Source organism: Gastrolobium bilobum, unplaced genomic scaffold, assembly GCF_033153095.1.
Source record: "Gastrolobium bilobum isolate Gb01-03AN ecotype WA unplaced genomic scaffold, APGP_CSIRO_Gbil_v1 utg4519, whole genome shotgun sequence".
NCBI classification, from domain to species: domain Eukaryota; kingdom Viridiplantae; phylum Streptophyta; class Magnoliopsida; order Fabales; family Fabaceae; genus Gastrolobium; species Gastrolobium bilobum.
Genome location: NW_026898712.1, coordinates 5,317 through 77,405, shown reverse-complemented (window position 1 = coordinate 77,405; position 72,089 = coordinate 5,317). Strand labels below are relative to the sequence as shown.

General features: G+C 32.2%; 4 protein-coding genes across 8 annotated transcripts; 3 read left to right on the top strand and 1 right to left on the bottom strand.

The window, feature by feature from the left end:
• The first annotated feature begins 18,959 nt into the window (after nucleotides 1-18,959).
• LOC133318616 (nematode resistance protein-like HSPRO2) lies at nucleotides 18,960-20,610 on the top strand. The gene has a single exon (XM_061520639.1). The coding sequence runs from the start codon at nucleotides 19,119-19,121 to the stop codon at nucleotides 20,496-20,498; it is 1,380 nt and encodes a 459-aa protein (XP_061376623.1). The 5' UTR covers nucleotides 18,960-19,118; the 3' UTR covers nucleotides 20,499-20,610.
• A 16,356-nt stretch (nucleotides 20,611-36,966) lies between these two features.
• On the bottom strand, nucleotides 36,967-40,888 carry LOC133318632 (glycosylinositol phosphorylceramide mannosyl transferase 1-like). 3 transcript variants are annotated; one of them, XM_061520655.1, is made up of 6 exons: nucleotides 40,347-40,888; nucleotides 38,936-39,038; nucleotides 38,642-38,848; nucleotides 38,349-38,512; nucleotides 38,159-38,229; nucleotides 36,967-37,398 (listed from the first exon to the last, which is right to left on the bottom strand). In XM_061520655.1, exons 1-6 carry the CDS (start codon nucleotides 40,547-40,549, stop codon nucleotides 37,238-37,240), a joined length of 909 nt encoding a protein of 302 aa, XP_061376639.1. In that variant the 5' UTR covers nucleotides 40,550-40,888; the 3' UTR covers nucleotides 36,967-37,237. The 3 variants fall into 3 exon arrangements, with proteins under 3 accessions (XP_061376639.1, XP_061376638.1, XP_061376640.1); XM_061520654.1 differs by having other exon boundaries at nucleotides 38,642-39,038; XM_061520656.1 differs by lacking the exon at nucleotides 40,347-40,888 and adding an exon at nucleotides 39,889-40,008 and having other exon boundaries at nucleotides 38,642-39,038.
• A 13,442-nt stretch (nucleotides 40,889-54,330) lies between these two features.
• Nucleotides 54,331-59,388, top strand: LOC133318606 (probable aquaporin PIP-type 7a). Of its 3 annotated transcripts, XM_061520622.1 has the most exons (5): nucleotides 54,331-54,346; nucleotides 57,184-57,429; nucleotides 58,321-58,619; nucleotides 58,741-58,881; nucleotides 58,998-59,388. In XM_061520622.1, exons 1-5 carry the CDS (start codon nucleotides 54,340-54,342, stop codon nucleotides 59,088-59,090), a joined length of 786 nt encoding a protein of 261 aa, XP_061376606.1. In that variant the 5' UTR covers nucleotides 54,331-54,339; the 3' UTR covers nucleotides 59,091-59,388. The 3 variants fall into 3 exon arrangements, with proteins under 3 accessions (XP_061376606.1, XP_061376605.1, XP_061376604.1); XM_061520621.1 differs by lacking the exon at nucleotides 54,331-54,346 and having other exon boundaries at nucleotides 57,039-57,429; XM_061520620.1 differs by lacking the exon at nucleotides 54,331-54,346 and having other exon boundaries at nucleotides 57,039-57,429; nucleotides 58,741-58,885.
• A 2,941-nt stretch (nucleotides 59,389-62,329) lies between these two features.
• On the top strand, nucleotides 62,330-66,490 carry LOC133318622 (eukaryotic translation initiation factor 3 subunit F-like). Its single transcript, XM_061520644.1, has 6 exons — nucleotides 62,330-62,597; nucleotides 63,700-63,779; nucleotides 64,028-64,257; nucleotides 65,634-65,755; nucleotides 65,826-65,939; nucleotides 66,134-66,490. The coding sequence occupies exons 1-6, from the start codon at nucleotides 62,370-62,372 to the stop codon at nucleotides 66,221-66,223; spliced, it is 864 nt and encodes a 287-aa protein (XP_061376628.1). The 5' UTR covers nucleotides 62,330-62,369; the 3' UTR covers nucleotides 66,224-66,490.
• Nucleotides 66,491-72,089: the final 5,599 nt, after the last annotated feature.

Below are 72,089 nucleotides of genomic sequence, written 5' to 3'. Positions count from 1 at the left end.
AAATGAATTTTATATGCGAAAAATGTTATCTAAAAAACTTTATGGTACAACTACCCTTTGAAATGCTCCCTCATTGTCATGTGGTGTGACCCACGCAGGCCAAAAATTGGGTAATTTTATTTGACTTGAAAATTGGACCATATGCTATGCCTGAATATAATGAATTTATTTTTAACATTACTTAAATGTTAAAAATTCATGCTACTATTTAAATTTATATTATTTGAAAAAGTAATTATTTGTATAAAAAAGTAATTATTAAAATATGTTAATACAATAATAAATAATAATGTGAAAAATTATATTATTAAAAATGCATTGAATTTAAACTCAAATATAATTACCCAACACCACATGGAGAGGAACATAAGTACAATAATCCTTTAACTTGCACCCGAACTCTGGATTAGTCTTATAGACGGCTCAAAGAGTCGAACCCGTGGAGATACAAAAGAGTTCTGATTCGCCTCGAAGAGATAATTAAGATTAGTTACAAAAAAAAAAAAAAATTGTAATTAATTACACTAACGCAGTTTCGCTGACTATGCAGAGCAGAGACCATAAAATCTATTGTAAGTAACACAGCTTCGCTTTCCTCGCACAGCAAAACCAACTGCACAAGTTACCACCAATTTCATTTACCATAAAATTCTCCAATTTAATGCCATTGTAGTACTAGTTTTTATTCAGCTTTGTCGAATTTGAACTGGAATAGTCACGTGGGTTGCAATGAACAAACTTGCATTACCACTTAAAAGAAAACCTCCAAAACCTGTATACCTTGAACCTATGCAGTTCCTTTTAACATGAAGATTCCTAGTCTAGTCACGTAACAAATTTTTATGGAAAATCCCAACACACAACGAAAAATAGTGTGTGGTCATTTCTTTATTTTACCCCCTCTTTAATTTACACATGCTCTCTATTTATATCAATTTTTTTTTTTAAGTTAACCTAAGCGAGTTGGCTTCCCTCGTATTTTTATAAGTTTCGACTCTATAAGCTGACTATGAGACTAATCAGAATGCGGAACGGATCAGGAATAAAAATATTTAAACCTCTTTAAAAGATGACATGTGAAGATCGAACCGAGATCCTTTCTTTTTTACTTAATCAACTTTCTTGCTAAGCTACTACTATTTGGTCTCGATATCAACCTTTGAATCGAGTGTCTTGTGCGATCATTCCTATCTACAACTAGTACTTGATGGGCTAAAATGCTAAATGGTCCTCCTGCAGCCCAGGAGCATGCACAGTGTGCTTTGCCCAAGCTACAAAGGATGGTCATCTTCCTATCAACTGTCTTTTTCTTATCATAATGAATATGTTCGATCATGATAGATCATAGTTAATATGAGATACGTGAATTAGCAGTATTTATGAAGAACAACGTCAACGATGACAAATCACTGTACATAATAATAGGTATAGAGCCAAATGAGAGAATGTGTGAGATTTAACTCTTTATTTATAAAAAGATTTACATGATCCATTCTCCAATGCTAGTGAGGCAATGGTATGGGTCCGTAATGGATTCATAAGGACATGAACACTTAATAAACCTAATAGAAATATATATTCATTATCTTCCATATGATTAATTTGTGCTTGAGGAAAAAATTTATAGTGCACCTGGATCATTATGGTCCTTCAATTAAAAATTTGACACTTGTTTAAATTTTTTTTTTTTTTTTCTCTCCCCTCTCATCAACTTTTTCTCTCTCTCTCTCATTCCTCCGCCCCAACTGAATGTTATGTGCTTAAGGAGCATTAAATATGCTCTCGTGCTTGAGAGACTAACTAAACTCACAACCTCAACATGGCTTCTCTTTTACCAGCACATTTTTTGTGCTACGTAGTACATTTCCTTTACTAAGAAAGGGGAAAATGGGATATGGGTAAAATAAACTTAAAGATTGAAATAATATAAATAGATTATTATTTTTATCATATTTAATAAATGATATGCCTAATGCTCGATACTTCCCTATCACTCTGTAAATATTATCCACTTTCACATCTTTATAAGCCCATGTCTTTTTTAAGTAGTAATATCTTAGTTAAAGTCAGAGGCGATGATGACAAACAACAGAACTAAAGCAACGTTGAGATAAAAAAGGAGATTCTTAGTATTGGTGTGACTCAGGACCTCAATATGGCTTTTCTTTCACACCCTCATCTTGAATACATTAGTAGCCTGTACTTTGTAAAGATTATATGAATAGCATTTTGGAATATTAACGCAGTACATAAAAAGAATTCCCCTTTAATCCAAATGTATATAAAAAGAGTTATAAAAAAAGAAAGAAAGAATACACCTCCTGAATTTAATATATGCAATGAGGGATGATAATTTTTCATATGACACGAAAACACAATTCAAACATGACATGGAATTCTCGTGTTCATATCAATCCGTATTTGCATCTGTTTAAATTAAATAATTATATAATTACATATTTATTTGCATTTATTCCACTATTATTTAATAATTTGAGATTATTTCATTAATTTTTGTTCAAAAATTTAAAATGACATGCTATTTATGTCGTATTGTAGCAATCCACGTGATAAACAAGTTGTGCTAGTATCAATGACTTTGACATGAATAATTATTTGTGTCATCCCCAACCCGAATTTCTACCTCTATGACAATACAACCACAAAAACTTCAATTATGCTAGTATCCATGAGACATAGCGAAGTTGTTCAATATACCAAAAGAATAAAGGAGGGTATCCTGTTGACCAAAGAAAGTGGTTAATAAAAATAATTATAACATATTTTGGACCCATTTGGATGGGCTTTATAAAAAAAAAAATTTATGTCTTATTTATTTTAGAAATATTTTCTTTACAAAAGTTAAAGTTATTTAAATATTTTAAAAAATATGTGACTTTTATTTTTTTTTAAAGCTAAAAATTTTTGCTTAAAAAAAGTAGAATTTTGCTTCTTCTTTTTTACTTCTTCTTTTTTTTTTAAACAAAAATTCAAATGGACTCTATATTGAGAAGTGTTTTTTTTTTTTAAAAAAAAACAATTTTTGAATTTTTTTTTCCATCTAAACAGATCTAAGCATCAAAGAAATAAAATCAATTTTGATATTAAAATATCCACAACCTTCTTATATTATTGGAAAAAACAAATATCGTGTTGTCGGAACAGAGTACCACTTCTCCACATACACATAAAATGGGTCCCACTTTTTTTATTTTCTCTCACCATTCTTTTTTCTCTCCTCTCCATGTTTATGTGTGTAGGAAAGGGATACTGTTTTCGAACCAGACGAGAAAAACAAAATCCCTGTATTATTACGCACAGAACTAAAAGAACTGTCACCAATACACGACGATATCTTGCACGCAAACACGCAAACACAACACATCTGTCACATAGTTTTTTGACCAGCAACAGCTTCACGTGCAATAGTATTTTGAAATCCCAAGTTTTTAACAAACACCAAAATCTCACCTGATGAATGGGTTGAAATTCTATTTAAAAACGTATTCGCATTAAAGTCTTTAATTAAGGAAATAGAACAACTTCTAAATATTTCAGTAGGCATTTTAAATAGGTCAAAATATATCAAATTTTAATTATATTTAAACATGTTAATTAGTTCCTCAAACCTAAAATATTTTTTCAAATGCATGAAACTTCACTTATTTAGCTAAATAGGTTTTTTTATTAAAATAAAAATAAAAATGAAACCTTTAGCAGAAAAAGGAGATAGGGTTATATGAAAATTGGATCAGGCCCATCAACTTCAAGTGTTACACTACACCCACCAAATCTAGGTTATGCTTAGTAATGTGTTATTAACCTGTAATCTATTGCTATAGACTGGATTAGACTATCCAAGTATAGTTGGGCCCGTCAAGCCCAAATCAAGAAACGTCGCCGTTCCGCATTCCGGCTTGATTGAGCCCTAGCTTCGTCTTGCTCTCGATTTTGCCCCATTTTTCGTTTTCTTTTTCCTTGTATTTTTTATTAGCTTCAAATTAAATATCATGTGTTTTTCTTTAATTCAAATGAGTGAAACTTGAACATCCAGTTATAATCAATGGCAGTGAAGCCCACGAAGGCCAAGAAGAAGGTGGCTTACGACGCCAAGCTGTGCCAGCTTCTTTGTGGTGTCTGAGGACAATGTGGTCAGTGCTTCGAAATTTTTAGAGGGTTTTTGTCTGGTGGTTTTATTTCCGTTCTTGTGTGAGATAAAGCCGCGAACTTTTAACTATTGAAGCAATTGGGTCTTTTCGATACATTTCGAAGATAAACCTTAAATGGCTAGTTGAATTAGTAGAATGAGAACCTTTTTTTTTTTTTTATCTTTAAAAAAAGTAGTTTTTTTACATGTGTGTGCCTAATATACTTGTTAGGATCTTTTAAATTGTTCCATTTCTATGCCATATCAATATTAATATATTATACCCTCACCAAACTACAAGATACCGAAGTTGAGGTGTTGATGAAGTTTTAACCTCAACAGAGCAAGAAAGTAGTTAACAGGGGCAAATTTGTTGGTAAACCAAAAAAATGAGTCCAAAACCGAGGAGATGTTGAAGTACCATTGAGGAAATATGGTGAGATTGCTGGAAAATTGATGGTAAACCGCAAGATTTGTGATGGGCTCACCAGAAGGTCTAGAGAGAGAAAGGGAGAAGTGAGTGTAAGAGAGACTGAGTTGATATCTAGAAAGCTTGGTAGGGATCGGGCATTTTAACCATTTTAATCCAATTTTTCAAAAAACATACCATAATAATGCAAAATTGAAAAAAATTGATTGGTAGTAACCCTAATTGATTGATTGTTACAATATTCTACCCAAAAAAATTCCTATTTGCGGATTTTGTTGAATTTTGGCTGCCTGCTATGCACTCACTTTTCATGTTATTTAAATGTCTATACATTAAAGATTGTCTTTAATCTGGATTGGTGGGAGCTCCTGCTAGTGTTGGTTTGACTTCACGGTTGCATATATTTGATGCTGTTGTTCCTCCAGGCAACAAAACGCTGAATCCTATCAGATTTCTTTCTTCCAGGTTTTTTCAATCTTGTTCTTGGAAGAGCTTGAATATCCTTGTTGATGATAGGGTTTTATGTTTAATCTGCATGTTTTAGCTTCTTAACATCCCTACCAAGATTAACAATGGTACCATGGAAATTATTACCCCGTATCCATTAAGAATGGAGATAAGGTTGGCTCTTATGAAGCTGCATTGCTTGCCAAACATGGGATTAGGCCCTTCTCATAGTGGCCGTACTTTTCTTAGTTAGATGTTATTGGAATAATAATATGTTAGAATCTATTAAGAATAGAAATATTATTTTGGATATTTTGGTATATTGTGATATTCTATAGTTTTCTATTTCCTATTTTGCTCTTCTATATAAGGGCTCTAATTATGTACAAATATATTACCGATCAATGATATCAATTTTTTCTTTTATTTCTCTTTTCCATAACTTTAACATGGTATCAAAGCGATATCATCCTCCACGAGGGATTTTTGTTGCCATCATTTTTTTCTTCTCTCTTTTTCTATTTTTTTTCCTCTGCTCCTTTTCTCTTATGTCTCTCATATCTATCTACCTTCATTTTTTTTTCGGTGCCTCCTTTGTCGTGACTTCGTCTTCGTCCGGGTACCGTCTGGTGTTTGCCCTTTCCTCTATATTGTCCAAGTCGTCGTCTTGTTCGCTTGTGCCATCTTATCCGCCAAAGCTTCTTTCGTCTTAGCTCACGGTTGTATTCTAGCCCCAGATCAAGCTTCTCCATTCAACATTTCTCAGATATTTTTTGTTTTTTTGGCGTCTCTTCCCCTCCGGTCGTTTCCTACTCTTTTTCGGCCGTGTCTTTATCTCAGGCCGCATCTTCTCCGACCATGTCTTATCTTCTTTGGCCGCGTCTTTTTTCCCTCTATTTTTTTTTTCTTCTTTCCATATCTAATTTCGTGTGCGTTTTTGGGTTTCCCATCTATAGGTTTCAGATCTGTGTTGGCTACTGACGACGCCGTCATGGCTTGTCTTCAGTTGCTGCCACCATCGTCCGTTGTGGGGTCTCTGTTTCTGCCCACCACTGAAGCTCATTCAAGCTTTTCTTTGGTTTGCCGTCTGGGACATTTTCAGCACATGTTTTTTGAGTTATTTTTTATATGTATTTGTTGCTGGCTTGTATCTGGCCATTTTCATCTTGTTTCCATTATTTTTCTAGTATGGTTTGATTGATATTTTTTATTGTTTGTCACTTTTTTGGTTCCCTATTCAGGGAGAGCATTGTTTATGTTGCTGATGTTCATTTCAACTCAGTTGTTTTTGCCGATGTCTATCCTGATACCATTTTATTTTATCGATGTCCATCCCTGTGCCATTCTAGCACATCACTATTCAGGAAGAGATTTTTTTTTTGTTGACGTTTCATTTTTTTATTTTGGTGTTATGTTTCTTAGTCTTTATTGTTCAAGATGGGAGTTTACCTTGTTCACTCTCCGTTTCAGGGGGAGTATCAAACATAGAAATATTACTTTAGGATATTTTAGTATATTGTGATATTCTAGAATTTTTCGTATCCTCTTTTACTTTTATGTGCAAGAGCTCCAAGTATGTACTAGTCAATTACCAATCAATGACATCAATATTTTTCTTTATTTCTCTTTTTCATAATTCTAATACGATAGCATATTAGAATTATGGAAAAGGGAAAAAAAAAGTTTGAAGTCATTGATTTGTACATAATTGGAGCTCTTATATAGAAGAGGAAATAGAAAATTATAGAATATCACAATATCCCTAAATAATATTTCTATTCTTAATACTCCCCCTTAAGATGGAGAGTGAACTCCCATCTTGAACAAGAAAGACTAAGAAGCATAACACCAAAATAAAAAAAATTAAAATGTAAAAAAAAAAATCATCCTAAATGAAGAACCAAAATCAATAAGTGTGCTAAAATGGCGTTGGGATGGACATCGATGAAATGAAACTGTGTTGGGATGGATATCAGTAAAATCAATTAAGCTAGAATGAACATAGGCAACATGAACGGTGCCGGGATGGACATCGACAAAAACAAATGAGCTGGAATGAACATCATACATGAACAATGCTCCCCCTGAACGGGAAACCAAAAGAGTGACAAACAATAATAAATATCAACCAAACCATACCAGAAAAAAATGAAAACAAGATGAAAATGGCCAAAATACAAGCCAACAACAAATACATATAAAAATAATTCAAAAAGCGTCAACTGAAAATGTCCCAGACAGCAAATCAAAGGAAAGTTTAAATGAAATGGTGGTCAGAAACAGGGACCCCACAATGGACGGCGGCAGCAAACGAAGACAAGCCATGAAAGCAACGGCAATAGGCAACACAAATCTGAAACCCAAAAACACAGACGAAATTAGATATGAAAAGGAGGAAAAATAGGTACAGTTTTGTTTAAGATAGAGTAAATACATTTTTTGGTCCTCAACAAATTTCACGATACCCGCTTTAGTCCCTAGCAAATAAAAAAGCTATTCGTGGTCCCTAAAAAATTCAAAATGGATCCATTTAGTTGAAATCATGGTCCCTCACAAATTCATAAAAGACCTATATTAGTCCCTCAAAAGGACTAAAATGGGTCCACTTTGAATTTCTTAAGGACTTCGAATAGCTTTTTATTTGTTAGGAACTAATGCGGGCATCGTAAAATTTGCTGAGGACCGAAAAAAGTATTTACTTTTATTGGAATCTTGTAGTTAGGTTTAATATTATTTATAAAAAATGTCACCTTGCCTTTTTTGTGAATAATAATGAGGTTTAATATTTCTAATGTAATTATTTTCTATACACATAAATAAAAGTGTGTGCCAATGTAAAAAGAGAAAAAAAAAATGAATTTCACGTAATTTTAGATACGTAGGAAATAAAATTAAATTCACTCTAATCTCATAATAATGTGTTCCATTGACGAACAATCTGCGCCGGTCTGCGAAAACACAATCAAACAAAGATATGCCATTAGGCAGTATCGCTGACTTGCCATTTGCTAAGGTTTGGCAGGATAACACAAAGTACTTGACTGTATCGATTGGCACAATTTGAGAGTTTAAAATGACCTAAAGTCAAAATTAGATTTGTTTGTAGTTTGTTGCTTTCTACGCACTTCATTCTATTTGTCAATTGTTAACCAACTTTAAATAAACCATATAAATTACCATGGAATAATGTTAAAATAAAAAGTGTCCATTCTAATTACATTCTTAATCGAGAGTTTCTTATATCATGACTATAAAGGGACATACTGGGGTGACAAAGTTCTTTAAAAAATAAAAAAGACAAATTAAAGAGAAAGACTAGCTGTTATTGCTCTAATGTTTTGTTATAGATCTTATTTGTTTCTAAACTTATTTTTTATTTAAAAATATTTGAATAAATTAAAATTATTTTATAAATTATAAATTGTTTTGTACAGAGGTCGCATATTGTGGGAGTGATAAGTACTGTCTTTTTCTAGTGTTGATTGCACTTGTACGCTTAATTTGGCATAATTAGTCAAACTTAACTTTATATGAATATTTTTCTTATGAAAGCAAGTACAAGCTATTAGTAGGGTTGGGCGTGAGTCGGGTCAGGTTTTTGTCCGACTTGACCTAATTTGATTTTTATAGGTCAGGTATTTTGACCCGACCCGCTTTAATTTGATCCAAGTCAGGTCTGACTTGGTTTGATTTTGTTGAACTAGTTCAGAACTGGATCGGATCTGACCTGACCCGTTTTTGACTTGGTTTCCTCACAAAATTTCGTTAAAATTTCTACATTGCAAATGACGAGAATTTCGTCACGAAATTATTTTTTCGTCTAAATATTTTTTGTCGAAAAACAACGAAATTTTTTCTCTAATGAAAATTTTTACAAAAATAAATTTTCTATCGAAATTTAGTTTTCGTCAAAAGTTTTGACGAAAATGATTTCTTCCATCAAATGTTTTAAACGAAAAAAAATTCTATCAAAAATTTTGACGTAATGTTTTTCGTTCAAAATTTCGATGGGAATGTGTTCTGACGAAACTTTCAACGGAAATTGTTTCGAAAAAAATGTTTCATTCGAAACTTTCGACGAAATTTAGATTCTTTAAAGAATTTTGACAGAATATTTTTTCCGTCAAAAGTTTTTATTGAATTTTTTTTTTTTTACAGAAATGTGTTCCGTAGGAATTTTTGATGAAAATATTTTTTATCAAAAAACTTGACGAAAATATTTAGTTGAAAATTTTCGATGGAAATGTGTTTTGCTAAAAATTTCGACGATTTTTTTTTTTTTTATCAAAAAGTTTAACAAAAATTTTTTCGTTGAAAACTTTCGCCGAAATGTGAAATCTGTAAACAATTTTGATGAAATTTTTTTCCGTCAATTTTTTTTTATGGAAATCTGTTTCGTCCAAATTTTCGATGGAAATTTTTTTGAGGGAAATATTTCATTCGAAACTTTCGACGAAATTTAGATTCTCTAAAGAATTTTGACAGAATATTTTTTCCGTCAAAAATTTTATTGAAATATTTTTTGTCAAATTTTTTTACGAAATTATTTTACAGAAATGTGTTCTGTTGAAAATTTTGATGGAAATATTTTTTATCAAAAAACTTGACAAAATATTTAGTCGAAAATTTTCGATAGAAATGTGTTTCGCAAAAAATTTCGTCAAAATTTTTTTTTTTCAAAAAATTTAATGAAAATGTTTCCGTCGAAAACTTTTGCTGAAATTCGAAATCTGTAAAGAATTTTGATGAAATTTTTTTCTGTCAAATTTTTTTGATGGAAATGTGTTTAGTCGAAATTTTTTATGAATATATTTTTTTGTGAAATATTTTGACGAAATTTAGATTCCGTAAAAAAATTTGACAAAAAAAATATTCCGTCAAATTTTTTTACAGTAATATTTTTAGTCACAAATTTTGATGAAAATATTTTTCGTCAAAAAATTTTGTGAAAACTTTTTATGAAAATATTTTTCATAAATAATTTTGATGTAATTGTTTTAGGTTAAAACTTTTCTTTTAATGTAATTGTGATTTTCTTTTTTTTCACATAATGAGTATGGGTCAAGTTTTGGGTCAATATTAAAACAAGTCAGGTCTAAAACTGACCCAAATAAAAGTGGGTCAGTATTTAAACCAGTTCAAAAAATATAGGTATTGATGGGTCAGGTCAAGGGCAGGGCAAGTGAACCAGTTTTTTTGCACATCCCTAGCTTTTAGGGTGTGTTTAGTAGTGGAGTTTTATTTTGTTATCTGAGAAAGTTTACACGGGATTCAAAGAAACTATGTTTGGTAGGGATTTTCAAAAAATTTGCCTGGGATTCTAATTTGCATGAGAATGTGACATTGTGTAAAATTTTATCCAGATTACCATTTGAGAATACCACCCAAAGGATGGTATTTTGATTTAAGTGGGAAACTAAAAATTGGGGAGCTAAAATTTGGACACAAATATCCTTGAAATAACATGCCAAAATTTGATAGGCAAGGGTTACTTTGGTAGTTTCAACCCATTTTTATAGTAATATTTTACCTTTAACCAAACATAGACTCAGGAAACTTAAATCAATTTTTTTGGTAATATTTTGGCCTACCAAACAATTTATTTTTAACTTTATCAGAAAATTTACTTTTCCATAATATTCCCAGTAATTGTGATTCCCTGATAAAAAAAATTTTCTCCTATACTAAACGTCCCCTTAGATTAAAATTATTCATAAAATGTATTAAGAAACTCAGTTTTTGAATAATATTATAACATTTATAATTAAGTGATTAAGTTAGGTGTTTAATCCTTAGCATCTTCATTATTCAAAATAATAGTTAAATTTTAGTATAAGATAAAGTGAACTAGTTTATATCACTCTTATATTTTTGAGGTGGTTATTTGATTTTTTTACCTATATTCTCAGTATAACTATTTTTTTTTTTAAAAAAAAGAAAACTAATATGGCCGCATCACTATTACAATTTCCAAATTAGTCTCCTTATTTTTCTCGCGAAGACTGTTAGAGAGATATAAAATAAATAATTTAGCCTCATCCAACACCTTAAGGTTTTAGGTTGAATTGATTCTTAAACATGGTATCAGAGCTCCAGTGACCATGAGGTCGAGTTCGATCCTCATCGCCTCCACTTTCAGGTGGAATTAAGAAAAATACAAAGCAGACCAATAGAAAGATACAAAATAAATAATTTAGCCTCACCCAATCTTAAAGTTTTGGATTGAAGTGATTCTTAACAAAGACATATACCTAATGATTCCATCTCGAACCACATAGCAAACTTAGTTCATCCTTTTGAATGGACATTTTCCTTATACATTTTAGTTATGAAAGGGAAAATATTTCTAACTTATATGCATATATTGTTGTACTGAATATTATTATATGTTCCACTACAAGATAAAATTTTGTGTCCATTGATTGCCGTGGTGGAGCTATGAAATTCTGCACCTCTGTTACCCAACTAGGTGGAAGAAAAGGATTGAAAACGAAAGACGCAATGCTTTCGCATCCACGGACAACATTTTGGTTCAAATTAAAGTCAGTGCATAAAATTATTGTTATCTCTGGCTGCAGTTGAAAGGCACATAGAATTATAGATGGGCACGTAAGAGGAATGACATAGTCAAGGGACAAGTGACCCAACGTTTTGGAGACCTTACCATTCAACATTAATAAAATCATCCAGAAGACTAAAATACCAAACCTCAAAGTGCAAGTGCACGCCTCCTCTATCTTCTTTTCTTTTCTTCCACGTTCTCTTGTTGCTTTTATTTTCCTTTTGATATTCTTTTAAAACCCAAAATATAGAATGCATCTCCTACCCCATTAAACGAACCTGAGATTCTACCCTATCTATAATAGTATCTCTATCTATCTATCTTTCTTTTTAGTGTGTTTGTTCATGCATGTATTATCTCTATCTCTGACGGGGATAAATATTATCTTATGGGTCATGGGACCAAGTTAGGTATCCCTCATGCCAACACATTATTTTAAAAAATAATAATAAAATAAGAGTAAAAAAAGATAATAATATTATTTACAAATAATTTTTTAAGGTAAAGAATTTCTCCGGTCAATGGAGATAAGTTTTCTCCAGTAAGCCCAAAACGACGTTGTTTTGAGTTTACTGGAGATAACTGTATCTCCAGTGACTGAAAAAATACTTTTCCCGAATTTTTAATATAACTTACATAAGTTTATGGGAAAAATGTTTCTGTAGTTACTGCAGATATCTGCATTTATTCTCAAAACGACGTCGTTTTGATATTGAAATCTTAAAAAATTATAAATATAAAGATTATTATAACCTGAAATAAATTAAAATTATAAAAATACTATGATTTTTGCCCTAAAACGACGTCGTACTGCAGAAAAAGCGAACCCTAAATTTATTCTTACAATTTATCCTTAGGAGGTGTTTGGTTCAAGCTTTTTAAATATTTTCCCATGCATTTGACTTTGGCAAAGTATGTAGTCTATGTTTGGTAGAAAGATTTGAAACATTTCCCCTCTTTGCTATTTGCATAGCCTTTTATAATTGTTTGTTAAAATTGAAACCAAGTCACTATTGAGAAAGACAATTTAGAGGTAGTATTTTGTTTTTGGCTAGGTAAATATTTCAACATATGTGCAAACTTTACACAAATATCCAACTGGCATAGTTACTTTAAAGTAATTTACATTCAAAAAAATTTAAAAAGGGGTATTTTAGTAACTGTAACTCATTTTTTATTAATATTTTAACTCAAACCAAACATAGACTTTATAATATTTATCCAATTTTTTCGGTAAAATTTCTTCCAACCAAATAATTTTTTTTTACATTTTTCTACCAAACTCATTTTCTAACCATTTTCTTAGTAATTACATTTCTCTAGTATTTAAAAAAATTTTCCTCAATCAAACGCCCTGTGGATCAATCCCGTGTATAAATTTTGTAATTACACATTATAGGTGAAGGGAAATAAGGAGAATATTACATCAGACATCACATGACATTAAAAGAGTAATCATTGCAGTGGATAGATTCATTTTCTCATTCCCATGAAGTCCGCCACAAAATGTGCTTGTTTGCCAGCAAATTAGCAAACCTTCAAATGCACTGACTCCTATCAACACCATACACGCTTTGACTGCCTTCCAAGTCAAACCAGCATCCATCATTCATTCCCTTTCGCTTTCTCCTCCTTTCTCCTCGTCTAAAACATTTTAATACGAAAGTTTTATTCTTACTTTTTTATTTTATTTTACATACCATTCTTACACTTAATTTTTTTTTTCTAGGAATTAAACTTATCTCACATATTATACGTATACTTTTAACATTATTTTTCCTTCTAGTAACAAAACAAGAGAAATGAGTATAATTTGGCAATAAGCACTTATCATAAGAAAGTTAGGGAGCAATTATTGAATGATTTTACTATGCCACGTACGGTTGTATTCAACCCCTTCGCTTTCTAACACCTTAGGTCTTAATGATATATAATAAATACAATATTAAGTAACGATGTATAAAAAATTTACATTCACAACGCATTAAAATTAATTTATTTTAAAAAATAATAATTTTATACGTAAACCGTATTGTTATCAACGAAGGAAATGCCAAAATATAAATAAAATATGCATAACTTCATTTTTCAAAACCATCCAATAATTTATTCTTAATTAGATATAATCTTATGTTCTTAAATATTATTTAAATATTTAATGAATTGAATAAAAGATGAAATGAAATAAAATCATTCTATTATTATTTAAATATTTTTACAAAAAAGTAAATAAAACTTCAAGTATAAAAAAAAAACAAAGAAATTAATAAATAGCAAATTAATTTTATCTCGTACCTTTGAATTATGACGTACCGACATATACCGATTTCTGTGTTATTTTTTTATCTTTTTATCTTTTTTTATAAGTGAATAGATCTCACACATAATATCTCTATAATATGAGAGAGCTATCTCTCATTGCATGAGATTAATAAAACAAAGAATAATAACTGTATTTTATTTCCATTCATGAATGCAGAATCCATACGCAATGTAAAGGTTTACTGCAAAGCGCAAATAACAATCACAGTGCCACATGGAAGTATGCTCAGCCGCTTTTGAGGACTGCCAGAGTCACCTGATCTGTCCACCTTTTACCGACAGCGGGAGCACACCAACTGTGGCAATCGGTGTGAGATTATTGTTAATTTATTACTTATTTACATTAATTACGTAATTTTATTTATTTTAATTAAAGTGAATAGATAAGCACAAGTATACTCATTTAAAAATATAATTTAAATAATCATTACTGTTAATAAATAATTAAAAAAAGTTTGCATTTGAGATTTAACATGACACAACAAAATTTCTTACACACACAACATTTTGAGGAGTCCTAACTTTTTGAAGAAAAAAAAAAAACTACGACACGCAAAACAAATCTCTATAACATTATCCAATTATTTTTTTTACAACATTAACTTTTATAAAACCCTAATTAAAAATACAAGAATACCCTCACACGGAATCACAAAACGCAAACTGGGAATGGATCAAACCCATTTATAACAGCAAAAAGCAAAAGGGAAGATCAAATTGGAAAACGTCATTTTCATTACAACAAAAAAACAAAGATAGTCATAAATCAATCCTCAATAGTAACACATTTATGGGCCAAGGGTCGTTAGATATGGATGAACGAAAATGCTTGTTGTTCCGTAAGATCAACCTTCTATGCCACTTTCATTTGCTTTTTTATTTTTATTGAATAATAAACATGTATGATCAATTCGTCCGCAGCTGTTTAATTTATGAAATAGGTTTCGTTAACTTTCATTTACTTTATTTTATTTTATTTTTTCAGAGCTTGGTCACTTGCTCGCAACGGATGTGGATGGAGACAATAGGAGCGGGCTAAAACTTCGAAACGAAGAAATAACATAATTAAAGAAAACTTTACTTTAATTAGCCTCAACAGGGAAATACCGAATGATGCTACGAATTTATGTTAAAAAATTATTGATGTTGATCTGTAAAAATATAGATATAGATGTAGGAATGGAAAAATATGTATTTTGTTTTATGTATGTTTCATGTTAATTGAGCACTAGCCAAATTCAAAAGAATTTATCCTAAAATATATGCAATCCAGCCAATCATATTGTAGGTCTCAATTGCCAATTCAATTTTTATTGTGCTTTATAGAAACTCTTGAACATTTAAAAGAAAAGAAAAATTGATGTGCTTGCTCGAGACGTGAAATGTAATTTAAAAACGTAAGTACGTAGTTTCATATATTTCTAGAGTTGCTCTTCTTTTAAGAGTTCTAAATCAATTTATGCGTGGATTTACTCATTTACATTGTAGATGCTTTCCCAAAAAGGAACTTTTTCACACTTTGCAAAAGCCAAAAGGCCCAAAAATCCTTTTTTTCAAAAAAAAAAAAAAAAACAATGAAATTATTACTATTTTTTCTTTAAAAAAAAAGACAAAAAATGGGTGTTGTGGTTTATTAGTAAAATAAACCTATATATCAAAAAAAATTTCTGAAACAAGTTAGTTACATATCATACTAATAAACCTATATATCAAAAATGTTTTCTGAAACAAGTTAGTTACATATCATTACTTTTTTTTCTAATTTTTAGAAACTGGATTTTTCTAAATTTTTTGTTGCATTACTTTTTTTAAAAAAAAATCTTTAAATTTTCTACAGTGGATAAATTATTTATATTCATTCTCAAAATGACGTCGTTTTGAGTTGAAAGATTAAAAAGTTATAATGAGAATGGCTATTAAAACCTTAAAATAAAATAATTTGATGAAAATACATTAATTTCCGTTACAAACAACATTATTTTGAGCTTAATATAGATAATTTATTAAAAAATAAATAAACCCATAAAAAAATCACATAATAAGTCTGACTCAAGATAAAAATATGTAGTTTCAACTTTGAAAAGAAAAAAAAGATAAAAATATGTAACATATCACTTAATATTATTTTTTTAAAATTTCTATAAATTATCGATAGGAGTTTGAATTTCGGCAAAGCATGCAAAAGAATTGTTCAATTAATGCTGAGTGAATAAGTATTTTCATACTAATGTATTCAAATATGCCGTTGATCAATACAAAATCATTCTCATATCATTGGAATTCGTTACTTTCAGCTGCATCGGCAAGTCCTGCACCATTTTCGTGCATCACTTGTGTCCACGTCAGCCTCTGTAGCACTGAACACTATTTAGATAACAAAATAATATTATTCCGTTTTCAGGGATAGGATATTATGACACACAAATAATGTTACGCACAATGTTACGACCACATCTTAATCGTTGATTTTCGTCAATCAACGGTTATCATTTTTCAAATCAAACTTATTAATTAATTATTAATTCGCAATAAATGATAACCGTTGATTGGCGGAAATCAACAGTTAAGATGTGGTCGTAACATTGTGCGTAACATTATTTGTGTGTCATAATATCCTATCCCTTATTTTCATACTTAAAATGTGTATAAGGAAGCCATAAAGTGACAAACTAAAATCTACAAATTATTGTTCATATTTATTTGTATATTTATATAAAAATAATTATCGCTACATAAAGTGTTTTCTTCTCAATATAACATAAAATTGCCATGAAGTTTTTGCGGTTTTAATTGGTGTAGTTCGAATCAAAGTTATTTTCTCGTAAATAAGCTACTTTTCTATATTATATATATATATATATATATATATATATATAAAAGAGGGTCTCCAATTGCAATAGCTGACGCGGGAAAGGTCGGCGAATTCCACCGACACATTTTTTTTATTTATTTATGGGTTATGTTTATCTCATTTTACATGAGATAAACATCTCTCCTACACACAAAAAGAGGTTGGGTCCCACCACTTTTTTTTTCTCTCTCCTCTTACATGTGGGTCCCACTTATACTTTTGTTTCTATAACATAAGGTAATTCTTTTCCTACAACATAAGAAAAATATATCCCTTTATTTATTCATTCATTCATTATATTATGAAATCATCCTATTAAAATCGGGTATGTTTTTCTCCTCGTGATGGAAAAAGATAGCTACAAATTTCCGCCGGTTTTTTTTTTTCTTTTTATTGGGTAGATCCCACTTATTTTTGTTTCAAAAGGAGACCATACCATACTTATCTCTCCTAACAAGAAACATATTGGCCATTAAAATAAAATAAAAAACAAAGACAATGCTGCCAGTAAATTTGAGGAAAAAGGTGATGGCTGCTGGATTTAGAGAGAGAAAAAGAATGAGTGAATGTGGACTGATCGCAGTCGTTTTCCCACAAAGCACGGCCAAAGTCTCTCAATTTTATGCTGACTTAACGATACCAATATCTCTAATTACGGCTTGATTCTCCGTTCCCAAACTGTCTCCCCGTACCACGAAAATGAATGAACCCTCACGAAAATGAAAGTATCATCCCAATTCTACGCATCAATAGTTTCTAGATTTCCCTTCCGGACGCATAATACACTTTGCTACTTGCCTACTTCCATATTTATCCGTACGGAGAACCCTTTTCCTTTTTTTTAAGTTAAATATTTTTGGTATGTATAATATATAGTATGCATGTGGATAATTTGGTAATAAAAAAATAAGAGATTAATATTTCTCATTTTATAAGAAATAATTTTATTTCTTTTATATAAACAAAAGTGAAGAGAGTCATATGAAAAGAAGAAAATAAAAATAAAATATAAATTTAACACATTTTTATAAGCTATAATATAGGAAAGAATAAACTCATAAACAAAATACTAATGTCATGTACCACCTTTTTTATTTTTTTAAAATAATTAACTTTAAACTCTTCGTCCATCAAAATGTTACTCATCAAATAAAGAATGAAACATATTGGCAAACGTTATTCCAATTATTAATAAGGATTTTGAAAATTGTTTATCTCATTTAACATGAGATAAAATTATTTTTCTATACTCACACGTACATAAAAAAGAAAATAGAATAGAAAAGAGAAAAAAAATATAAATAGATTTCTCCACTCAATATATGTATAAGAAAATTATTTCATCTCATATTAAATAAGAAAACAATTTCCCATATTAATATAGGTAAAGGAAAAATAACAATTGGCGCAAATGGGTATTCATTGAGCGGATTCCAAGTGAAATGGGTTAGAGTTAGAGTGTGTTTGGATTGCATTTTACAAAAAGTTATTTTTATGCTCGACTTATTTTAAAATTGTTTTTTTATAAAAGTTAAAACTTTTAAAAAATTTTAAAAAATATTATTTTTTGAAAAAAAAATTAGCTTTTAACTTTTGTTTTTTAAGAAGCTAAAATTTTTAGTTTATGAAAAAAATAAATTTTTGATTTTTTTTTTATGACTTATGTTTTTTTTAAAAATAATATCTAAATGCACGTTAAAATAAAAGTACTTTTTTTGGGAAAAAAAAGGTATCTTCGAGCTGGTGACCTAAAGCGAAAAGTCCATCCGTTGTACCGTAACAGGACGCGAGTGATTAGCTTAGCCACAATGTCAAAAATCGGTGGCGAACTCCAACGCGTGCGAGAGCCGAGAGGTCTAATTTCAACGATCCCCACTACAGGTCATCAAATTTGAGATTATAAGCTGTATTCTCTCCTTCGACAGTTCAAAGTAAACAAACACCTCCTTCTTTCTTTGTCTTTACGTGTTTAGGTGTTGTGGATAAGATTCAATCTTCATGAACCGTTCCACCATTCCTCTCCTTTTCCCATCTATTATCTTATTTTATTTTATCATCATAAATATATATAATCCGTGTCCTTAATTAATGTAATTGAGAAACATCCTTTGTGTTTCTTTATTTATTTCTTTCGAAAATTTAAAAATCATTTTCCCAAGCGCCGCGACTTTCAAATCCCTCGTTCTTCATGCCCCCCTATTGCTCCCAGTCCACACGTCTTTCTTCTTTCAAATTTCACAAACCACAACCCTTCTCATTCCATATAAATACCCTTCTCTCTTCACAACTCCACAGCATAACCGCAACTCTATCCTCTCATTGAAAACAAAAAAAAACATTATTCTAATTTTCTCCGAAGATGGTTGATTTACATTGGAAATCAAAGATGCTAAGTTCTGACATGTCTTCCAAAACTCCCAAAATCTCTCTCTCCGACAAACCCTCACCACGCAGCAGCTCCCTACCCTCTTTGCAACTACCCTTCCACACCGCCGATATCTCCGCCGCCGTGCCTCCGCTTTGCGCCGCATACGACCAATATCTCCACCTCCCGGAGCTCAGAAAACTTTGGAACTCAAGGGATTTCCCCAACTGGAGCAACGAACCAATCATAAAACCAGCCTTGCAAGCTCTCGAGATCACGTTCCGCTTCCTCTCAACTGTTTTCTCCGACATCAGACCCTACGCGAACCGCAGAGAATGGAACCGTAGGGTAGAGTCCCTCGCCACGTCTCAAATCGAGATAATCGCTCTGCTCTGCGAGGACGAGGAACAAAACCCCGAGACACGTGGCACAGCCCCAACCGCTGATCTCAGCATCAGCGACTGCCAGAGCAGAAGCTATAGCGAAACAAGCATGCTACCACGGCTTGCCACGTGGTACAAATCCAAGGACGTAGCGCAGAGGATCCTTCTCTCCGTGGAATGCCAAATGAGGAGATGCTTCTACACGTTAGGTTTGGGAGAACCGAACCTCGCTGGGAAACCGAGCCTCCGATACGACGCCGTGTGCAAGCCGAACGATGTTCACGCGCTGAAGACGACGCCGTTCGACGATCGCGTCGAGAACTACGAGAACCACGCGTTGCACGCGACGCACCAGATCGGGGAGTCGTGGATCCACGCGTCGCGGAAGCTTCTGGAAAGAATCATGGAAGCGATCGAAGGGAGAAGGTTCGAGAAGGCTGCTGAGGATTGTTACGCTGTGGAGCGGATCTGGAAGCTTCTTGCGGAGGTGGAGGACGTTCACCTGATGATGGACCCTGGCGATTTTTTGAAACTGAAGAACCAGTTGTCGGTGAGGTCGTCGTGCGGCGAAACGTCGGCGTTTTGTTTCCGGTCGAAGGAGCTGGTGGAGGTGACTAAGCTGTGCAGGGATCTGAGGCAAAGAGTGCCGGAGATATTGGAGGTGGAGGTGGATCCCAAGGGTGGGCCAAGGATTCAAGAGGCGGCGATGAAGCTGTACGTGGTGGAGAAGACGAGTGAGTTCGAGAAGGTTCACCTGCTTCAGGCTATGCAAGCGATTGAGGCGGCGATGAAGAGGTTCTTCTACGCGTATAAGCAGGTTTTGACGGTGGTAATGGGAAGCTCCGAGGCTAATGGGAACCGAGTTGGGTTGAGTTGCGACGGTGGTGACTCGTTGACTCAGATATTCATGGAACCTACTTATTTTCCAAGTTTGGATGCGGCAAAGACTTTCCTTGGGTACTTTTGGGATAACGATCATAAATGGGTTTAAAAAAAAAATGGTGACACTTACACTTTGGGCATTTTACTGCGTAATTCATTTTAGATTGATAGTGATATATGTTAAAAACAGAGACGAAAAAGAAAAAAAAGAAAAAAAAGATGTAATCAAAGAAATTCTTTTCTTTTTTAAATTTGAAATGGATAAAATTTTGTAATGGTTGTTGAATGTTCCTGTCTTTGTAAAATATATGACAAATTCTTTTTATACAAATGACTTCATTATCGTCTTTTCTCGTTACGACTTCCTATCAATTTCCTTGGAATGAAATATAAAAGTATTTATGACTAAGAACATTACAACGCTTAAAGATGGATATGCTTTGGAATATCTTTTATAGATTTGGTCGCACAAACCAATTGATAAAGTCATTTGTGTAATAATACAGCTTCTTGTTCTACTTGAAATAATAGTCGCCAGTACTAAGGCTGCGTTTGTATGGAGTTTTTAATAAAGTCATTTTTATCATTTTCTTATTTTAAAAGTACTTTCTATAAAAATTACGGCTATTTAGATTTTTTAAAAATAATTGATTTTTGAAAAAAATATTTGGCTTTTGACTTCTGCTTTTTTTAAAAGTTAAAGTTTTTAGCTTTTGAAAAAAGTAAGTTCTAAACAGACTTCTTTCGAAAAGGACTTTTTTTTCTTAAAAAAAGCAGCTTTTGAATAAAAAAAAGTCCATCCAAACGTGCTCTAAGTCTTGCGACTCCTTTCCTAATTTTTTATTTATTTCACGAATCACAAGGATGTATTTATTTGGTAGAAGAAAAAAAAATTATCTGGAATGTAGTGATTTTTTTTTTCAAGTAAATTACAAAAATATGTTTGGTAGGTCTAAATTTTTTTAGAAATTTAATTCTATTGATACTATGAGAAAATAAAAATGTCATGTATCAGATGATATTTTCGTTTAAGAATATCATATATAAAATGAAATATGAAAAACAAATTCCTAAGATTATTTTTAATTTTTTCATATCAAACGGTTGAAAATAAATTTATCTCATCTCACTTTTAAAAATTTCTAAAAAAAATCTCCGTACCAAACTTTCAGTATGTATTTTACAAAGGGAAAGATATTGTAACAATCAAGTTATGTTACAATCAATCTCACCGTTAGATTGATTATGTTGATCCAATGATTATATTTATTTTCATCTTTGTATGGTTATGATTCCTCATATTTAAAGTGAAAGCATTAAATATGAAAAATCATAACAATATAAAGATGAAAATAAATATAAAGTATTAAATTTGAGAAATCATAACCATACAAAGATGGAAATAAATATAACCGTTGGATCAACATAATTGATCTAACGGTGAGATTGATTGATAGTAACTTGATAATAACATAACTTGGTTGTTACAATATCCTTCTCCATTTTACAATATGAATTAAACGTGCAAGATGGTAATTAATTAAGGGATTCTTCTAGTCTCTCGAAATTCTTGGCGGTTAAACTGAATAATATGTTTATCGATCTTGCATTGATTACAGAATGTCCTGCGTATTAAGATGACAACGTGGCTCCTAGTACATAATTATTGGAGTTCCACTCTATTCTTTCGGTCTAATTTATTCTTGGTTCAATAAAATTTTGTTGTTGATGAAAAAGAAATAGGTCATAATGTTGATTAGAATCAGTAAAGGGCTGAAGGCCATCTAGAACACCACATACCCACCCCCAAAAAACAATGCTATGCAGACCTACCCACCTTCTAAAGAAACAGGTAGGAAATTAAGCCAGGGTTTTTCAATACTAGTCAAATATGGCACTAGAAGCATACCTTGGACTTTTACAAAGAAGCGTATATATTTTGAGATTCTATATATATTTAGGGAAGAGTATTTATCTTTTTAAATGATATAATTTGTGTCATTTTACTCTCACAAAGAGATGGAACTCACATTTTTATTTTTTTATGTCCACTCTCTCTTACATGATTTATCTCTTTCTCTCATTAAAATGATACAACTTTACATCCTTTAGAATGATACACACTTTTTCCATATATTCAAACCTTCGTAGATAAAGTTTTTCTACTAATTAAGTAAACAAAATCTATTACAAAAGTAGCCAATAGAAAGAAAATACATTTTATATGAACGCAAATAATATTCTTAAAGCATTTATATTTGGGCTCATGATATAGGAGAGGGCATATCTTATGCTAAGACACAAAGTGATAGGGTTCACCACTAAAAAGAAAAAAGAAAAAAAAAATAACAACACAATTATTGAAACGTTTATGACAATAAGATAATAGTCTCCTACAACATGAGACTATTATTTCCCTTTATATTTTATACAAAACTAAACAACTAAAATAATAAGTAATTAAGGCATAATATTACTTACACTATTTAATGCAAATTTTCTACATTCAAATGGTCTAGAATGTGACTTTTGCTACGGCGCATAATTGTAATTGTGTCTCTACAATGTTATTGGTTGCTCCCCTTTCCTCCTAATATATTGTCTGACATTCAAGCAAATCCAACTCAAAAAAAATCTAGTAGGAAAGAGAAATATTCGAACGGGGCAACAAAGTTCTTTCTAGTTGATCTTCAGCACATTCCAGATCAATATTTAAAAAATGAATTTGATTTCAAGCATTGTGAATTGTGAAATAATAAACCAGGCATCTCTATTTTTATTTTATTAAAAAAAAATGCTTCTTTGCTTGATACTTCTGGAATTGAATTTTATGGTAGTGATTTGGATGGTGCATTTTCAGATACAAAATTGTTTTCATGTGATATTTAATAATTTATATTATAAATATAATTTGAAAAACTGTAATTTATTAGATTTTGAAAGTTTCAATTATACTTCAAAATAAATATTTTATAATATCTAAACCAATTTAAAGTTTTAAAATATTAAAAATCAAAAATTTAATCAAACCTCACGTGTTATCCTGTCTGCTAACAAAAACCCTCCCATGGCATTCATCTTCCGTGATACATACTTATTTCTTTAACAATGTCATGTTAAAAATAAAATGGAATTATGGCAAAAAAAATTAATTTATTGCTTTTTTAATAAAAAATTACGAATAAGTAATCGTTTTGAAATTAATTACGAAAATATAGCAGTTAAACATGCCCCATAGGGGCATGACCGGTTGGAGAGAGACACGCCCAATGTTGGGCGTGACGAGGAGAGAGACACGCTCAATGTTGGGCGTGTTTCACCAGGTGCTGTCACGTGGCACAAAAGTCAACAGTTTGACCGTAAAACTTTGGAAGTCCATAACTTTTGACTCGGGTATCCGAATTAGGTAATTTTTTTTGAATGCACATAACTTTTCGAGATCTACGTAATGACACCTCATTTGGCATATTTTGTCTCTCACAAAAAAATTGAATTTACAATAATGATATCATAAGAACGTTTAAACAAAAATTAACAGAAAACCACTGTTATGATTAGAAACATTCATAATAAAGATCCTTATGATTATGGTAAGTTATGATAAGGTTAATTATGTATGTTATTGAGATATATATTAAAATTTTGAATGAAGAATTTTATGAAATTTATAATTAATAAAAGTTAACATCTGTCGGTGACAGAATATCGAATAATTTATATTAAAAAGTTAAGTGAGTGCTTTTCGTTTTATTTTGATTTTTAAATTTTTGTTCATGATTATAAAAATGTTAGATTATTTTTAGTAATAATTATAAGGTAACAAAGTCATGTCATTTTTAATAATTATGGTATCATTGTTGTAAATTCAATTTTTTTGTGAGAGACAAAATAGGTCAAATTAGGTGTCATTACGTAGATCTGGAAAAGTTATGTGGATTCAAAAAAAAAATTACTTAATTCGGATATCCGAGTCAAAAGTTATGGACTTCCAAAGTTTTACGGTCAAACTGTTGGCTTTTGTGCCACGTGGCAGCACCTGGTGAAACACGTCTAACATTGGGCGTGTCTCTCTCCAACCGGTCACGCCCCTATGGGGCATGTTTAACTGCTATATTTTCGTAATTAATTTCAAAACGATTATTTATTCGTAATTTTTTATTAAAAAGATAATAAATTAATTTTTTTCCCCATCTCTATTATACAACTCTATTGAATTTTAACCAAATCCAAAGAACTATGACTTGTCGTTTCGTTTTATTCATCCTGACCAACCTTCTGTACATGAAATATATATATATATATATATATATATATATATATATATATATATATAGTGGCGGATCCAGGAAAATAACGAAGGGTGGCAACTTAATAAGGTCTAATCTTGAACGCGATTTACGAGCAGCTGCCAGTTGACTGGGTCTGGTTTAGATCTAGATCTATATTAGGTTTGGATACTGAAGGTGGAGGAGAAAAAAAAAAACTCACAGGAAAATAAATTAGAAGGAGAAAAATTAAAGGTGTAGGATATTGTAACAACAACTAGGGCTATTACCAATCAATTTCACCGTTAGATCGATTATGTTAATCCAACGGTTATATTTATTTTCATCTTATAGGGTTATGATCCCCATATTTAATATAAAAGCATTAAATATAGGAAATCATAACCATACAAATGTGAAAATAAATATAAAGTATTAAATATGGGAAATCATAAGCATACAAAGATGAAAATAAAAATAACCGTTGGATTCGCATAATCGATCTAACGGTAAAATTGATTGGTAGTAACCCTAATTGGTTGTTATAATATCCAACCCCAAAATTGAATTGGAAAAACTTGAATTTAAAAAAAAATTATATTTTTACTTCATATTTAAGGGTGGGCACTTGCCCCCCTTCTCCCCTAACTGGATCCGTCTATATATATATATATCAAAGCCCAAAACTTGTGCTTATATATAGTACCTTCTATTAATGCCCATTTTCTCTTAATATTCCTTGTACGGTAGGTCATCTTCTAGCTACTTCCAAAGTCCAAACACATCACTTTTAACTTTATTATTTTTATACTTTTTGGAGTGACAATTTGTGGAAGCGCAAATGATGAAAATTAAAGATTTGGAATGACGACTTACGTATGTAAAGTTAGACACTAAATTCGAAGAAGGGATGAAATCAAAGGACACAATTGATAACGAAGAAGAGGACGTCAATCCTTTGAGGATTTAAACTAGGGACAAAATTGGGGAGTATTTTTATGATATCGAGATGTAAACCAACTTTCCTGACTTTAATATCTATGATCATAGCCCAGTTTATAATGTTAATGCAATTCTTGATAATTATAATCTAATTCATGATGATTATCTAACTTACTATGACAATTCATTTTTTGATGATTATCCAATTTACATGAAAATCCAGTACCTAATTATCATTCAGTTAATGATAAATTTGATAGAGAATCAGATAATGATAAATTTAATAGAGGAAGCAGAATTATCATTTAAGTTTCTATTTAAAGATATTGATATTAGTGAAAGATCTATAAAGCAAATTCGAGGACGAACCTTTTCTCAGCAAGGGAGAATAATGCACTTACAATTGACTCATTGCACATGTCTCAACCATTGATTCAAGAAGTTTGGAGTTAACTAACATTATGGCCTAATAAAGAAGCAATAATTTAAAATATAACAAATTGACATCAAATTCAAGTTCAACTGAAGCAGCAAATATAATTGTGATTTTTTTGACCAAAAAAGAAAAACAGAAAATTTGACATGATTTGAGATCTAATATTTGAGATGTGTTTAGAATGATTCAATTGTATGATTTTGAATTTTGAATTAATTTGTAGTTAAAAGGGTGCTTAAGACCTGATCGTGTGAGTTAAATTTTGTTATTTTGATCATTATAATTGAGAATCAAAAAATTACTCTTTTACAAAATCATAACTTTCTATTTAATCATATTTTCTAAGCGCTTTCGGTGTTGGGTGAATTCTCAAAAATCAATTTTTTTGAACAAATCTGCTTAGCATTAAATGATTTTCCATTTAGTTATCTTGCTCGATAAACTGAATAATATGTTTATCGATCTTGCATTGATTATACGGAATGTTCTGCCTGCTTATTAAGTTGAGAACGTGGCTCTCCTAGTACATGATTATTGGAGTGCCATTCTATTCTTTTCGTCTAATTTATTCTTGGTGCAATAAAATTTATCCTTGATGAAAAATAAATAGGTCAAAATGTTGATTAGATTAGCAAAGGCCATCTAGAACACCACCCACCCACCCCTAAAAAAGAATGTTATGCAGACTTACCCACCTTCTAAAGAAACAGGTAGGAAATTAAGCCAGGGTTTTTCGATACTAGTCAAATATGGCACTAGAAGCATACCTTGGACTTTTATAAAGAAGCATATAGATTTTGAGATTGTAGATATTCAAGTTCCTCGATGAAAGTTTTTCTATTAATTAAGTTAATAATATGATAATGTCAATTACAAAACTAGCCATTAGAAAGAAAATACATTTTATACCAACGCAAATAATATTTTTAAAGCACTTATATTTTATACAAAACAAAGAAAGTAAAATAATAAGTAATTAATTAAGGCATATTACTTAAACTATTTGTGCGAAATTTTCAACATCAAATAGTCTAGAATGTAAGAATGTTACTTTTGCTACTGTGCATAATTATAATTCTCTCTCTACAATATTATTGGTCGCTCCCCTTTCCTCAAAATATATTATCTGACATTCAAGCAAATCCAACACAAAAAATCTTGCATGAAAGACACCGACTCGAACGGGACAACAAAAATCTTTCGAGTTGATCTTCAGCACATTCCAGATCAATATTAAAAAATGAATATGATTTCAACCATCGTAAATTGTGAAATAATAAAGCAGGCATCTTTATCATTTTTATTTTTTTGAAAAAACTATTCTTCTTTGCTTGATATTTTTGGAACTGAATTTTATGATAGCAATTTAGAGGGTGCATTTTCAGTAGAATGTAAATAGGCTGGATTAGGTTTGACTTTGTTTTAAAGAGATTATATTTGTGTGTAAAATATTTTAAGTTTGACCTAGTTTTAAGGATGTTTCAAATATTCAAAAGAATCAAATCATGTCTATAACCAAACTGCTCCACATTTAAAAAATTGGTTTTTTTAAAATACTGATTTCATACAAAATTATATTTTATTTTATAAATTGTATAAATAATTAATTATCCATAATTATTCATAAACAAATTACTCTACTTTTTACCTGGCATCTTTTCCGAAAAAATGCAAGACTTGGTAACGTGCAGGAAGAGACACGGGATTATACTACAAAGTCTTTTGTCAAATTTATAGTTTTATATTATTTTCAAAATAAAAAGAATGAAGAAATTAACGAAAAGATAAGGATAAATACATAATTGTCATGGCAGAGGTAACTTAATTAAAGAGGAAAAGAAAAATTAAAAAAAAAAAAAATGAAGAATTGCAATTTGTTGCTTGAATTGAAAAACCAGAATGTTGTGATGACTGAGAGGTAAAAAAAGAGAGGAAAGGAACAGCGAAAAAAGCTGCAGCAAAATCTGTTGCCAATTGGCAATTGTCTATTTGCTTGAGCGTTTTAGTTCCTAACAAATAAAAAGACTATTCATGATTCCTAAAAAATTTAAAATAGACCTATTTTAGTCCTTTTGAGGGACTCATGTGGGTCTTTTTTGAATTTGTGAGGACCACGTACGATTTCAATTAAATGGGTCCATTTTGAATTTTTTAGGGACCACAGCTAACCTTTTTATTTGCTAGAGACTAAAGTGGGCATCGTGAAATTTGCTGAGAACCGAAAATGATATTTATTCTTTTATCTAAATATAAGAATATTCCTATTCAATAAGAATCAGTAATTAATGAGCAGTATATTCACACTTACAATTGATAATTGGTGTATAGTTCATAACCAATTTTGATTTAAAAATGATTTTGAATTAAAACCAGTTTAAAATTGATTTTAAATCAAAACCGATTACGAACCATAAATCGATTTTGGAACTGTTTCAAACTAGTTTGAAAAATTAAAAACCAGTTTAAAAAAAAATCAGTTCGATTTGAAAACCAAACCGTTTAAAACTGGTTTGGTTCAGTTTTTATCAAAACTCATTATGAACCGCTCCATGCGCATCACTGCCTATCCTGTTAGACTTGTATAGGCTTAAATTATAAGTTTGGTCTGACCTATATTTAAAAAATAACATTGGCCTAGACCTGTTAACCTATTTAAGCCTATATATATGACATTCAATAATTAAAAAAACAATTAAAAGATATTATTTTATTTTTCAAAATTATTAAAATAATTATTTATTTATTTTATTTAAAATAAATAATATAATATAAGTCGATCTGTAATCTTATAGACCCGACATATAAAAGAAAGTAGATGAATTGCCTTCTAAATAAGGTTTTTTAATGCTTGAGTCTGTTCTATTTGATTTTATATAATAGACTGAGTCTGATCTGATGTAAATTGAATCGTAGACCCCTGTTAGGTCGATTGACCCATTTACACCCTAAAATTTTTCAGATACAAAATTATTTTCATGTGATATTAATATAATTTAAAAAAGTGTAATTTAATAAAATTTAAAGGTTGCAATTACACTTCAAAATAACTATTTTATAAGGAAAAAATATTTTTACTTTTTGCTGGGAAAAAATTCTTCTGTTACATTCATATAAAAATGAGTGAATTTTATTGTAAGGAAAATAGAAAGAAAAAATTAGTGAAACCCACTCACTCTTATATGAGCGTGGCAAATAAATTTTTTGAAACATTAAATTTATTTTATAATAATATCTAAACAAAATTAAAAAACTAAAGATTAATCAGACCCCCACGTGTTATCCAGTCTGCTAAACAACCTCCAACATCCTTCATCTTCCGAATTACCTATTTCTTTAACAATGTCATGTTAAAATCAAAATAAAATTACGGAAAAGATATACTTACATAAAAAAAGTTTACAATCTTTACCATCAATCTAATCATCGTTGATTTTCGTCAATTTAACGATTATAATTTATTAAATTGACAAAAATCAATGTTGATTAGATTGATGATAAAAGTTGTAAACTTTTTTTGTTGGTAACCAGAAAATTATACAATCTCTATAATACAAATCTATTGAATTCTGATTAACTAAATCCAAAGACTTATGGCTTATCGTTTCGTTTTATTAACCTGACCAGAAGCAGCTTCTTGACTCTGCTACTAACTAACCTTCAGTACATGGAATATATATCAAACCCTAAAACTTGTGCTTATAGTACCTTCTGTTGATGCTCATTTTCCCTTTATATTCCTTGAACTGTAGGCCATCTTCTAGCTCCTTCCAAAGTCCAAACACATCACTTTTAAATTTGTTATTTTTATACCTTTTTTTTTTTACACAAAAAGATTCCTTTTCCTTTCCCATTTCAATTTATATTCCGTAATGATATCTGACAAAGGAGACTTTTGTTTACACCATTTTCTTGCACGGGTTTCCCAAATTTTTTGACTCATTTCCATTTGGGGTTTAGCTATGAGTTATTGTTAGTGAATGTAATACATGATTTCTGTGATTCCTGGAAGAACTTGGTGATCAGATATGGACTCAAGAATCTCTCCAAACCTAAAGCGTTGGCACTGACAGTAACAGTGACATGCCATGTTGTTTGGTTTATCCTTTATACAGTGATGAAATTTTTGAGACTGAGCAGTGTGGAAATTCCTTTATCCTTTCGGATGATCAAGATGAAGCTACAATGGCAGAAGGGTCTTCAAAGAGTCATGTGAATGACTTAACAGTTATGTGCAGCAGATCTTCTCATCCATGAGCTTCAAATTATGTCTTGCAAACAAGGGAGAGCCTATACTGTGAAGATTTGCAAAGAGAGTTGGATGTTTCATTTGTGTGGCTCTTTCAGCAGGCTTTTTGGGAACACCCAAAGTGACATGGTCAATTGTTATGGAGGTTCTATCCTTGACAGATAATAGGAATAAACAATATTCACAAGATGAGTGTAGAAAGGAGGAGTTGACAGAAGAGGTGGAAATGTTGTGGAATTAGATGTTGGAGGAAGCTTCAAGATGGCTAAAGGAATTAGGAAATGAGGCTCTGGACCATGAGACAACGCTACGCTTTGTGGCCCCCAGTGTCTATTCAGCTTGAAGGGGATCCAATACGAGGATATGTCAAAACAAGACTTTATTACAGAATGCATTTACGTCAGCCACCTTACAATTCCCTTCTGCTGTCTAAGTCTAACTAGGCACAATTGCTTTACTTTCATGACCATGATGGGTGAGTTGTCAAAAATCAATTTTCTGATCAAATCTGCTTAGCTTTAGATGTTATTCCATTTAGTTTTATCTTGCTTGATTAGGCTAAAAAGAGAAAAAGAATACTAGAAAGGTATCAGCTTTAGAATTTTATTTGTATTTCCAAGCTCAATTGAGTCCCTCTTGAATAATCTGATAACTTAACACTAACATTGTCCTTAACACTTATGATCCATCAGAGATGGCACTTATGAATACTCTGTTTTGGTTAAAGAATAATATAAACCATTAAAAAAGCTTTCACCTAACACCTTAAAATTTTGGGTTGAAGTGGTTCTTTATATGGTATCAGAGTTTAAGTGACCATATAAGGTCACGTCGATCCTCATCACCCCCCACTTTCTAGTGGAATAGATAAATTAAAAATTGAGCCTGTGCAATATCCACGCTTCAAACCCAAATGGCTCATGCGTAAGGAGATGTGTTAGAGAATAATATAAACCATTAAAAAAGCCTTCACTCAATACTTTAAGATTTTAAGTTAAACTGATTCTTTACAACATGACCAACTTTTACATTCCACTTGCCTTTTTAAGTTGTATTGCTCGATCTTTTTGGGTTTTTCTTGGGTAGTTATTACCCCATAGTAATTCTTGGAACAATGATTTATGTTTATATGTCTAAGGAATCATGATTTGCCAGCTCTACTCGATTCCTCCAACATGTTAGCAGAGAAATAATATTGCTCCCGCTGCAGATGGGACTGCTAGACCGAATCTTAATAGATTATTGACCGTGCACAATCTCACCAAAACAAACCCAGTTTTTCTTATTATTATTAATTGTCAACTCAAATTTTTAAAAAAATCAATGCATGAATTTTAACAATTAATATTTTTTGTTTTAAAAATAGTTGTTGCTGGCATATTGTTCTGGACTGCCCCCCACCCCACAAAAAAAGGAGATACATGAACAAAGGCAGCACATCAACTGAATATTAAGTATCATAGATGAAGAGTTTCTTAACTTAGGATGTAACATTCCCTAATTCTACAATAAAACTATATATGACGAGGCAAAAAAAATAGGATGCAACCTTGTATTAACTTGAATATAATATAATATGTTGTGTATTGATCTAATTCAGAGAGTTACAATATATAGAGACTTTAATGGGCTTATAGGAAAGGCCCAGACCTAATACAATCAGAATATAATAAAAATAATTACAGACTAATCATATCTAATCAGACTAATCATATCTAACACTTCCCCTCAAGCTGGTGCGTATATATTGTGAGCACCAAGCTTGTTACAAATGGATTGAACCCGAGGACCTCTAAGAGCTTTAGTGAAGACATCCACGAGTTGATCAGAGGAGTTGACGAAAGCAGTCTTGATTTCTCCTGATTGAATCTTTTCTCGAATGAAGTGACAATCAATCTCTATATGTTTGGTCCTCTCATGAAAGACAGGATTAGAGGATATATGTAGCGCAGCTTGATTATCACAGATGAGTGTCATGGGTTGTTTCTGTTCACAAAGATTAAGTTCCTGAATCAACTGTTTTAACCAGATTAACTCACAGGTAGTATTTTCCATTGCACGATACTCAGCTTCTGCACTAGACCGAGCAACTACAAGTTGTTTCTTGCTCTTCCACGAAATTAAGTTTTCTCCAAAGAAGACACAATAGCCGGAAGTAGAGCGCCTGTCCGAGGGTGATCCTGCCCAATCAGCATCTGAATAACCACAAATTTCTGTATTTTCCTGATCTGAATATAACAAACCTTTTCCTGGTGCTCCTTTGATGTATCGGAGGATCCTCACAGCAGCATCCCAATGTGAATCACAAGGGGAATCAAGGAACTGACTAGCCGTACTAACAGCGAAAGAAATATCTGGCCTAGTCACAGTAAGATAATTGAGCTTCCCAATTAACCTCCGATAACGTCCAGGATCAGATAACGGCTCCCCCTGTCCGGGCAATAACTTGACATTAGGATCCATGGGTGTATCAACTGGTTTACTCCCCAACATACCAGTTTCTTCGAGGATATCCAAGGCATACTTCCTTTGACAAATAGAAATGCCCTGTCTAGATTGCGCCACCTCAATTCCCAAGAAGTAACGCAGCTTCCCAAGGTCCTTTGTTTGAAATGCACTGAATAAATGTTGTTTTATCTGACGAATTCCGTCTTGATCACTTCCGGAGAGAATGATGTCATCAACATAGACTAACAAATAGATGCACTTATCAGGAGATGTAATCCTATAAAATACAGAATGATCAACTTTACTGCGGATTAAGCCGAACGCCTGAACGGCAGAACTGAAGCGACTGAACCATGCTCGAGGAGACTGCTTGAGACCATATAAGAATTTTTGAAGACGGAACACTTGTCCAGACTCCCCCTGAGCAACAAAACCAGGTGGTTGCTCCATGTAAACTTCTTCTTGCAAATCACCATGAAGAAAGGCATTTTTGATGTCAAGTTGAAGGAGTGGCCAGTGACGAACAACAGCAAGGGCAAGAAATAGGCGGACGGATGCCATCTTGGCAGCAGGAGAAAAAGTATCCCCATAGTCAAGACCAAATATCTGAGTGTATCGTTTGGCCACCAAACGAGCTTTGAGGCGATCAACAGTGCCATCAGGACCAACTTTGACAGTGAATACCCATTGACGGCCGACTACTGACTTTCCGGGAGGAGTAGGAACAAGATCCCAGGTGCCATTGGAGTGAAGTGCTTGCATTTCATCAATCATCGCCTGACGCCAACCCGGATGAGATAGTGCTTCACCTGTGATTTTAGGAATAGAAACAGACGAAATACTAGAAACAAAAGTAAAATGTGGTGAAGAAAGTCTATCATAACTCAAGAAACTATAAAGTGGATGAGGGTTGCGAGTGGATCGAATACCTTTGCGAAGGGCAATGGGAGTAATCTCTGATGGAGGATCCGGAGGGGAAGAGTCGACTAGAGCAGGCGGTGATTCAGTAAGAGTCAAATCTGCTGGAGGCGCAGGCTGACGACGCTGATAGGTGAGAAAAGGACGGTCCTCAGGGATGGAGCCAAGGGGTAGCTCCTCCGGGATAGAGTCACCTGCAACTGGTAAAGACAAATCAAGACAAGGAACAGGAAGAACATGATCAACCTGTGTTATCTGAGACGAGATAGAATGAAAAAGTTGTTGATCAAGGAAAGTGATATCAGCTGAAACAATATAACGCTTGAGATCAGGAGAGTAGCAACGATACCCCTTTTGAAAACGAGTGTATCCAACGAAAACACACTTGAAAGCTTTGGATGTTAAGTTATCTTTACCTGGAGTAAGATCATGAACAAAGCATGTACATCCAAATACATGTGGAGGTAGAGGATAAGAAGATGCTCCTGGAAATAAAACACTATGTGGAACTTCATTATTAAGTACGGAAGAAGGCATGCGATTGATGAGAAAGCAAGAGGTGATTATAGCATCTGCCCAAAAACGGAGTGGAACATTCATGTGAATTAGTAGGGTACGTGCAGTTTCAACCAGATGTCTATTTTTACGTTCGGCCACTCCATTTTGTTGTGGAGTGTGTGGGCAAGTGGTCTGGTGTATCGTTCCACGTTTCTCCAAAAAATTAGAAAATTCAAAAGACACATATTCTCTTGCATTATCACTGCGCAAGATTTGAATAGAAGCACCAAATTGAGTAGTTATTTCAGCACAAATTTTTTGATAAATTGAAAATAATTCATAACGATTTTTCATTAAATAAACCCAAGTACAACGAGAGAAATCATCAATAAAGGTGACAAAATACTGAAAATCCAAAACAGACATTGTTCGACTCGGACCCCAAATGTCAGAATGAACAATAAAAAAAGGAGCATCAGCTCGTTTATTGAATCTATTAGCAAAGGAGGAGCGAGTGTGATTTCCTTGCTGACAAGACTGACAATTTAAAGACTTGAGACTAGACAAAAACGGAACCATATGCTGAAGCTTGGAGAGGCTTGGATGACCCAGACGACTGTGAATTAGCTCAGGAGACTCTGTGAGAGAACATGCTACTGGAGAAGGTGGTGCAATCAGATAATAAAGACCTTGTGACTGAATGCCCGCTCCAATCGTCTTCCCCTTACCCGGATCCTTCATAGAGAAGGATTGTCTAGAGAAGGTAACAATACATGAAAGAGACTGAATCAACTGGCTAACAGAGATTAAATTAAAAGGAATGCCGGGTATATAATAAACAGAGGTCAAAGCTAAAAAGGGAGTTGGGTTGGCTTCCCCAATTCCATGAGCAGGAGCCTTAGTACCATCAGCAAGAGTAACAGAGGGTAAATTATTAGAATATGAAAGGGAAGTGAAAAGATTCTTATTACCACAAAGGTGATGAGTAGCACCTGAGTCTATTATCCAGGGTCCAAGAGATGATTGAGAAAGGCAAGCAACATGATTACTAGTGTCTTGAGTAGGATGCTGAGAGGAAACCTTCTTGAGAAGTGCCTCATATTCGGCACTGGAAAGAGTTACTGATCCAGTAGGAGGTGGTGTAACATCAGTCTGAGCAAAGTTGGCAGTCGGTGGTTTCAAGTGAGGGTACTTCCTGTAGCAGCGTTCTTCAAAATGTCCAAGATTCTGACAATAATTGCAACGAGGCCTCTGTCCGCGGCCACCCTGTCCACGGCCACGTCCGCGACCGCGTCCACTGTTCCAAGAATCATTGGAGCGAGAAAAGAATGCAGTTGAATCGGTAGCTGGCACATGTGTGGGAGCTGTTGGTTTGTCCTTAAGATTCAGAAGGCGTTGGAAAGTGTGTGACACGCTAGGAGTCTCAGCACTGGTTAGAATATTCTCACGAACACTTTCTAACTCCTCTGAAAGACCGGAGAGAGTTATGACCATAAAGAAGCGCTCCACCTGCTTCTTGTACGCAGAGGCATATGCAGCATGAGCTAACATAGCCAAGAATTCTTGCATCAAAGAACGTATCTTACCAATATAAGTTTCCATTCGAGACTCTGGAGATTTGCGCAATTCCATTATCTGAGACACAATTGAATAAAGCTGCTGAATGTCATTGGTGTAGAGGTTTTTAGCTTCCTCCCATACGTCATAGTAGGTCTCAAAGGAGATGAAAATGTCTATAATCGTCCGATCAATGGACTGCCAAAGGATACTTAGCAGTTGAACATCAATCTTGTCCCATTCAGATGTCTGGTCTTTTGAAATATCGACAGACTTAGTTGTGAGATGTGGACCGTGCCCCTGACCAGTAAACCAGATCTTAACTGAGGTAGACCAGGTCTTGTAAGTAGCAGATCCGGTCAGTTTCATTGTTGTAATGGATGGGGTAGTACTTGAGATGACTCTAGTACTATTTTTGGATGTGCCCTCCATAAAAAAACTTAAATAAAGATGACCAGAAACAAATAAAAGGACCAAATAAACACAGATTACCAAATAAAAATAAAACAGACTCAAATAGGAAATTCCAGCACTATGAACAATGACGATGAACCGTGGGTTATCACTGATATCAAAAATTAAGAATGCACAGCACTTGAAACAATGACCGGAAAGCAAAGAATCACTGATATCTTCTGAACGGATGAGACACACAACGAATGAAGACCAGATCGAAGAAGAGGGGAGGAAGGCGAGTTGTTCTGTCTTGGAGTGGCCGGAAAAAGCCACTGGAACAGTGCTCACGCGCCGGTGAGAGGCGGCACGTGAGGACCACGCGCAGAGAAGCTCAGCCGCGCGTGAGGGCGCGTGACTTGGCCGCCGGTGATGGGCCTTCTGCAGAGTAGGTCGCCGGAGGAAGGGGGTTCTGATCGCGTGCTGATCGAGCTGAAAACTCGCCGGAAAAGTGCTCTGGCGGCCTGAACAGTGGCTGACGTGGCGGATGGTGGTTCCGGTGACCGTCGGAGGTGCTGACGCGTTCGGAAATTGCTCGAAAGGGACTTACTGTCCTTGTTGTCTTGCCGGAAGGATGCACGGCAAAGAAAGGATGACTCCTAAGCAGTGGGCTTAGGTTTTAAGGCGAAAACAAGGTTTCTAAGCGGAAGCGAGGGTCCCCAGAACGAAAGAGCTCTGATACCAACTTGAATATAAAATAATATGTTGTGTATTGATCTAATTCAGAGAGTTACAATATATAAAGACTCTAATGGGCTTATAGGAAAGGCCCAGACCTAATACAATCAGAATATAATCAGAATAATTACAGACTAATCATATCTAATCATATTTAATCATATCTAACATATTACATGTGAAAGAATACAATATATAATGTAGGAGATGTGGCTAGTTAACTCTTCCCCACCAAAATGCATGAATTTTGCATGCGATTCAATATTATACAGCTCTGTACCTAACAAGAATTGGGTAACTACACTAGCTAATTGAAGATAGTGGAATTTCTTTACTTTTTTTTTTCTTCCCTTTTTGGAGCCGATAGTGGAATTTCTAAAACTGCAAATAAAATAAAAATCCAGCAGTCACCAAAACCAGATGTTGCGACTATCAACAGCCTTCACTGAAGTAGATACCAAGGGCATCCGTCCATATACAGCAGTAAATCTGTTGACACACTCTGTTCTTCTTTCACTGTGACCTCCCAAGCTGCTGATTCCAGTGGATCCAATCTCAAATATTTTACCTGTAACCACGAAAGAATCAATGAAGTTGACACATGCATGTGTCTATGTAGGAGTGGCATATATCAACATGGTGGTTTAAGTCTCTAGAAACGAGAATCAAAATTGTTAATGTACAATATGTATTACTATAAATTGGAAGTATAAAACAAGCAAATAGAACTTCACTATCAGTTAAGTTAACCCCATAAACAGCGATTTATCATTGTATTGATTACTTGAGCATTCGGACTGGCTTGATAATTATAGAACAATTTCAAAAATTAACAGCACTGCTCCTGGGATTATAATCAGTAGAAATAAAATATCTGCATTTTTGTCAGTTTATTTTGAAATACAGAACATTCCCATATTATCAGGTTTTAGGTTGGGAAGGAGGAACACATAGAAAAGCGATATTCGTAATACTAAAATTATATTAATATTAGTGGAAAGGATGTGATACAAAATATAAAGCACCGACCCCAGTGTACAATATCTAGAGTCTAGACTCTCCATTTGATCCTAATTAAGAAAGGAAATAAATTATAAAATAGAATAAAATACAAAAATCACTCTTAAGAGATAACCTAAGATACTTTAAATTACACTAAGATACAATTGATATATTACGAGACATTTATAGATATTATAACGTCGTATATCATCTATTGGCTCCCCAACAACAATATCAATGTTACAAATGTCACATAGAAGGGGAAAGGGGGGGAGGGGGGGGACCTCAACGAAAATTATATGCTCTCTGTTTCTGATGTTAATTACCTTTAACCCATATTGGGGGTGCATCAGTAGCATTTGCAACAAGGAAAGACATTGCAATATCTTCACAGTTCCTGGTAAATCAATTGAATTATTAAGCAGATAACAAAAATAAGTTGGAATCACATAGTTTAGAATGTTGAAATCTGATAAACAGGAAGGCAGTGAGTGATTAGTTAGTCAAGAGAATAACCTATTCTTGGTTACATATTCTCTTATTGATGCTGGCATCTGCTTTGTGTAGAGACTGAAATACTTTTTGTGGAAGAATGCTGCCTTGGAAAGCACCATGCTATATGTACCTGTCCACCACACGGACCACCATCCCCCATATCTAAATTTGTCACCATTACCTTCCTGCAAGAACATTGAATAATTTGAAATATTAGCATTAAGAAGTTTGGGATATTCTTCATGCCAAGGATTAAGCTCAGAAAGTTCACGTCCAGATGTATAGGAGAACAAACAAACTAGATAAAAACATACCGATGAATCCACCCAATGGCCACGAGGTACAAATCCCACCATTGTATCTGGTGCACTTTGCCAAACATCAAATGCAAATTCCACTGAAGAGCAAGGAAATATGACATCATCATCAATGGAAAAGACTGCATCTGTGTCCAAATCCTTAATTTCTTTAAATCTATTATTCAAACTGTCTTCCTTGTTGATATCAAACTTCAATTTGACCTGTCGACCATCTGTAGACTTAGACTCTATTACGTGGTGTAGAAATTTAGAAAGAAAATCTGAGGGAGGATTGGGTTCACTCCACACAATGTGTACTGATTCAAGTCGAGGACATGATGAATAATGCATTAGGGACTGCTTTAGGAGATCATATCTCTTCCATGTGTTCATTACGATAGAATATCCTTTCCTGTGAACAAAATATAAAATGAAATGAATCCTTTGATTTTAGAAGCAAAATATACTCAAATGGTCCCTAAAGAAAATTAAATTTAGTATGAAAAAACTTACCTTTATCCCACTCTTTTTGTTTTTTTCCAATATGAAAAGGGGAGGGGGAAGGCCTGCTAAATGGTAGAATATATAATCTCTACCTAGAGTGATTTCTGAGGCAATTATGCCAGGAAGCAAGCACAGTGCAGAGTCAGTTTTTGAAAACCTACAAATGCTATCACTGAAGGATTTAATATAAACATTGGACACCAAAAAAATTCCTAACAGTTGGAAGGTACCGTCATCATCCTTAATTCAGAGTCCAATGTTCAGTCCTACTACACTACACTCAAAGGCATGAACTAGGTTAATAATATAAACCATCCAAACCCCAATATATGCATTTTTATTTATATGCTTTTAATGTGGAAGGTAAGATTACTTAGAAAGCCCATCAATGATTGATGAATCCCATCAGCCATAAAATTAAAATGTCATCTACCTATTTATGAATCTGAATTCTTTTCTTTTTTTTAATTTTTGGTAGAATATGAATCCCAATTCTAGTAGATGAGTAATGAACAAACGCAATAATAGTGAGATCAGAAACTTAAATTCCCAAATATCAATTTCCAAGCACCAAAAACTTGTTCAGGTATCTAAGCCCATGGAATGGTTCTGAAACAAGCTGTCTAACTCGAAACACTCCTTACTTACCCCACACTAGCAGAATCTTTTTCTCTCTACAATGAACTCATAACACATAAGTAGTAAATGATACATAGAAGAAATAACTTCATTTTGTTAGCAATTATAACTTTACTAACCTTTAAAGCCAGGTAATCATCTACTTCTATTCCACACAATATCTCCCTGTCTCTAAAACCGGTAATTCCGTCCCATAATTCCAAAATTAGACGCACGAACAGCAAAAACATATTAGAAACTCATCCAAATATCAACTTCTGGCTATCAATTATTGCATTATTTTCAAAAAAATAAAATAAAATAAAATAAAATAAAAATCTCGCCTCCAACTTATTCATCCCCCTCCCTAAAGAATTATTAAAAACAAAAAAAGGAAAGAAACAAGATGAAAAGAGGGGGAAAAATCAACAGAATGGAAAGTTTCTATATTTCTCATTGGTAAATCTAACCAAAAATAAAATCTCTTACCAAAACTGAACTAATCTTAATAACGCAGAGCAAGCTATACATATATATTTTCGATTAAGTTCGTGGAACATATATTAAGCAATGAATCCACGGATTAAAACGAAAATACCTCGAAAGAGGAAAGTGACGCGGAGGAGGAGCGTGGTTGGTGGATACGATGACGGTGGAAGCAGTAGTGGCGAGGACGATGAGCGTCAAGGCAATGCAGCAGAAGAGCAGAAGATGATTGATCCTCGCTGATTTAACGGTGGAGATCGCGAGTAACCGGAACCTCTGCTCTACGCGACGTTTCAAGCAGCAGCTCCCTCTCATCACCGAGAAACTCGAAAGGGACTCGGCGATCCCTCCGAGTCAGACCCGTCCGTTTCAGCAGCGAGTCGACGCGCAATCCATCGTGCGAGGGGTAATGCTACAGTGCGGCGGAGGTGTAGGGGGAATGGAGGAAATATCAAATCAAGTTTTGAATGAGCCTTTGTTTTTTTTTTTTTTGGCGGTGATTTTTGCGTTTCGTTGAGGTCTGAACTGAAAGCAACGTTCTGTTGAAGCGTCGTTCTTCACATGTTGTCGACAAGAGTTCGGTTCCGTTGCTTGGGGTAATTCAGATGCTGCTGGGCTACGTGTTCTCTTCGTCAACCGTTCAAAATTAGCAACTGTAGGATCTGAATCGCCCCCAACGGAGAAGGGATTCCAAGTTTGAAAATATCGCCCCCTAACGCGTGTCTGAAAATATCACACGGTAAATATTCATTCACCAACACTTCATATGAGCGTTTTCAAGTTTCTGTCAATGATTGATTTCTTCTACTTTAAGTGTAGTTTAAATTGAGAGTAAGATACTTTTAACAATTTAATATGAGCGTTCTATTTAACAATTCAATAAAGTGCAGTCTTCTTTGAAAAAAAGGTTGATTTTTATATTTATTTTTTGAAATTAATATTTTTTTAGAAGATATAAAATTATGTCATTTTAATAAAAAGATAATTTTATAATAAGAGAAATAGAAATTTATGATTAAAAAAATGAAAATTTTCTTTTAATTTAAATATTAAATAAACAATAACAAGTTTAATTAAAATAACTACATTCAAAAACATAAATATTTTTTCCATATTTTTTTTTTTAGGGAAAAGTTCATCAATGTCCATGTGTTTTGCTTCAGAATCACTTATGCTCTTGTAGTTTTTTTCTATCACATATATCCATGTGGTTTGCAAAAGGATATATTTTTATCACATATGTCCCTATGATTTTTTATTTTTTTTTACAAAGCACAAGAGCATATATGATAAAAGAAATCACAAGAACCTAAATGATTCTGAACTAGGGGGACGTGGGTTAACTTTTCTCTTTTTTTTTATTGATGAGGGGACCATGCATGACAAGAAAACTAAATTAGGACAAGATCAAGTTCAAAACGGAACTAGCCAAAGTTACATCAGACAACAAAAGTTGCCCACTTTCCTTCCGTATAAAATGGAATTAGTCAAAGTTTAATTTTAATTTAGTATAATTTTTTGTACATAGTAATTTAATTATATATTATTACATTATTAAAAAAATGAAAAAAAATATTTGTCTTTCCAAAAGATATAGAATTGTATCATTTTAAACTTAATATTTTTTATTAAATTTTAAATTTAAAAAAAATCACCCACTTTTTCACCCCGGATTTTTATTGTTTGTGTTTTTTTCTCACTTAAAATGACATAACTCTATATCATTTAAAAGAACAAACACTAAACATCAAAAAATTTACTTTTAACATAGTTTGTTTAAGATTTACTTATTTCTAAAATATAATAACGCATTAAAATTAAATAATAGCTTTTTTAATGTATTGCAGTATTTAATTAAAACATGTAATTGTAGATGAAATTAAAAATTACTTTAAGAGAAGTACTGTGGGAGTAATAGTTAACGACGTTTTATACGGAAGGAAAGTGGGCAACTGCTGCATTTAATTGATAATAGTGGCATAATTTACTGAATATTTGATTGTTCTGCCGATAGCGACACTCATCAAGAATGTGAAGATGTGGAAATAGGCAAAGAGTACAAAGATGTAACGGTTAGTTGTCTTTTTATGTTATGTGAGATACGACTGTAAGAAAACAATTTATTTATTTAAACATAAAGAAGGAATATCCTTTTCTTTTTAAGATTGAAAAGGGAATATACTTACAACTTATAAATTTTATAATTTTTTATCATTAAATTTAATAGTTAATTTTTGTCAATCTAACCGTTATAATTTATTAAAAATTAATAATTAATTAATGAATATTATTCAATAAATTATAATCGTTAGATTGGCGAAAATCAACGATTAAGATTTAATAATAAAAGTTTGTAAAAATTTTAAGTTGTAAGTATATCCTATCTTTTAAATATATATTTTGGTAAACAATGTTGATAAAAAATTGGATATTCTCATAACTATGGACAATTACAAGGACAAAGCAAAATAGAACATAAACGATCATAACAAATTAATTTAAGGCAAAACATCCCTACTAGAGCAAATCTTGGAAAGAATTGTTCAGTTAATGTGTTTTGAAAAAGATTTTTCAATCTAATGTAGTCAAATATGCAGTCAAAACATGCGTCACCAATCCCGCATTTAACTAATATGGTATACATTGGCACATCATTAGTCCCACATCTGAGCTGTGTGTCACTTTCTACCACGTTAGGAAAGTCTCGCATCAAAACCGTGCTAGACTTGTTTTCTGAATGAAAAAATGAAATAGCTAGCATATATAGTGTTCTAGGTGCAGCACAGTATTCTATTGGTTAGATGCAGGATCGATGACGTGGCAGTAAATACCATATTAGTCATATATGGGACTGGTGACGTATGCTTTGATTGTGCGTTTGACTGCATTATATTGGAATAAGTTTTCCGATGCATATTAAATGGGCAACTCTTTTCAAGATTTGCTACTACGATCGTTTTGCCATTAATTTTAATGGTGGGTCAATTTAGAAGTTACAAGTTCAAATTAGTTGACCACCTAACCTAAAAGAAAAATGTAACATAAAAGCATTCTATTGACTATGATTATTTTTTATAAATTCTTATCAGAAGTCATTATGATAAAATAACAATTCTCACTTTTAAATCATCAATCGTGGGACTAATACATAAATACCTATCGCTACCAAACACCTTTGTCACATATGGTAAGGAGTTTGAGCCCTTATTCAAAGGTCTCTGCTTATATACTTTTCACTTAACTCATTACCAACCAATGTGAGACTCATCACACTTGAATATCTCAACAATTTTCCACTCAAGTGTGAAACCCAACATTGATATGCTCCCCTTCAACCGAGTATCCAGGGCCCAAGTACTCAACCCGCTTTCTAGTCAACTCGGCTCTGATACCACTGTCAGGAGGGTCCAGGAGAAAGCTCGTGGCAAAGGAAGTTCCACCAATGGGCTAAGTGGATCAAATACATCAAGTGAGTCTGACACCACATCTCAACCCAAAATTTTAAGGCATCGGGTTCACCATTCATGGGTTCTTCCACTTATATACTCTTCATTTAGTCCATTACCAACTAATGTGGGGCTTATCACACTTGAATATTTCAACAATCTCCCCTTTAAGTGTGAAATCCAACATTGATATGTTCTCCCTTAACCGAGTACCCCAGGGCCCAAGTACTTAACCCGCCTCCTAACCAATATTTAGGCTAGCTCGAGCCCCACCCGGCTCTGATACCACTTGGAGACCACCACTAATGGGTTAAGCTAAACCAGCTATATCAAGTGGATTCAACACCACGTCTCAATCCAAAACCTTAAGGCATTGAGTTTTCTTATATATTTTTCACTTAACCTATTACCAATCAACCTGAACTCATCACACTTGAATATCTCAACAATCCTTAGCTTAGAACCCAACAAGAAAGTGGTCTCATTCTTTCAGAATAGCTATCCAAGCCTAGCTTCAGGGACATTATTACCTCTTTCACCCATCCTTTTGTTTGAATAAATAATGCAAGAGGGTAGAACTATGGGGGGAAACATTTACATGATTTTGTCCCAAAAAATACTTGAGATATAGGTTTGGCGATTCCGTTCTTACTTTTAATATATATGGGGAATTTCTTACATTTATTGTGTCCCACTCCATTGCCAGTCTGTCGAGTTTTACAATGACTTCGAGAGGCCTTTTACAATTCTATGCTGAATGTGACACTTCTTATTGGATGGTAGTGATCTATTTTAAATTGCGGCAACTTTGTTAGGTATTTTGCTGAAGTGTTGTGTGTACATACTTCGAATTTGCTCGTGTTAGGCTTTTGCTATCAGGAAAGATTTTGAAAACATCCATCGAATTCTTTGTTATATTCTCCTGTAAAATAAGATTTGCAATTTTTAGTGGGTGTCTTACTATTGTTTTTTTGCTTTTTCCCCCTTGTGCTTCATAGGGAATGCAAGTCGAATATTCGATAGATCATTTTATTTAAGGTTTCCCAATACCTAGATATATTATTACTTGTTGAAGAACTTGTGCATGCTGTAATTAAATGTAACTAACCCATCCAAAAAGTTAGCCTAAAATTTCCATTAAGAATATTCTTTAACCATTCTAAACTTCGGTCATCTGTGAGTTTTGATAGATGAATAAATTAACCGAATAGATTTTTCTCCTTGTAGATAGAGAAGTTACAAGGCTTCAACAACTTAAATCAAACAAAATGAAATAAATTTTACTGAGAAAAAGTTAGAGTTAGAGGAAATATGCAGGAGTACACACTTTCAGTTTCATGTAATCTTTTTATAGGATGGCCAAAAATATATCTTTCAACTACACTTTCATTAATCTTTTTATAGGACGGCCAAAAATATGACGAACTACTTTCATCTTAAATGGCTAGTTGGCTACTGGCTGCAAATCCGGCTCTGAAAAGGGGTTAAAAAAGTACGTATACGAAGTGAATGGGTCTCAAATTTGAAGGCACAATAAAATATCTGAATCCTGTTTATAAAACTTACATACATTAAGATCGGTGTTAAGGCTTTGTAAATGTCGTATAACTAAATTCAAAACTCAATAAGAAAAATGACATAAATGTATTTTGTAAAGTGATTGGTGAAAGTAAAAAAAAAAAAAAAAAATTAGTAAAAAAATTTCACTGTATTTTATGAATTTTTTATTTTTTAACAATACTTTTTTCTTTTCAATCATATAGAATGTTAGGTATTTATGACAATTTTATAAAAAAAAATCATATTAAATAACATTACTAGTGAGTATATATATATATATAGAGAGAGAGAGGGGCAGGATCCTTTGACACCGGTGTCAAATTTGAAGTTTGACACCTCATCTGAGAGCCGTTAGATCAAAAAAGATCAACGACTCTGATTTGTAAGCATGTGACACCATTGATCTTTTTTGATCTAACGGCTCTCAGATAAGGTGTCAAACTTCAAATTTGACACCGGTGTCAAAGGATCCTACCTCATATATATATATATATATATATATATATATATATATATATATATATATATATAGAGAGAGAGAGAGAGAGATAAGATTATTTTATACTGGTGTAAGTTACCTTTACAATCTTGACCGTTGATAATATTTATATCTAACGGCTCTGATTTATTAGATATGTAAATTGTTAGATGCAAGTAAAATAATAATAGGAATTTGATGTAAAACTTTTTATATATTTATTTGGGGGCAAGATATACTTACAAAAAAAATAGTAAAAGAATTTCACTGTATTTTATGAGTTTTTTTATTTTTTAACAGTACTTTTTTTCTTTTCAATCATATAGAATGTTAGGTATTTATGACAATTTTATAAAAAAAAATTCATATTAAATAACATTACTAGTGAGTGTATATATATATATATATATATATATATATATATATATATATATATATATATATATATATATATATAGAGAGAGAGAGAGAGAGAGGTAGGATCCTTTGACACCGGTGTTAAATTTGAAATTTGACACCTCATCTAAGAGCTATTAGATCAAGCAAAATCAACGGTGTCACATGCTTATAAATCAGAGTCATTGATCTTTTTTGATCTAATAGCTCTTATATGAGGTGTCAAATTTTAAATTTTATACTGGTGTCAAATGATCCTATCTCATATATATATATATATATATATATATATATATATAGGATTATTTTATACTGGTATAAGTTACCTTTACAATCTTGGCCGTTGATAATATTTATATCTAACGGCTCTAATTTGTTAGATATGTAAATCGTCAGAAGCAAATAAAATAATAATCAAGATTTGATGTAAAAAAATTTATATATTTATTTGTATGTAAATGTGTGTGAGACTATTTTTTTCATTAAAATTCTATATATAATAGATCGGATGTGGATCGGGTTTTTTATTTTTGGGTTCATTTTTTTTGCAGTTACTGCAGATAAGTTATCTGCATTAAGCTCAATACGACGTCGTTTTGAGGTAGAAATCATGGTATTTTTATAATTTTAATTTATTTCAGGGTTATTATAGTCTTTATAATTATAATTTTTCAATCTTTCAATTTCAAAATGATATCGTTTTAAAAGTAAATATAGATAATTTATCTGTATTAACTGCAGAAATATTTGTCTGTTTATTTTTTAATGTAAAAGAAAGATATCTTTGAATTAGTTGTTCGCATTAATATTGTAAATCTTTCTATCTACAGGCCCGTTCAAGGCCAAGTACTTCTGTAGGGAACTAACCTAAAGGCTACTATACTAATCATCTAATTGAACTTTTGTTGATGCTTTTGAACCAACGCTCTTTTATTTTTATTTTATCTTTTTAAAAACACTGTTTTATGACTTTTATCTACTCGTACAAATAAGTCTTAGCGGTTATTTACTTATTTCAGTAATTTCATCTAATCATATATTCCCAGCAACATGCAAGGAGACAATTTATATTCTATCTTTGTTATGTATTTGTTTATAAGATATATAATAAAATAAATTATAAATTAATTTTACTTAATAATTTAAATTTGACGATTGTTGATCTTTCATATGATATTAAAGTTTTTATGAATTTGCAAAAAAAAAAAAAGTTTTTATGAATAAATAATTAAAAATTTAATCCTTACCTTTTTAATCTTCCAAAAAAAATATAATTGTTAGCATATAATTTTAAAAAGTAAGCATGTCGATTAGATATAGTATAGTCATTTTAAAAGCCATCACCTAATCCTAATTAATACCTTTTCAAGAGAATTCGTTAACTGCAGATATGTACACATGATCTCACCTTTAATATCTATCTATAAATATTAAGTTTTTATTAAATAGTCAAAGGGTTTGCTTTTTCTGCAGTAAGCCCAATATATACGACGTCATTTTGAGCGAAAATCATGATATTTTTATAATTTTAATTTATTTCAGGGTTATAATAGTCTTTATATTTATAATTTTTTAAGATTTCAATACCAAAATGACGTCGTTTTGGGAATAAATGCATATAACTTAACTACAGTAACTGCAGAAACAATTTTCTCATAGTCAAATATTTGAAATATCTTACTTTAGCTTGCATTGATTTTAAAAAATAAAATATATTAAAAAGATTATTTAATTGAAAATTTTAAATGTAAAATAAATAATCCATATATACTTATAATTTATGTAAAATAAATAATCCATATATACTTATAATTTATAAAAAATAATAATAGATTAATATTCAAAATTTAATAATAGTGTAATCTTATTTTTTTTAATTGTTTATTTTATGAAAAAAAAATTATGTACATAATTTAATACTTACTTACAAGTCGCGTATATAAAGTTTAAAAAAAAGCTTATTTCGATCACATGCTAAAATAGTTTTTTTTTTTTTCATGAGATGAAAAAATTGAATGACTTTTATTTTGTCTTTCTTATTTCAAAATCTTACTAATAATTTAGAAAAAAGTTATTATATAATTAATACTGATATACTAATTGTATTATGATTAATTAGTGAGAGCTTGACTCACCTAATTAATCTTTTGCTCTTACAAAATCAAGAAATATGTTTATTTCAATATTTATCATTTTAAAGTATATATATATATATGAGGTTCACTTGTAAATAACTTATTTACATTGAGCCTAAAACGACGTTGTTTTAGGACGAAAATTAATGTATTTTAGTAATTATAATTTAGTTCACGGTTATAATACTATTTTTCATTATAATTTTTAAATTTTTCAACCAAAACGACATAGCGAATGTAGATAACTTATTTGCATTCACTGTAGAAACTAGGGGTGTTCATCAACTGATCCAAACCGATTCAAACCGTGGTGACCGAACCGAAAAACCGATAACCGAATAAACCGAAAAATCGAAAAATCAAAAAATCGAAAACTGAAAAACCAAAAACCGAAAAAAATCGCAAATTCTAATTGAATTGGATCGGTTTTTGGATGAGTTGATGAAAACTGATCCAATATATTAATTCTCCTCTAGCTACTTGGGTCTTTCCCTAATCATAGCTTAGAAATTTCTAAACCCAAGACACATTAACCCATCAACTAAACCCAAGAAAAAATTTAGTCACATCTCATTAACAAAATTTTATCTTTATAGAACTTTATATCTCATTGCCAAAAAAAATATTATATTATAGTTTACTAATGCTTTTATATTTCAAAAAAATAAATTTACAAAGTTAATATATACAAAAGATGTTATTTGCACAATAATCATGAAATAAATTTTAGAATTTTCAAAAATCGAAAACCGATCCAATCTAAACTGAAAAAAATTGAATTAGATCGGATCGGATTTGAAAAAAAATCCAAACCTAATGAATGATTATATGATCAAACCGAAAGGATTGGATCGAATAATTTTTGCTTCCAAAACCGATCCAATCCAGACTGCAAACACCCCTAGTAGAAACATTTAAGCCATATATATATATATATATATATGAGTTTGATGTTTGTCATTTTAAATTACATAAGTTATGTCATTTTAAAAGAGAGATAGACACAAGAAATGAAAATCATGAAGAGAAAGTGAGTGATTTTTTTTAATTTAAATTTTAAATAAAAAAATATTATTATATGTCTGTGCCTCTTAAAATGACATAACTTTATGTCATTTAAAATGACAAACATTTTTTCCTATATATATGGAAGAGGTTATAGTTACAACCTCTTACAACCATATATCATAACCGTTGATTTCCGCCAATCAACAGTTGTCATTTATTATGAATTATTAATTAATTAATCAACCATATATATATTATTTTAAGAGAGAAAAAGACATAATTTAGTTTTTTTATTTAAATTTTAAAAAAATAACCTACTTTCTCTCTCATAATTTTTATTACTTATATCTTTCTTTTAATTAAAATGACATAATTTTATCTCCATTAAAAATATTAAACCCATAATTTTATTGTAAAGCTTCCTTGAAGTTAATGGTCTTCCGTTACAATATACATGAAAGTGACTTTCGCCTAAAAATTAATTATTTTATTGGATTTGAAAAATAATCTATCTTATCACTTGCGCATGGAAAGCAGATGTTGCTTAATTTCGTCGCAAAGCTAGGGTCGAGGGTTTTTGGAAAAGTGAAATGCAATATCTTCATCAACAAAAACTTGTGGCCCTAATTTACTAGACGGAATCTATTGAATAATTATCACATAATTTAAAAGTTTTATGTCGCTAGCTAGTTTGTGACAGTGAAAACAATATTAATAAAATATATAAGAGGAGAGAAATGATCACCCTCCTAAAGTTTTATTTAATTATTCCTTTATTCAAATATTAAGGTATATGCTATTCCAAAGTGAAAGAGATGGCTATCAGTCTATCATTATTATTTTTAAAACTACATATTATTTTAGTGACAAAATAAAAGAGTTGGGTTTCCGGGGATAACGTAACGAAAATGAATTTTGTCTCTCACGATTAAGATATATTTGTTACCACTTAATATTTTCGAGTTCAAATTCTGAATAAGCATCAGCTATATTAAAAACTTACTAGAAAAAGTTTTTCAGTTTTTGTGAACATACTCAATTCAATCGGATTAATTAATTAATTGATGAGTAAATATTAAAAATAAAATAAGATGTATCTAAAAAAAAAAAAAAATGTAGGTGAAACCGTAAAAGTTAAACCATTTTACTTTTTTTTTTTTTTTTTTGATAACAACCATTTTACTTTCAATTAGAAAGGATTTGGAATCTTAAAATATGTTCACCCAGAATATAGCTCTATGACTGCACCATTTTTTTTTAATATGTTTCACTGAGAAATATAAGTTTACAAGAGCTAGCCGTCAAATAAGATAAATTTCTAATGTGTCAAGTTTAATATGTGGAAAAATTATTTGTGCTTTAAAAGGATATAAATTATATTCTTTTAGTTTTTTTACTTTTTGTATTCGTAGTAGTACATAATTATAACATGAAAAGTTACTTTTTCTTTCTTTCTTCTCAGTCACATCAGCTGACGTTGAAATTGAAAAAAAAAACTTTTCCTATTATAACTGTATACTACCTGAAATACATAGAGTAGAAAATTAAAAGGATACAACTTACATTCTTTATAAGGACACGTACTAAACCCTTAATACATAGCATGATAAATCTCATGGTTCCTGGTCTCTTGGAATTCTTATTGGATGTCAATCCTTGTTGCATTATTTTATGGGATAATTATTTGTCGTTTTAAAGCATATAAGTTTATGTACTTTTATCCCCTTATAATTATGTACTCCAAAAAATATATAATTATAGGAGAAGTATCCGTTTACAATTTTTTTTTTACAAATTACATCAAGTATGACCGGTTATACTTAGTGTAGTTTGTAAACAAAAAGTTTGTTTATATTACTTTTCTCATAGTTATAATATTAAAAAAAATTTCTCTCTTCAGAAGCTTATCTGCTAACATAGAGAGAGAGAGAAATCAACTTTCATATTATAATTATGTACTTCTTGGAATATATAGTTACAAGGAGTGAAATGACATAAGTTTATATCCTTTAAAATGACAGATACTAAGCCCTTATTTTATTTTATTTTTGGTGAATTAAGCCCTTATTTTATCGTATGATGAGAACGGAGAAAATTGTTTCGTTTTCTTAATACGACTTTAAGTTTATTTTTTATATAAATTGAGACTAAATCTCTGAATGATCTTAATTAAAAACATCTTAGATGGACATCTTATATGAATTTGGCGCATTTAAAAAAATAAATCCATCTGATGATCTCTTTTATTTTTGAATTATGCGCTGACCCGAAATTTTATTTTTTATTTTTGGATTTGCTAACCCGAATTTCAAATCAAAATAATTAAAATAGAGAGCGTACTTCTTTAATAGCTAAATAAATTATTGGGTTACGTTTCCGTTTGTTTATAAATATGATGAGTGTTATAATTATAGGAAATAATTTTATATTGTTTTATGCCATTTTCCTTACTAATGAATACGAGACGAGGCTTTCTTAAATACAAGATAAACATCAAACTTTAGAAAAAAGTAATTAATGGAGGGTTTCTAGTTGTAACAATAAACAGGATATTAATATTATAGTAATAGTTTATAAACATAAAATACTTGGATTAAATACAAGAATTAAAATATTAAGTCTTAACTATGAATTAACACTTCTACCAGTATTAAAAAAAATGCCAACAAAAGTTGATTTAATTGTTCGACAATTCGCTCATAAAAAATAGGTGATTTAGTTTTTAATTTAGGAATCGCGTAAATAGATCTATTATATATTTCAACATAACTTGTCCCCGAAGTTATAGATTTGTAATTAATTTAAAATGAGTGGAGCATCCTTACCATTAATTTAATGTGGTTCTCACCAAACAAATTAAAGCTGAACTATTATAGCGTGAGAATTGATTTGTTTCCCTCAAAGGGGTAAAATATGTGGACATCACAGTGATCTTATAAAGTTGAACTATGAATTTAAACTCAGGGCCTCTTTGGATGGCTTTTTTTCTCCAAAAGCTGTTTTTTCTTGAAAAAAAACACTTTTTATTTTTAGTTCATTTGGATGTCTGCTTTTAAAAATAACAGAAGTCACAAAAAAAGTCAAAAATCTACTTTTTTCATAAGCTAAAAATTTCAACTTCTAAAAAAAGCAGAAGTCAAAAGCTAAATATTTTTTTTAAAAACTAAATATTTTTATCAAAATATAAATAATTTTAACTTTTATAAAAATCACTTTTAAAATAAGGAAGAGATAAAAGTTATTTTTTTAAAAAGTGAAAACAAACGGGCTCTCAATGGGAGACTCGTCATGGGTGAATCTTCAATGTTGGGATGTTGGCTTTATAGTATTTTAGCACAATAACAATATGGAAATAAATATGCACAAGGTGTTTCTTCAATGGTAAAGGAAGGATATATGTAGGTGGGGAATATTCTCCAATAATGAGGAGAGCTCTAAAGCACGGACACGGCATTTTGTATGAAAAATGAGTGTCGGACACGTGTCCGACACGGACAGCTCGGACACGTTCCGACACGCGTTCGACACGCGGTCAACATTTTAGGACACGTTGACTATTGCGACACGCGATTTTGACTGTGTCGGACACGGGTCAAAGGATATAAATGTAAAAATTTTAAAACTTTTATAAAATGAAAAAAAAAAACATGACAGACAACCCAGTTTCGATTTTGAGCCGTAAACCAGTGACCACGCCGTTCTCCCTCAATCTTTTGTCAAGCATTTCGTCTCCGTTCCAAGCGGTGGTTCGTCCTCGTCCTCGCGTCGTTCTTCGTACGCGTTGTATAGTCCAATCACAAGTCTTAATGGCAGCCAGTTGTCTCACAGTATTCAATGTAATCAAATGGTCCAAGAGCAATTGTTAAAGTTGACACTAAAGTAACCGTTGGATGATGCCCATCATTTACGAGATTCTTCGGCGGACAAGATTCATTCTCTAAGTGTTGGCAAAAAATTGTCATTTGATCTAATAGCTTGAATGCTACCCACGTGCCAATTGATTCAAATGCCATTATTTTTTTATTTTGAATACTAAAAGCCATAATTGATTTCTTAGGAACTTGGTGCACGCATCTCAACACTCCCTACCAAATGCCTAAGCTTGTAGGACAAGGTGTTGTTATGAATCAGCCCAATAAATCTGTTGAATATATGGAGAATCCAAGATAAGAGGGCCAAGAGAAACATAAAATCAGGTAGTCAATAGGCTTATTAATTATATATATTAAAATTTTTATTTAATATCAAAACGTGTCCTAACGTGTCGAAATTTAACATTTTTTGATATTATCGTGTCGGAGTGTCGTATCGTGTCGTGTCCCGTGTCGCGTGTCGGTGTCCGTGCATCATAAGAGGAGAGTCATAACTGTTTTGCCTTTGTGAGTCTCACTAGGTGTGAGACAAACATCCTCACTTGATGCATGAGGTGTTTATGCCTGGGGAGGGAGATTTAATGTGATAAGAGTACAATTATCTCACTTTAGGAATGCAAGGTATAATCCCTTATATAAGCTTTTGTGGTCAGCCTAATAGACAAGGCCTTTGTGACTGGTCCAGAACATAAGCTTTTTAAGTTAAAATGATTCTTTACATATATAATTAGAGCTCTTGTAACCATAAGTTTGATCTCGAGGAGCCCCTTTCCATTAATAAATCATTAAGTATTGTGAAATTTTTAAGTACAAATAGGTAGACCTATGTATTGTTCGTCCTTCAAGTTCAATGAACTCATATGTGATGAGACATATACATTAGAAAAATATATTATAAACTACAAATGTAACATTCACCTAATAGATTAAGTTTTTGAATTGGTTAAAAAAAATTAAATAGACGATATTATATATTCTTTATTTTTTCCTTGCTTCATTTTATTTGCTATTTTCAATGAAATGAGGCCATAGACATATATGGGGCAATAAGCTATTTGTCAAACAACTTAAACTATCTGAACGGAATTACTGGAATTGTTGTCCCCTTCCTCAAAGGGAAAACATAATGCGAATAACCAAAAGTTGTCCTGATCAGTTCCTTTATTAATTGACACCAACAAAACATATATATAAAGGAGCAAGGGGGGCCATGCCACCCTACTTCGACCTGGACGTGAGCGATCGATGCCTCTAACCAGTGGTTTTTGCCAGAGCACAATGATGAAAACTAATAAGATTTCCAAAAAAATTGGTCCACAATTCAAATTGATCAAGAACCATTTGTTATTATTAATGTTATCTGGACAAGTATTGGTACTAGTCGAGGAACTAAATTAGAGCATGTTAGGTAACATTATTAAAATAATCAAGCTCCAAGAATATTCAAATTGTTTTTATCTGCTAACGACTTTTATGATTATGTATAACCCAAAGAAAGTAGCTATTATAGTAATGGCTCTTAAGTCTTAACAGTATATTGTCTCATCCACGCAGATATATAGATTCAAAATATATAAAAGGTGACTATACCTCGTTTAAGAAGATAAGAGGGTGAGTTATTCTAATTGAGAATATATCATTTAATATATGCAGTGGGCGTGAGATAAGTTAATTGCTTGACAGCCATGTGCCGACCATGTTTTCTAAATGATTTGCAAAATGAGAAGAAATAAGTTATTTGTTCGTGGATAATAATGGACAAAAGTATTGGTGTAATCCAAGATTATACTTTATAGTAAACTTTTTAATTACATTAAATTGTTCTAATCAATTGTACCAAAAACAAAAATAGAAGAAATGTTCTAGAAAATGAGGTATATATTTTTCATAATGTTTTTTGTAATCTGTCTACCAGCAAGGTCATTTGGTACTTAAAAGACAAACTTCAGACTGTGCTCAAATCCTTAAACTCATTCATTATGTGATAAAAATAAATGAGTCTAACTTGTAATAATTTAGCATAAAATCAGTACCCCTTAACAGCATGCATGTTTTTACTTTTTTTGTTTAGAAAATTTTAAACAATAATTTTAAAAAAATTCTTTTCTTAAAATTTTTATCCAAACCTCAATTCTGGTTCCGAACAACTAACCAAATATATTATCAAAAAAAAAAACTAACCAAATATACTATGTTCGTTCATTGACAACAACAGTAGCAGCATGCGTTTCATGCTTACATGTTTATTGGAGAAAGGGAAAAAAATATTATAAGTATGTATTTTTTAAAATGTATAATGTATAATTTTATTTTATATTATGATCTAGCCATAGTAGTTAAAATTCTGATTTAAATTTGTAATTTTACGATTTTTTTTAATCAAAATAATTTCGTCAAAATTTCAAATGCTTTTACGTTTTTACAATTTTTTTACGTTAGTATTTTACGTTTTACGATTTTTTTTTTTTTTCAATTTTAGATAGAATCTCAAATTTAACTAGCATGATCGTAGCTACCCAGTGTTGAATATGACAGTAATGGTGAAGATGTTCTCGCGCAAGAAATACATTTCGCTGTTTTTAGAGGACGTGTATCAAGTTATATGCGAGAGTTAATTAAACATGATTTTCTACTTTATCATAATTTATAAGATAATATGCTCTGCCCTCCAGTCATGAAGTCTCACTCTTCAGTCCAGGGAAATTTTACATAATTTGAAAATTTTTTGTCTATTTTTTTAATGGATTATTTAATGTTTTTTTATCCAAGTCGAAGCACTATCTAATATTGAGTGGATTTTCCGAACACCACTCTCTCTCTCTCTATATATATTTTATATGATCATATCATACAAAAATCACAACCCTTCAGTGACCGGTTAACAATTAATAATTAAATATTATTTTCTACTTTCTCATTTTATGATTTTTTCTATTAAAATTGTGATTATTGTTTTATTAATGAATGATTGTGATTTTTTATGTGATATGATAATGTGAGAATTTATTTTCCTATTTTTTTTATAAATATTAAATAAGTGTGGCAGAATTAACATTTGAAAATATTCAAAAAGAGAAGAAAAAAAATACCAAATTTACAGATGATAAAATCATTTTTATCATGTGAAATTTAGACAAGAGGATGGATTCAACTCCATGTCCATGCAACTCACCCGAACATTTTGGAATTTTTCACTCGAATGCTTCACCAGTTCACTAATCCTTTTCCAAAAATTCCAGCATGTTTATATTCCTTCCCCAAAGATAGAGGTGGCGAAGTGGACGGTCCGTCCCGTCCCACCCCACTCCTCTATCAACCTGACAAAAATGAGTCAGCCCCCCTCCTCCCTTTCCCTTTTGTAAGTGGACTGAAAAACTCAGCGGCTCCGCACCGTTTGGAGGGTTGAGCGGCCTGGCCCGCCAGTCCGAGCCTATTTTACATTGATCTGTCTCAGCCCGCCAATGCCCGCGGTCAACCTGCCAAAAAATGAGCCCGCCTCACTCCGCCTTCTTTTGAGATGGATTGAAAAACTCACCCGCCCCGCCTCGTTTGGTGGGTTGGGCAAGTTGGCCGCCGAGCCCGTTTTGCCTGCTTTAGCTACAGAGAACATGGTGGTCCCGGAAATTAACGGGGTTAAAACTTAAAACCACGCCAGCGAGGACGGTGCCTTTATCAATTGAGCCAATCATCATTTCCCTTCCATAAACACCCCTGTCAACGGGATTCATGAATAAAACAGAAAATGATTGGACGGCGGAAAAAGATAAGAAACCAAGTTCCACAAAATTCAATATATATCACACCGAAAAGGACCCACCAGCCACCACCTAAACTTTATTCTCCTTATAAATCAGCATGTTACCCCCATCCCCACTCTCATCATCATAATCATCATAATCAGCACCACCACAAATATAACTATTAGACAATATCAACTTCATCTTCAGAGCAAGAGAGTGAGAAATGGAGGGGAAGGAGGAAGATGTTGCGTTAGGAGCCAACAAATTCCCAGAGAGACAACCCATTGGAACTGCAGCTCAAAGCCAAGACGATGGCAAAGACTACAAGGAGCCACCACCGGCTCCACTCTTCGAACCCTCCGAGCTCACATCTTGGTCTTTCTACAGAGCAGGCATAGCAGAGTTTGTCGCCACTTTTCTGTTTCTCTACATCACCATCTTAACTGTCATGGGTGTCAACAAAGCTGACTCCAAATGCAAATCTGTTGGTATTCAAGGAATCGCTTGGGCTTTTGGCGGCATGATCTTCGCCCTCGTTTACTGCACCGCTGGCATCTCTGGTTCGTCTCACTCTAAATCAATATTATGCATTATTATTGTCAGCAAGTTTTTAGGTTAAATTGTTTTTTATATAATATAAAGGGAGCATCGAATCTAATGTCGTAGGAGATACTCCTCTCATGTCATAGACCCAACACATGGTGGGTCTCACTGTGTGTTAAAAAATAAAAAATAAATAAATAAAAGACACATTTGTCGATGTATCTACAACATAAGATAATTCTCTCTTATTACATGAGAAAATAATTTTCCTAATATAAATGACATGACTAAGTAATCATGAGTAACGTGTGAGTAAGTAATCACGAAGTTTGATCCTTACCGAAATAAAATAATTAAATATTATAAAATTTCTGAACACAGTTAGGCTGAACCTAATGCAACATTCATCTTCAAGCCCAACGGACTTGCATTATCCTATGATGCACAACATCTCAAGAAACCTGATGTGTTGTGTCCGACACTCTGACATTCTAACACACATTATAAAGACTCAAAGAAGAATTTAAAAATTATATTTTTAATTCTAACTATTAGATTTGTTGAATTATGATTATCATTTTATTGAATTTAATATAAATATTTAAAATATCTTAAGTTTCTTTGCAAAATTGATGAGTATTATAAGTTTAGTTTCATTTTTTTAATTATTGAATATTAAATATAATATGTATTACATAAATTAAAATATTATTTAATATCAAAACGTGTTTTATTTTTTTGAAATCTAATATATTTTTTTGAATTAATGTCTCACGTGTCAAATCGTGTCCCCTGTTTCGTGTGAGTAAGATATGTCTTAACCAACCCAACCCAACAATTTAAGCTTGAATTGCTTCTTTATGTGATTATTATTTTAACGATAATGTGATGTGGGAATTGTGATGCAGGGGGTCATATAAACCCGGCTGTGACATTTGGCTTGTTCTTGGCGAGGAAATTGTCATTGACTAGGGCGGTGTTCTACATGGTGATGCAGGTGCTTGGTGCTATCTGTGGAGCTGGTGTGGTCAAAGGTTTCGAGGGGAAAGCCATGTACGGAAAGTACAATGGTGGTGCCAATTTTGTTAACAAAGGTTATACTAAAGGTGATGGACTTGGTGCTGAAATTGTTGGTACATTTATTCTTGTCTACACCGTCTTCTCTGCCACTGATGCAAAGCGTAACGCCAGAGACTCTCACGTCCCTGTATGTGCCTCACTCCCTCTACAATTCTCTTCTCTTATTCTAGTTCAACACAAAAACAGAAAAAAAAAAACATGTATATTTGTGAACTGATTTTATGTTGGTGAATGAATGAAATGATCAGCTTTTGGCACCTTTGCCAATTGGGTTCGCTGTGTTCTTGGTGCACATGGCCACCATCCCAATCACTGGAACCGGTATCAACCCTGCTCGTAGTCTCGGTGCTGCCATCGTTTTCAACAAAGACCTTGGCTGGGATGATCATGTACGTTAATTCATATATCTCTCTCTCTTTTTAAGTATATTAATTAGTATCAAGTTTTAGAATTTTCTGGATAGAGATGGCGAACCTTAACCTTGTCATGTTTGATATATATGCAGTGGATTTTCTGGGTGGGTCCTTTCATTGGAGCAGCTCTTGCGGCTCTTTACCATCAAGTCGTAATCAGAGCCATTCCCTTCAAATCCAAGTGATTGCTGATTTTCTTCGTTAATCAAGTGTGGGGGTAAAAAACACAACTCCAAAGCCGAGTTTATAGGTTTCATTTCATCGTCATCTGTTTTTTTTTAACTTTTTGAATATTAAACCTTCTAATCTGTAAGTAAAGAATGTAACGTAATATTATGATTATTACTTATTAGGTGGTGCTTGTGTTGGGTGATGGGGGCCAGTTTTTCTCTTTTAAGTTGGAAGATGGCCAAGCCCATGTGTGATGTATCGCTGTGATTGCGTGTACTTTATCAAATAATAAAAAAAAAAAAAAATTGGTTTACTGTCCCTCTTTTTTCTTGAGCGTGCCCTGTCTTTAGTGTAACTTTTGGCCTCTTCCCCGAGTTTATGCCAAATGCCATAATGCCAGTGGGAATGACGTAGTTGTTGAGTGATGTTGCCCAACTTCGCCCACGATCTTTAAAAATAAAGGACATGGTAAGTTAATATTGATTTATATACAATCTTAAATAAACCGCACTTGTATTTTTTATATATAAGGATATAGATGAGTAATGGAACATGTTCGGGATGATACTTATTTTAGGCCCATCAGATGAGTCTAATCTCTTAAAGTCCATATCTAGAACCTTCTGGAAGGTACCTATGACAAATCATAGAGACTCAACACTAGGGCAATTTTCATCCCTGCACTGCTGTCCCTGCATATACTAACAGTGGGCAGCTTAATGAGACAGCTCATGGGTTGACCAGCTCAAGCCCCTAAGTGACAGAAGAGGCTCCTCTCTAAATACCCCTCTCACACATGGAGAGGGGATCTTCTTTCCGACTCTTCTCCTGTAGAGCTCTCACACCCCCCTTTATGCGCATACATAGGAAGCTTCACTAGTGCTTGGTCTCTACCAAGGCCATTATGGACACCCCCTACATTAATATACTACACCATCCATAGAACACATCTCATGTACACCAATAATACAGAACAACAATTGGTTTAAACTCCTACATGCATTGCTAAATATATATGTGAATAATGTTAAGGGTTTTATAATTCTCATTTTACATGAGAATTGAAATCTCATGTCATAGAGATAAAAAAACACGTACGTGGGACCCGTATGTTAGAAAAATCATATGTGGAACCCATATCAGCACAAAAATCGAATGGTGTGTAGGAAAATTCCAACTCTTATGTTACATGAGAATTATAAAACCCTAATGTTAATGACAAACCGCCAAAATAAACAGCTTGCATCACCTTTTTCGCTGGAGCATTAGTTGATACACTGAAAAGATATAATATAACTTGCACAAATTATATGTTGTGTAGACAACATTTTTTATTCATGTATATTTGAATGAGGAAGGATCCGTTTACAAACTTTTTTTGAAAATTTTTACAAATTACATTATGTTCTCATTCTCTCAGGAGAACATAGTGTAATCAGTATTCTCCCGAGAGAATATAGTGTAGTTTGTAAGAGTTTATAAATAAATTTTTTTATAAATATAACATGTCCCTATTTGAATTAGTTGTGATGGGAAAACAAACAAAAATAAGTGTCTCTCTCAAAAGAATTGTTTGGACAATGCAGGAGATACAACCTGATCATTTGTACTTTTTCTCTCTAGATTAATATGTAAATATGAATAGGTAAAAGATAAAGGTAAAAAGGAATACAATTATAAAAAATTTAATATATCTCATACTGTAAGATATAAAATTATCTCATATATATATATATATATATATATATATATATATATATATATATATATATATATGTATGGCTCATATTTTCTTTTCTTTTTTCTTTTTCTTCACATAATCCCGTATTTTTTTATGTATATATAGGAGATAATAATTTTTATCTCATATAATATGAAAAACATCAAACCTTTTATAAAATAGATAGTTCAAACCGTCCTATTGTTAGTTGTTTGATTGGGTATATAGAAATTTAAATAACAATTAATAAAGTAAAATACTTTTTTTTTGGTATCCAATAAAGTAAAATACTTTATACGGTATTTATGTTTTTTATCATTTAGTAAGAAAATAATACACAACTTGTGAAGAAATATTATTAGTGGTAGCAGCCCTTTAAAAAATTATAGTACACGTAGCATATTTTGTGATTTTTGCAATTTGTCAAAATTAATGGATTAAGACAATTTATATAAGTTTTGATAGTTTATCCTTTTTTTTTTATGATAACAGCGCAAATGCATTACTTGATTCAAGTCACCTCAATAGTTATGCACAATTACGACTAAAGAAATATTGTGAAGTTTTTATTTTTATTTTCCCCCTCTTTCTTTCTCCCTTTCTTTATTCGAATGGGAAAGAGAAAATCATATGAAAAAATAGTATTTATAATCCGAATGCAGGATGAAGTGTTGTCCTTCTTGAATTATTAAAAATGATATCTATTGACTGAGTCAATATGATGACGTATTTATTCTACTATTTCATCTTTTTAATTTTTTTTATGACATTTTAAAAATGACTAAAAGTGTGAAGCTGGGACAATCACTTAATAATAGTATTAGATTTTTTTCTTTATTATTTTGGTTGAAATAAGGGTGTAGCCCAAAACAAGGAAGCAAACAAACTATAAACAAAAAACTCTAGTCCTATGAACAAATTTGAAATCAGAAAAATATAATCACTTAATATCAAGAGGAGAAGATTGGAAAGTCTAATAGTCCTCTTGTTCCATCTTTTTCAGCAAAAAATTAACTAGCCAATCCGCTCAAGAATTACTTTTTCTATATGTATGCACAAGTTAAATTATCTATTTACTTGGTCACAAAACGAGACTCACAAGATGTATCACCAGATTATTATTACGTAAACATTATCATCAATTATTTTCTTTCAGTTAATATTCTATAATTTAAAAATTCATCATAAATATTTAATAGTGTAAAAAAAAGGAGAGGATTTTCATCATTCCCAAAAAAAAAAGATAATTTTAATAATTTGTAGAATATTATTCATAAGATTATAAACTTAGATGGACGTAAACAAAAGAGATAGTTTCATATACATATATTTTTTTTAAAATAAAATAAAATAAAGTGTGAATGTGTAAGCAGCAATATTTGGATTTTTTTTAGCAAAATGAAAAATAAGCCTGTTTTCTTGGGCCTATTGGGCCACATTATGAGAACTGAAACTTAAAAAAAAAAAAAAAAAAAGTAACTGTAACTGTGGATCAGCCAATGTGTCAAAAACCCTAGGAATAGAACAGAGCCCTTTTGTTTGGTAGTGAAGTTGCTGAATCAAAGCTTCGAACATGGCGGCGAGCGATCGCACAGTGTTGCAGTTCCCTTCTTCTTCTTCATCGCCGAGCTTGTCGGCGAAGGTCCACCCTCTTGTTATCTTCAACATCTGCGACTGCTACGTTCGTCGCCCTGACCAAGCCGAACGCGTCATCGGAACCCTACTCGGCTCCGTTCTTCCCGATGGAACTGTTGATATCCGTAATTCATATGCCGTTCCTCACAACGAGTCCGTCGACCAGGTCCTTCACTCTCCTCCATCCACATTATTATTATTGTTATGATTATAATTAAGAATAAAATTTTGTTAGCCTCTGATGTTATGTGGTTTTCTATAGAAATGTGAAGGCTACTTCCTTGAATTTTTCTTTTTTCATTTTTGAGTTTTATCAATTTATTTTAGTTCATTTTTTGATTTATGGAATTTGGCTAGGTCTATGTATGCTCCATTATATTTCATGCATGTGCTAGTGGATGCGTTATATACTTCTCGTAGCCATTTCTTCTATTCTCTGTTGCTTTTAAATATGATGATCTAAGCTTTCACTATTTTTGATACTATGCTATCTGTTCTTGTTAATTGCTTCTTCATGCTTGCAATTTGTAACTGTGAAGTGTGTGTGTGTGTATAGCACTTGTGTCTTCATGTTTGCAATTTTAGCGGACTCACATTTATAAAAAAAAAAAAGAATTAAGGCTCACATAGTAAATTATCGGCAGATAGGTCTCAAAACAACCAAAACTGTTCTATTTAGTTTACTTGTCCCTGATTTATCTAGAAGTTCGATTCATATTTTGAAAGTAGAACCGGAAGTAAGTCAGAGAAACAAACATTACTAAATTGAAAACTGGCTTAAGCTTCTTTCATGCAATTGTTTTGTTTAATTTTTATGAATCCTTGCACATCTTTTTCCTGAACTTCTTCTCTAGTCAGAGGAACTCCTTATTCAGTTATGCCCTTCTTCCACCCCTTCTCTTTTTGAAGCTGTTTGTTTTTCTCCTTGTGGATGGGGTGAAGAATTTTATGAAGCAATTAGAATGCCTGAACTGTATAGATTTCTTCAAAAAAGTGAAGTTCATATTTAAAAATTAGTTTTAAATGAAAAGGTGGATAATACATATATTGGGTACCTGTATAGTTGACGCTATTATTTAGAGCCAAGGAAGAAGTTGTATAGCTGAAATTTACTTTTGATTCTATTGTTGAACTTTTCAGTCTTTCCTTTTCCATGATTTATCCTCTATTTCTGGTTTCTATTTCTTCTTAGCATTAGTTAAATTAAATTTTCATCTGTTCTAACTCTTAAAAAAGAATTATTCTTATTTTTCAGCTTATTTTTTCAGGTTGCTTTGGATATTGAGTACCACCACAATATGTTAATATCTCACCAAAAAGTGAATCCAAAGGAAATCATAGTTGGATGGTAATTCCTGTTCTTTTAAAATTCTATATTTTTTCATAGTTATCACTCAAGTGGTACATAATAGTATTCTCAATCAAGTGTGTACCAAGGAAACTTTGAAATTCAAATGGACTTGAGAGCTGTTTTATGATAAATTGTTTCTTCTGTTTTTTCCCAACATTTATGGTCTTAGGAGGATGGTTCGTCCACTGTGTTTATGTCTCCTTTTCTGGGAGAAAAAGCAATGTTAACTTTGGTTATTTATGCAGGTATTCAACTGGTCTTGGAGTAACTGGTGGTAGTGCATTAATCCATGAATTTTATTCTCGAGAAGTACCAAATCCCATACATTTGACTGTTGATACAGGATTCACAAATGGAGGGGGTACCGTAAAAGCGTATGTGTCAAACACTTTATCTCTTGGAGACCGGCAAATTGCTGCACACTTTCAAGAAGTTCCATTGGATCTTCGTATGGTTGAAGCTGAGCGAATTGGATGTAAGTATTGATTGGGCTTCATCTTTATAATAATTGTCCTCTCTTTTTTCCCCCCTTCTCTCTATCTCTCTGAAGCTTTAGTTTTCTTTCTCATTTGATGTATTTGCTAGAGCTATGTGCTTACCTTCATGGATAAGTCTGAAGGGAGTAGTGTTTTAAATTTCCTTTTACTCAATCAATAACTGGTATTTCTCTAAGTCGTATTTTAATAAAAAGTTTGCCTGTTATGAAGTGCTTTGAAATTATTTTAGCTGTTAATTATGTAATAGAGTTATCCATTGAATTTTGCTGAAAGGAGTCAAAGGAGTGTGTGAAAATACGAACTGAATTCATTTTTTTTGGCAATACCGACATATAATGGGTAAATATACTTTCTGTTAGAAGTTAAGTTGTTAATTTCATTCAGAGAATGGATCAAGAGTTAGGTAGGTACCTACAATCAAAAACTGGTATTTCTCCAAGTTGTATTTTCATGAAATTTTTGCCTGATATGAAATACTTTGAAATTATTTTACATGTTAATTATGCAGTAGAGTTATCCATTGAATTTTGCTGAAAGGAGTCAAAGGACTGAGTCCAAAATCCCTTGTGCTTTATCTTCTTTTTTTAGTTCTCACCGGAGTCTTTTTTAATGGAAATACCTACGTATAATGGGTTAATATACTTTCTGTTAGAAGTTAAGTTGTTAATTTCCTCCAGAGAATGAATCAATAGGTAGGTAGTTTGTTCTATGGGCTTATTTAGAGTTTATAGCAAAATTTATGTGAAAAATATATGTGAAATACTTCTGTTGTATTCACACTCTTAAATTATCAGTGACACTATTTTATCTTAATTAGAAAGCCTCTAGTTGACCCCAGTTTTTCTATACAGAGTATCACAAGATAGACTAATTTGTGTGAGATTTGTATCAAACATCAATGTTTTGCTAATTTTTATTAATGTAATATGTTCTCAATTGTACTTCTTTGAGTCTTGAAACTGAGGATTCCCTGACCTCCCCTTCTCCTGGGTTTTCTTCAGGAATGATAAATTTACAATCTGTTTTATTTCTGTTTCTTAGTTATGAATGTGGGTTGCTTTCACGCTCTTTGTTGAAAGACTGGTTTGAGGTTCACATGGACGGATGTTTATAGTTTAGTTGTTTCATTTGTTTATATTTACAGCATAGAACACAACTCGTTGACTTTTTATATTTATATGAAGTTTTTCTCATTCTCTGTTCTGTATCATGAAATGGCAAATTCAAATCGATATTATTCTTGATTTATCTTTTGCATTTTTTTTCTGTTGAAAATAATCTATTTTAATGGAATCAAAATGTTCCAAATTTTGAATGATCGAAGCTGATTTCATGTTTATTCTGGGAATGGCAGTTGATACCCTGAAGTCAACCACTGTTGACAAAATTCCCTCCGATTTAGAAGGGATGGAAACATCAATGGAACATTTACTAGCCTTGATTGATGACATTCACAAATATGTTGACGATGTTGTGGTACGATGCTGTTACCTTGTTTAACCATTCACCTTTTTGTTAGATTGTGTTAATTAATTTTTCATCTCAGGAAGGGCGTGTTGCACCAGACAACAAAATTGGGAGATTTATATCAGATGCTGTAGGCTCCCTTCCCAAATTGCCCCCATCAGTTTTTGATAAGCTTGTGAATGACAGCTTGCAGGTAAGATTATGTTTGGTGTTACAGTGTTTTTATGGCTGCTAAACAAAGTGCGGGTTTTTATAATTTTGACAACTGTGAAACATAATTAAACAGATGATTGTTTCTTATTTTATTGGATAATGAACTATTGAACATGTCTTCTCATCTCGCAATTCATTGTTTTGGTGGGCTAACTATTGTTTCATCCATTTCAGGATCACTTGCTCTCGTTATATTTAGCTAGCATCACAAGAACACAGCTTAGCTTGGCCGAAAAATTGAATACAGCTGCTCAGATTCTGTGATAGATCTCTGTCTGCAATTTTTTGTGATGGAATTTTCCTTGTCATTTTTTCCATTAACGTGGAATATCAGCATTTTATTCTTTACTTTTGCTTTGCTTTGCTTTATTTTATTATATTTTGTGCTTGGCATTGCATAGGAAGGTTTTTTCTATCGTGTCTAAGGCTGCAGTGTAGCGTTAACTTGTCAATTGTCATGTAATCTGTTATATTTGAAAGAAAATGAGCGAACTCCTCTCCTTGACTACCTATGTATTTTCTAATGCTTGAGTGCCTATTTGGATGGGTTTTTATTGCTAAAAAAGTTGCTTTTTTTAAAAATAAAAGCTCTTTTGAGAATTTTTAGATGTTTGTATAATAATTTTTAAAAAAACAAAATTTAAAATAAAATTTAAAATGTTGCTTTTTTTATAGCTAGTAGTTGGTTGCTTTTGAAAAAAGCAGAAATTAAAAGATAATATAATTTATTTATTTTTTTTAAAAAATAATATAAATTTTTAAAATACAATTTTAATCTTATTCTATCATATTTATTTCATCTCTTCTTATTTTACGATCATGCTATTTTATCTTTTCTTTATTGTAATTTTATATATAAAAAGTATTTTTATTTTTATTTTATCATCCAAACAACTTTTTTATGTAAAAATAATTTTTAAATCATATATCCAAATCAGGAAAACGAATCAACCCTCTAACCTATGGAGGGGTATCTAGAAGGTGTGGCCCAGGGTGAAGCAGGGATCGTTAATTCAGTTTGGCAACGGGGAAAGGACCAGATTTTGAGAGGATAGGTGGTTAGTAGGCAATGAGCTCGTCAAGGCTAAGGATTCAGTGGTTATTCCTGACGAAGTAGGGAGGTGGTCAGTAGGTGACTGTGTTCAGGGTGATAGTACTTGGAATTGGAGCTCTCTGCAACAATTTGTATCCCCTCACTCTTTGACCTGTTTGGCTGGTATTTTGCCCCCTTCTCCTTTTAATGGTGATGACCGAGTCACCTGGGTCGGGTCAGGTAATGGGGTATTCTCGGTCAAATCAGCTTTCTCCATGATTGATTTCGATTCCTTACCTCCTTCCAATGGCAACGATTTGCTTCCTTGGAAATGGAAGGGGCCAAGTAGAATCCAGATGTTTCTTTGGAAAGTCCTTGGCAATCATCTCATGACTAATGTCAATAGGAAAAGGAGGAACTTAACTACTTGTAATCTTTGTACTAGATGTGGCTGTCATCCAGAGGACACCATGCATGTTCTTAGAGACTGCCCGTGGACCAGATGTATATGGCTACGGCTTCTCCCCATTGAACAACTTCCCCTATTTTTTGAACTTCAACAACGCCAATGGCTTAATCATAATCTTTGGTCTAATCCATGTTCTTTTGGCGATCAACACTGGTATCTTCTCTTTGTTGTGGTTTGCTGGCTGACTTGGAAGTTTCGGAATGATTACATCTTCAACAACAAAGTAGCAACCCAGGATTCCTTGATTAGGCAGGCTTATATCTACACTTCTAATTTTTTGGGTGCTCGGGATAGACTGGTAACCCAAGGAGTGCAGAAACCGGAAAGGGAGGAGTGTTTTATCAAGTGGAATTTCCCCGCAGCGGACTAGGTAAAGTTGAATACGGATGGATCCAGCAGCTTGGGAGGGCAGGTGCCGAGCTGTGGAGGAGTTCTCCGAGACGACGCGGGAAGATGGTTGCGGGGGTACTGCAAGAAGCTGGGAGTAGCCTCCTCTCTTCGAGCAGAGGTTTGGGGAATCCTCCAGGCGATGTTGTTGGCTTGGGATATGGGATTCAAGAAGGTTTGTGTAGAGTCTGATTCCAAAGTGGCTATTCTCCTCATTCAGGATTCTTGTGATCCCTGTCACCCTTTAGCCCCCTTGGTTAATCATATCAAAAGTCTGCTAAGTAGGACTTGGGACATTCTCCTCACTCACTCTTTTCGTGAAGGAAATGCAGTACTGATGCTATGGCTCAGTTTGGAAGCGACTCAAATTCTTGGGACGTCCAGTTTTTTTAATGAAAGTCCAATGGAATGTAGACACCTCTTAGACAGAGACTTGCAGGGTGTAACTTGCCCACGAATTTGTAACCTAATCTAATTTTTGTATTTTCCCTATTATTCAAAAAAAAAATTAACTTTATCTTTTAAAAAAAGTTATTTTTTTAAAAGCTTATCCAAACGGCCTTGAGTCAGTCACATTTTGAGCTTGTTTGTTTTCCCTTCTCAAAAAAGTAATTTTTATTTCTTTCTTATTTTAAAAGTGTTTTTTTTTACAAAAGTTAAAATTATTTATATCTTTATAAATATATTTAATTTTTAACTTCTGCTTTTTTTAGAAGTTAACAATTTTAGCTTTTGAAAAAAGTAAGTTTTTGACTTTTTTTGTGACTTTTATTTTTAATAAAAGCAAACATTCCAACGAACTAAAAATAAGAAGGATTTTTTTCAAGAAAAAAAAGTATCTTTTGGAGAAAAAAAAGTCCATCCAAACAAGCCTTTAATGGTTAACAATAATAATGTATGGGATATTGTTTATGTTGTGGGACGTGACACCATATTTTGACATATTAATTTTTAAAAAGTTAACTTTTGATATATTAAGACACGTTTTGATATTATAAAATATTTTTAATTTATGTAGTGTATATTATATTCAATATTTAATAATTAACAAAAAATAAAATAAATTTTTTAATATTCATTGATTTTGCAAAGAAATATAAGATATCCTAAATATTTATATTAAACTTAATAAAATAGTTAGATGAATTTAATAATTGAAATTAAAAATATAATGCAATGCAAATTTTGAATTTTTTTGGAGTCTTTGGAATGTGTATTGCAGTGTATTTTTGAAGTGTCAGGGTTATTGTTTTAATGGCAGTCTAGACGTTTCTTAGCAAGTCTAATTCAGCTTTGAATGCCATGCCGAATGAAAGGGGGAACGGGAATTTTAATTTTTTTAATTGAAAAAAAGGACTTAGTTCCGAAATTTACTGTTAATTTTTAATGAATAAAAATATTTAATACTATAAAATTAAATCGATATAATTTTCTTATTCTAGGAAATAAGTTTTTTTTTTTTTTTTTTTTTTTTTTGGTAAGCAGGAAATAAGTTAACTATAGAAGAAGCTTCATTTTGTTTTCCCTTAATAGGTACTTATTTCTTCGGGGAACAAAATCCATATGTTTGATGCAAGACCTTAGTTCTTTGATCTTGAATTTGGTTTGTTATATAAAAAATTGAGGGACATTTAATAAAATAATCCGTCCCTTTTTATTTGGACCAGAAATTAAGGAAATGATAAGTTTTTTTATTGAAATTTAATAATTTTCAACTTTTTCCATCGAGAGAGGAAAAAAAATTAAACATTATTACAAGGGATTAATGTTTTTTTTTTGTTAGTGGAGATAACCTGCAACTTCAAAATAATGTTATTTTGAATTTAATATTAAAAATAAAGGACCACTTTTTTACCAAAAATAAAGGATATCGTAATAAAATTTATTATATAGGAGAAAAATAAATTTTTTATCCTAAATCAAACAATATCGTTTTGGGGTCACATGAAAAATATTTTTCTCTTATTATAAATATGAAAAGATATTTGTTATTTTAAATAAAACGACGTTATTTTTTATACATAATGATTTTTTACGTATTTTTATTTTTCCTTCTTTTCACATTTATTATTATTATTTGATGCTTTTGGGTAGTCTCTGTTATGTCATTCAACAAAAGAAATGTAACTCTTTGCTCAACGGTTACGACGAAAAAACTGTTTGAACGAAGAAAATAATTATAATAATTCATTTTCATTCAATGCCTGTAATACTAATTTATCATTTTATTTCCTTTCATCCATTTAAATAACCTGTTAAGAGTTAAAAAGTCAATTTTTATGCTTGGACTGGTTTCATTTGGGGTGCAATTAGTCTTATTTATTTATTGAGAGACAGTGATTTTGAATCAATATTGGCCAATGTCTCTCACTGCGTCTTTTATTCCCTTTGAAACAAAACGAGTAAAATCTCGATGCATTTGATTAAAAAAGAAAACAGGTAGCTATGTGTCACTGTTATAAACAGTTATATGGATTGGAGAATCCCTGGTTGGAATTTTTAATCTTCAATTCACGCCTATTTGACAATTATTTGGTCGGTATAATGCAAACATGGGACTATGGAAGTGAGGGAGCGTTATTACGTGTATTTTCCCTTCCGGGATTTGTAGGACTACACACTCAGCAATCACTTGGATTTGTTCACAGCTTTAAAGGGAGTCTACACTATTCAAATGCATAATTGCAACTTACTGTTTTTCCTAGGTGTATTGATTCTTGTAAAGTGTATTTGGAAATTCACAATTACATAAATCACAAACAAAAAGAGAAAAGAGAGAATTGACACAGTGATTTATTCTGGTTCACTCAATTTAGACTACGTTCAGTTTGTCTGTATTATATTCACTCTACCGTCACTCGTTATAAATCACTCGATTTACAAGGAAAATATACATAGAATTAGAAAAAATTCTAACAGAAGCTATTCATGGACCACCTAAGCCCAAATTATTAAGAAATTTTATTTTACAATAAATCAAAGGCGCACAACAGTACGTAGCCTCTACATGTCTCTGTTGACCCCGTTAACAAGAGTCCTCATCAGCATGCAAAATATCAACCATACCCAACATACATTCTATTCCAAGTTCCAAAACAATAACTCCATAATTGTTTAGTATGTTAATAAATTAGTGAAATAATGAATATTTGTATCATAGACCTCACACAAGTTGTTGTGACTCATTCATAAGCATATCCACATCATAATGATTATCTTATTATTTCTGGATCTAACAAAAAATGAGAATTGCAATTACATTTTATTTATTTATATATGTTTTTTAAAGAAGGATATGCAATTGTAATTGCGTTGGTTAAGTGCCTAGGTTTTTCACTAAATGGTAGACAGTGGTTCTAGAAAAGCGGAGACAACGGTGGTGGAGACAAGAAAGTATAAAAGACACGGCTGATACGGAGAGGCGAAGTCCTACACTAACGTCTCACGCTTGCTCTAACTCCTATTCCTAGTCCTCGACTGAAGATAGGGAATAGTTTAGTAATGTAATTATAATAGTATCAAATAATTACTTAAATTTATTTTTCGATTAGAATAATTATTTGGTCTATTTTTATTATTACTGTACTTACTAAGCTTTATGTTTCTCACTTTCCCTTCAAATCACAACTTTTAACAGATTAATATGGGCTTTTTGACCCTTATGCCCTTTAATTAATAATTAATTACCAAATTGCCCTTCATTCAAAACTATTTCGAAAATTTACCCTCCCCAACAAACATAACACCAATCTGCCCCTGTTTGACCGTTGACCACGAAGCCTACCCGGGTAAATTTTGAAACTTTTTATCTACCCGAGTATGTAGGGGTGTACCCGGGTAGAGTTCTTGAATCTGGGAAAATGTTTGAATTATTTACCCGGGTAAGGAGCAGTGTACCCGGGTAAACATCGACGGTAGGGTTTTAAAATACCCCAGCAGCCCCATTTCGAAAACCCACAAAAGGGGTACCCGAGGAGAGCTGCTGGAGGAGTGTCATCTTGAGCGATTTCAGGCATAATCTTGCACTAATTCGTCTTGTTTGTGATCATCATTCGCGGACCTTGCAACCTCTCTGCCTTCTACCGATTGAAATCGATCAAAGGTGCATTTTTTTTTCAGTTTTTTCAATTATGTTATGATTTCTGTTCTGATTCATTGTATTTTCGTTTATATCATTTGATTCTGTCCGAATTATTTTATCAATTTGTATGTCATACGCTTACCCTAACCCTAACCCTAAC

Coding starts and splice junctions, on each gene's coding strand:
- LOC133318616 (XM_061520639.1), top strand. CDS start 19,119: ATGGTTGATTTACATTGGAAATCAAAGATGCTAAGTTCTGACATGTCT.
- LOC133318622 (XM_061520644.1), top strand. CDS start 62,370: ATGGCGGCGAGCGATCGCACAGTGTTGCAGTTCCCTTCTTCTTCTTCA. Junction 65,756..65,825: donor AATATGTTGACGATGTTGTG/GTACGATGCTGT, acceptor TTTTCATCTCAG/GAAGGGCGTGTTGCACCAGA. Junction 65,940..66,133: donor TTGTGAATGACAGCTTGCAG/GTAAGATTATGT, acceptor CATCCATTTCAG/GATCACTTGCTCTCGTTATA.
- LOC133318632 (XM_061520654.1), bottom strand. CDS start 40,549: ATGAGAGGGAGCTGCTGCTTGAAACGTCGCGTAGAGCAGAGGTTCCGG. Junction 38,513..38,641: donor GCCATTGGGTGGATTCATCG/GTATGTTTTTAT, acceptor ATGTTCTTGCAG/GAAGGTAATGGTGACAAATT. Junction 38,230..38,348: donor GAATATGTAACCAAGAATAG/GTTATTCTCTTG, acceptor TTGATTTACCAG/GAACTGTGAAGATATTGCAA.
- LOC133318606 (XM_061520620.1), top strand. CDS start 57,093: ATGGAGGGGAAGGAGGAAGATGTTGCGTTAGGAGCCAACAAATTCCCA. Junction 58,620..58,740: donor CCAGAGACTCTCACGTCCCT/GTATGTGCCTCA, acceptor TGAAATGATCAG/CTTTTGGCACCTTTGCCAAT. Junction 58,886..58,997: donor TGGCTGGGATGATCATGTAC/GTTAATTCATAT, acceptor ATATATATGCAG/TGGATTTTCTGGGTGGGTCC.